Source organism: Macrobrachium nipponense, chromosome 11 (assembly GCF_015104395.2).
Source record: "Macrobrachium nipponense isolate FS-2020 chromosome 11, ASM1510439v2, whole genome shotgun sequence".
Taxonomy (NCBI): domain Eukaryota; kingdom Metazoa; phylum Arthropoda; class Malacostraca; order Decapoda; family Palaemonidae; genus Macrobrachium; species Macrobrachium nipponense.
The window spans coordinates 46,053,226-46,125,314 of record NC_061087.1 but is presented as its reverse complement, the minus strand read 5'-3'; the positions used below and the strand labels follow the sequence as shown (position 1 = coordinate 46,125,314).

Sequence of the window (72,089 nt, the reverse complement as noted above, 5' to 3'; positions counted from 1 at the left end):
ACATCATCTCTTAAAACGTCTGTTAAAGGAGCTGACAAAATAGAAAAACCCTTCCCAAACCTGCGGAAAAAACCCGCCATGCCTCTGTTCCTGAGATGTACAGGACTGCCAAAAATGATCTGAGCTTTCACATGCCCCACAGTATCTTACTTGGCAGTGCTTCTTGGTATGCCCCTGCCTATGACAACTAAAGCAACATAGCTGTTGCTTGGACCCATAGATCCCCTATTATTATCCATTTTGGCACAAATTGAGGGGAAAGAAAACCAAAAATGTTGCAAAGTTTCTTCAACGACTAATTAGGGGCGGTTCTGGCCCAATGTTAGTGGGCAATAGATTTACCAGAATGGAAAGTCCCCAGCCCGTGCATAAGTACGAAAGAACTATGGTGACAATTTTACAAATTTTATTCGAAAAATAAACCTACTCTCATTGCTACACAATTATTTACATATTTACAAAGATTAGGCTTCTCAGTCCACACTCAATAATATCAAAAAGATAAAACGTGACCATGTGGTCACTCGCGAAACTCTAAATTAATCACTCAAAATCTGGGTCATCATAAGCAATAGCACAAAAAATCTCCTTGGCAAAAAGATCACTGATATATGAATTTTGCTTTAAACAAAGGCCCTAGCTAAGAAAAAGATACACTAAATGATTACTCACAGTTATGGTCACATGGTGGAGACTGATATTCGGTTTGGCGGTCCTCAGACCTAACTTGCTAACACAATTTGCTAGAACTTTTATAGCCCAGCCAATTAGTGATTTTTACAGTTCGATTTCAACTTTTCCACTATGCAACTAACTCAATAAACTAATAAACAAAAATCCATAACAACTTCAATGAAACGGTTTTTGATGCAGAAAAAAGAGTGAAATAATAAATTGACCCAATACATTTTTGGTGAAAGTATGAACCATCGCCTTTCCGCCGCCACTGAGTGAGTAATGGAGGGAAAGCTAAGGCCTTGAGGTGGAGTTCTTTTATTGTGGAAAAAACTGTGCACTAATTTTTTTCGCAACATTCTCCACCCTTCCAAAAGAAGGAAAGGCCAAGGAATGCGAGGGGTGAGCCCAACTTGGAGGCTAGAATGCATGGTTCGTTACGGGACAGTTAAGGCCCAGACACTTTGCATAGCAACAACTAGACACATCTACAACTACTGAGTGATCACTCAACAACTCATATAAAAGGGCAATACAATAAAGGTCAACATGAAAGCCAATGCAACTGGTAAATGACATTTCAAGAATTCAATTCAAACAATCAAGCAAATGACACATAAAATAATCAAGTTTCGACTACAAAGCAATCAACAGCAATGTAAGTAAACAAAAGGAAACATAGTACGAGCATGCAAATAACATTTCAGACAATGCTTAATAAATCAACATCTCAGGTAATAGTATAAACACATACACAATCACCTCAAAGTAATCAAGCGGGTAAATAACTTGGGCAATATTACATACTAAACGTGACGCAAACATATGGGCAATCAATTCAATCACAATGATCAACTAGACAAGCATCTCCAGTAAGATAATGTCACAGACATAATCATTTCAAATAAAGCATCTCATGCAACATAGTGCAATAAATGCAACATTATGACTAGGTTAGGACCCGGATATAGACAGTCATTTAACGAGAGTTCACCATTAACCTTGGATGAAATACTATATGTAATGGTGTTGTCAGGCTCTGCTTCTTTACTCTGAAGTTGGGCAAATAGTAGCCTTCAATTTTCGGATTTTCAACTTCCTTAATGAACCCAGCTGCAAGATACGGCTGAAGGATGTTTTTGTAATCGTTATGATATGCAGGATCTTTACTGAACTGTCTCTCGAGAGCGTATAGTTAGGCAAGAGCATTTCGATAGTTGTTATGGGGTCGTTTGGATCCACGGAATGGTAAACTGACTTCGTATTCATTGTCGGTTTTAGTGATGCTTTGCTGAACCTCAATGGCAGTTTACTTGGAAGTAGTGAATAGCTCATTCAGCGCAATTCCGAGTGTCAAGTTTCCACCACATGCCAACATCTGTGTCACTTTCAATGAGATGGCATACTCGCAACATTCGATCGTTTAAGACGCATAATCCGTCCAGAGCCCACTGAGGCACACGTCCATATGGCACAACACCATTGTGAGTTACGAACACACTCACCCTGTCTACTTTATCCATACCCAGAATGAACATTAAAATAATCTGCACTCACAAGCAAATTGATGTTTCTAAGAATGTCATTTCTTACATTGTTGTCTGTCATCACGCAACTTTTCACGTTGCACAAACCCAAGTTGTAATTGGAGGTATTAACATCATGAACAATTAACTTTACTCTAATGACTCTCGTTCCCATATGAATTCAGCAAGAAACAATGTCAAATTCTCCCTTTACTATTTGGGAACCAAAAGGTGCAATGTTTAAAGCAATACGTTTCACCACAGGTAACTTTAATTTCTTAGCCAACCAACTCGAGATGAAGCTTCTCTGATTACCAGTGTCAAGGAACATGCTCGTTTTGTATGGTTGGTCACGACTGTATACTACTGCGGTAGCAGTGGGCAACAAGGTAGCTGGTAGTTCATCAGAAGGTTGATTTTTAACTACTTTAGCGTTAATACAAGGCTTTTCTTTCTTTACATTAGGTGGGAATCGATTGTTTACATTTTTGTTAGATGAGTGATTTTTACCTGGTTGTGACACATGAGATGGTCTAGCAGAGGACAAGAAATTGGAATGGTCGACAGTGTGCACAATGAATCTGGACTGATTACCGTCACACAATTTGCAGTTGCATTTGCTACTGCAGTGTTTACTAGTGTGCCTAGAAGTGAAACAATTGAAACCTTTCTTGTTCAAAATAAACTGGCGTTTCTTGGATGCAACATTCGGATGCTTTAAACAATTGTAGGCTGAATGGTTACTATAACAAAACAGACACGTCGTTGTCCGAGGGGCATTGGTTTCCAAGCCCTTTGTACGCACTGTCTGAGAGACATCTTCGCCTTGCTATAACGAGACATCCTCCATAGAGCGTATGAAGAAATCTAATGCTTCAAAAAGTTCATCCAATGAAAAATCACATTTGTGCAGATATTCTACAACTTTCTGATATACCTAACCTTGTGACAATTTCTGCTTAATGAGACTGATTAGCAAACCTTGATCCATCGCGTAACCAGTAAGATGTTTAATTTATTCAATTAGTACTGTAAGCTCTATACGGAAGTTTTTAAGTTCAAGGTAATTGCATTTTCGGGACAAAGATATTTGACAACTGCCGATGTAGAATGATCAGCGTCTGATGCTGGTTACCTTAGTATTTATCTAACAAATCGCATACCACCCCATAGTTGGCTGCAGTTACTCTCAAGGCCTGAACTACCTTGAGCGGCTCTCCTACTAAAGACCCTAGCAAATAAGTGAATGTGGCCACGTCGTCCAAATCTGTGTGCTGATGCACTTGAACATCGAATAGCTCCTTAAAGGTGGTGAACTCACTAACTCACTTTTCTCGCCATTGAATGTGGGCAAAGGAAGCTCTTTAAGTTTAGGTAGACGTGTTTTTGGCTGCACTACGCTAGCTAATGTACTGATTCTATTGATGAGAAGGAGGATCATTTGATTGGCTTCGTCCAGGTTTTTAGAATCTTACTTTCCAGTACTGGCTCGAACTTGACTGTATTCTTCAAGTACAGCTCCTTGAGTTGCTGCTCGTCAGCCTGGATATGATCTAGCAAATTTTGATATATGTGGAACATTATGCGAACCCATAAGATTCCCTTGTGCCCGCGTCAGCGAGGCAGTCGGGAGGACCATGAGAGAGTCAGTTTGCGTTTCTAGAGCGGCCTTTATTTTGTGGTTACAGGATGATTCAATCAACAACTACATTACTCAGAAAGACTAGTTCCAATTCTCAAACTGACAAGGGGACAAAGGAAATGGCATTGCTTTCTTAGTTTACATTACATTAGTTTGTTACAACTTAGGCTATGCTTAGTTCTTCTGATCACTCTGACGGGCTTTCTCACCATGAATCAGTCTCATGAGATGGTTACTAAATACACTTCGCACATGCATGGCGAAATGAACTTGATCAGTCGTTCTTCCCTTTCTATAGCATACAGGGTTAATGGGTAAATGATGCACTCCGTGATGTCTATGTCTAGCGCATTACCCCTAACCTGAGTGTTAAGGGCTCTTACTCTAGTGTTATATTCACTGGGGACGATACCGAAGTGATTCACTTCCATGTATTCCCCTTCTTCCACGTTACACTTGGCCACTGTCACAGTGATATCTCTGATTTTCTCTAGGAAGGACTTCAGCCTACCCCAGACTTCTACCACAGATTCATGGGCCAAAAGGTGGCCGCCCAGGAGGCCTCAGTCAGTCTCTGAGGCTTCGCAACCAATTCCTCATCGGATAGGGCATGGATCCCCTTACCTCCGGTTCCAACTGATGGAGGAATATCTCCTGCTTAAGGCTGATCTCCTTGCATTGCCCATCGTCCTTCCACTCCAGCAGAAGGATGAGGGCTATCAGTCTATTCCAGGAGACCTGTGGGTCGCTATCTCATATGGGGTTTGTTACCAGGTCAAGGATTCGGACAGTTCCGTCGATGGTGGGGAGGGAAAAAGTGTCGATCATCTTTGCCTTTACATAGATCGGTGTAGTGTAGATTTCATCTGGTATGACTGATGCGATGAAATCAGCCTTCAGGACTTTGTCAGAGACGCCCACAATCCAGAACTGGCTTTCCACATGCAAGAACCATGCGGCTGGATTCTTGGTAGCAAACGGTGGCAGCTTCACAGAAGGAGATGTGTCTGCCCTCTGAGGTGAGGCGGGGGTAGGGGGGTTGTTGGCTGCCTAACGTTAAAGTGCTGGCTGTTGTGGAGCGCGGCATGTCTCCCTCAAAACCGGGTAAACCGAGCGAACGCCTAAACACTCCTTGGTAGGTGTGCCGTAATTAGTCCGCTAAAGGCGTTGGTGTCGTCCTCAGAAGGGAATTCTCAGAGACCTAAACTGGGGCGCAGTAATAAGTCTGCTATAGGTCTCTGAAGGTGAGCGGCGGTAGTTAGTCCCTTAATGGCTGAGCCAAAACCGCTTGAGTCACGTATCCAATCCAGGGTCAGCAGTGTGAGGTTTAGAGAGAGAGACAGGTGGCTGGGTACTGATAATTTATTTACTTGTTTGTTGTTGTTTAAGATTAAGCTGGCCTTGTGCCAGCACGGGCTCTTGCTCACAGAGCAGCCCGTAATAGTTTATTTACAGGTGAGCTCATGTTATAAACAGGTGTGCGGACGGATATGTAGTGCGCGACCGACACTGACACAAAAGTGACAAAAGAAACACAATCCGGGTCGGATTGTGTTTCTTGACATGCTAATTTGCATGAATATTATTTGATATACTGTGTTATCAGATATGAATGATATGTCGGTGACAAGGGCGCCAAATGCTTAATATTATGATATGAGGTACAACACGAACAAGAAAACTGCATTTGTACATTTAGGCAAAAAGCGTTGTCTTTATAATGCAATTGTCTTTGTGGAGCAGTCTTATCATTGTTCTCTTCCGTCATTTTGCCTAATTAAAGAAGCCCCAGGTGTTCAGGACTAGACCGATTCTCAATTTCATCGAAATACCAAATTATTATTCTCTAAGTTTACCAACGAGAACCATGAGAAATAAGGTATATATTTCCCCTTTTTCCTAAGACAAAACAAACTCACAACCAAAAAAGATATTCCAAAAAATAAATATTCCCCAGACAAACCAAACCAGGCACAAAAAATAAATCAATAAATAAATAAACCTTGCAGGAAAAAATCACCGTTTTCCACACTCACTGTCATGGTTATCCAATCAGCTGATCATTTGTAGGTCGGGAAGAGAAACCCCGAGTCATCTGAACGCTAACAGTGAAGAAAGATGAGAGAAGAAAAGAAGGATGCAGAAGAAAGTGGAGGGTGCTGAGGAAACACCACCTCTCACCTTGCTTGTGCGAGCAAATTTGCTGACCCTCAGGCTTGGGCAGTCTGCTTGCTATCTTTCGACTCAAAATGTTACCACCAGCAGAAATAATGTCATACCAACACTTCCCCAACTCACAAACACCAGTTACATGTACTGAGAAAAAAATTAAATGTGTCGGACATGTATACATATATTTACCCAATATGATTAACTCCTGGCAAGGAAGGAAAAGAAAAGAGGGAAGTAATAGAATAATAATAAAATCACGTATAGTCCATTGGCTGTGGGGGTCCCCGTGTGCATGATATGTCCCATAAAATTCTCTGCACATCTTTGAAGTATACCATAGGACAAATGAAAAAAGTCTGGGAAGAATTTTTCTACCCCGGCAGTAATCGAGAAAATAATGCAATAAGCCATGCCCATTTCTCGCTCCTCTGGATGAATATTAAGGGGTAGTGGAAACTTAAATATCTATATCTCTGTACGTATAAATCACAGAACAACAAACTATACCTCAAAATGTTTGTATTTAAGTTTTCTATAATTCTGTATATAAATTATGCAAATTAATATGCAGCTGAGGTCACTAGAGGTCAAAAGGTCACGAAATCTGGTGCAAAGTGAAAATCTCACCACGTCCAAGGAAATCTGGCCTACAGTTGGCTATTATCGTATTTTGAGAGGAATACCACATCAATAATTTAGGTTAGATGTATCCAATCCTATAAACATGCATCTTTAACCCTTTCATGTTTCATTATGTTGTATGACATCAGATCATAAAGCGTCAAAATTGATAAGCCATATTTGTTGCTAAGTACACAGTATGTAGGTGGAGAGTGTTGGTCAGTATGTACACCTTTTTTAGCTCAAAGCTATATGGTGATTATGTGAGCTGTTGACAATGTCTTTTCTTTCTCTTTAACATTTAATGTAGGCCTGATCACAATAGAGGGCAGCATGCAACTTCCTGTCATTAAGAAAACAGAAGAATGTAGCCCTCCAAAGAAAATGACAGTCACAATCTCTCCCCATCTTTTATCACTTTCAACAGTAGAGAAAATTAGCATTTAGTGATCAGTGCATGGTGCATGTAAGTATTTTTTGGTGTTGTGGTGATGAAGGAAAACCCAGGAAGGAGCAGAAGCACATTCTGCTCCTTCCTGGGTTTTCCTTCACCACCACAACACCAACTTGTCTCACACTCTGTCAACATAAGTATTTTTTTATTTAAAGATTATAACGTCATTAAACAGATTAAAACAAAGAATGAGGCTATTGGTTTCATGCATGCTAGATGTAGGGGAAGCTGCCTTAATGCTGTGTCGAATGTGGTACTGGGGTTATGACTATTAGCATAGAACCTACATACATGCTCCATGAATCTAAGATCTAGGACTCATCATTCATACTCTTTACAATTTCTTGCTGTCTGTTTCAGGGAACTTCATGATTGCAATAACGATGGAGGCGGGAACCAGTGGAGTGAAATTGTTACCAGGCCGAGCCAACAAATTCGCAGTGGACAAGTGCATTTTTTGCCAAAGAGCAACAGAGGATGCCACATTCAGCACATTGAATGGGAGTAAACGCATCAGAGATGCTGCAGACATTCGAGAAAACCACGTTGCAAAGTATTTGAAGTCATTCAATGGCACTGATGAACACTTTGTCTACCACATGACAAATAGCTGTTACAAGACTTACACAATGAAAAGTACTCTGAAAAAAATCGCAGAAACGAAAGCATCTTCACCAGAGGAAACGCTGGATGAGCTTGCAAGGGGCCGCAGTGGCAGGTCTCAAGTGATATCTCGTCCACCCCCTAGTCAACAATATGATATTTACAATTACAAATGTGTTGTATGTACCTATGCCAAACGTCAGGGTGCGTATGAAAAGTATCGAATCTCGGAATTTGAGTGGGTAAAGAAGTTCTTGGCGGCAACTGTATTTTACAGGATGACGTCTACTCACGAACCTGTGATTTACAAGATGAACACTCCATTTTTGTTGCAGACCTTTTCTGCCAAAAGTTGTGCTTAAAAAACTATCTGCAGAAATATGAAAGAGCACAGAGCAGGTCAAATGATGAGCCTATGAATAGGAAGAAGAAAGCATGGATAGCTGTGGTACCTGATATAGAAGCGGGACTGAATCAAGGTGATGGCTTTGAATTAAGTCAGATCAGAGACCGCATGAATGTTGAACTTTCAGACACTCAGTTTACCAATAGGGAAGCAAAGGTCCTGCTTGTAAATCATTTTGGTTCCAATATTTCCTTCTCTAAACCGAAACAAGTAAATAAACCACTGATGTTTTTCAGCAGTAGTGTGACTGCTGAAAATACGGCAGACACAATTCGTTCAACAGATCCTGTCCGCCAGTGTGCTGAAATCATCAGACAGAGTCTGTTAGAGTTAGATTTTGATTTGCAGGATAGATTCTGTGATGCTCATGATTTAGAAAAGGCCACTGAGAATATGAGGCAAAGTGTCTGAGGCAAAATGTAGACAAGTGCTGGGTTTAACTCAGCAGAAATACCAGAACTTTGTCAAGATATTGAAGAGGCTGATGCTTGCAATGCATGCAGTAAAAAATGGAGCAAGGCGAATCATTGTCCTGTCGAGTGACACCGATGTCTTCATACTTGTCATGCACTAGTGGAAAGTCCTTCACTCTAATGGCCTAAGTGAAATGTGGCTCAGAGCCAGTGTTGGGGATTCTACAAGATACATTCCAGTTCACACCTCAGCATCAAGAGTCGGGGATAAGTTGTGCCATGAGCTGCCACTTCTCCATACGTTAACTGGTTGCGACTACACGAGCAAGGTGGGAACGAAACGTGCAGCTCTCAATAATGTCGATCCTACCGAGTTCTTTAGTGATGTTGATTATGGTACAGGCTGCAGTGAGGCCATCATGGCATCCTGTGAGGGGTATCTCGTACACATCATAAAAAAGAAAACTAATTATAGGACAATGGATAGACTTCGAGACTATATGTACCATCACAGTAAAGGTATAGCAGTGGAACAACTTCCCCCAACTAGCCATGCAGTACAGCAGCACATCTGGAGGGCATATTGCTCAACCTACAACATGATGACCTTGTTGGCACCTTATAAACCGGCAAAACTAGACCCTACTCTGTTTGGCTTTAAGGAAGCAGATGCAAAAAATGTGGCAGCATCAGATGTGCATGCCACAAAAATGGACTGCCCTGCATTAGTTTCTGTGCATGTCAAAGCGTCCAGTCTTTTGAAGCTGCCGGTGATTGAGTGATTGAACCTTAGGCGCTTAAATGTTTTGATGTTATTTTTTCTTTGAATTATCTAACACAAATGGATCTAAAAGGGTTATTGGTCCAATATAAAATAATCAGAAGCATGTTTTCCAAATGTCCATGATGGGTAAATCAAAACATGACACTTTGCATGATTTTTTAGGAGCATGTGAGCGTCAAAATGACATCCTTACTTTTCCAGTTTCTTTTGACCTTATGACCTCTTGCGGCCTCATTTACATGTTAATTTGCATAAACTATGTTTAGTATTATAGAAGACTTAAATACAAACATTTTGATGTATAGTTTGTTGTTCTGTGATTTATACATACAGAGATATAGCTATTTAAGTTTCCACTACCCCTTAATATTCGTCCAGAGGAGCGAGAAATGGGCTACCCAGACTTTTTTCATTGTCCTATGTTATACTTCAAAGATATGAAGAGAAATTTAGGGGACATCTCATGCACATGGGGATCCCCTCAGCCAATGGGTTAATAACCCCTCACTCAGTTTGTGCCATTTCAACCCCCAACTGTAATACACCTAATCATAAATTCACAACCCCCCCAAAAAAATAATAATAATAACTGAATCACCATATCTCAAAAAAGAGAGAGAGGAAAAAAAATGAACACATATTTTCCCCTTTCCCCTGTTTTTTGTAATCTAAACCTTCGTAATCCACTACTAAATAGCAACATGTCTTAATCACTGACAGTTCCATTTGACACTGAGGCAGAAAAAAAAACAGCGTCTCCTATGATGCCCTGCTGTCATCTGTCAAGAGTTGCTGGTTTGCTGATAAACCCCTTGAAACTTATTTCAATCACCTATGCCAGTGTCTCTCAAGGCGTTTTTACTGAATTCATTCATTAATTACATTTAACTATGCCTAATTACACTTAATTATGCTGCCACCACTCTTACCCTCCCCCCTTCTCCTTCCATTATCAAAATCCTCTAGATTAAAGAAAACAGGACATCTACCTTTTTGAAAATCACCACATGGCCTTTTACGTTAGTTTCTTCTATTAATAGCTTCAGTATCAATTAACTATCGCTAACAATACTCATGAACTATAAAAGAATGCAAGTTTTATCCCCAAACTTCGCATGAAAAAAAGAAATAAATTAAAGAAGTTAAGGGCATGACTATCCTTATCTCTAACAGTATGTAAATTCAAAAGTGAATCTCTCCTCATATTAATTATCCCCTTAAAATGTCACAGTCAGTCATGACTGAAGTTGTAGCTCTCTGTAAAATAAAATCCCTCACCACATGACCCAATACATAAACATCTGATGAAAAAACAAAAGTCACTTCTTTTAGAAAATCATAAAAAAACTGCATACATGTGAAGAAAAACACAAGAGTAGTATATAAACTGAAAATCAAAAGCAAGATCATAAGGCTGAGAACTTATCTCCCAGTCACTTCACAGAAGTATGGGCTTCAGACAGTGCATATGGAAAATGTTCAATAAAATATGTTCGCTGGAAATGATAAAAAATGGCCCATCACTCAATCACTAAAATGTTTCGCCTTTACTGGCAAACGATCTGCATTCCCACAGGCAGCTGTTCCACAAAATCTCAACACTGTCAGAATAATGTACCTCTGACTTGATATCTCATTATATTGCCATCTTATGACCCCTTTAGATAGCCACATATATGCACAAACCCAATTGTTCTAGAAGCTTCTTTACTGCCATTCTTTTGTGACGTGTAACTCACATGAAACCTCCTAGGTCAGCTTGTGTGTCTCCATACTCGTCACCCAGATTGTCCATCTTAGATTTTCTCGTTGTTCGAGAACTCTCCTGTTTGTCAACATTTCAGAATGTGCTAACAGGTGCTTACCGCACTCGGAGATTTCTTAAACACACACCAACTCTGTCGGTGCACTCCATCACCTCTGCTTGACGTAGATTTAATGCTCCTTATAATATATACTAATTGTCCTGAAGGAGCTGTTTATGCATATGTTCACTCCCAAGTATTATTTACTAGCTTGGGGCTAACAGAGAATAGGGGTGGAGCTAGGGTAACACAGTTCAAGGGGAAATGTCAGACAACAATGCTGTTATGGGACTTCTCCTGTGAGAGGTTCATTTCACTCATTACTCATCAATCAAGAGTGAGACAGGGAACATAATTCTCTTCCTCCTGAACAGGATGTAGCACTTTCTTCAGGAGATCTGATTGGCTCTGAAATCCCTCTCCTTTGGACCCCATGCAGATTGAGCTGGAGCAAAATTTACATTTTCATTAGGTTATATTACTCAACTGTGACTGTAATAATCTTGGAAAGTCCTTCTTGGCTTCACACCTGGCTATGGTTTTGTAGATCGAGCTCTCCTTAAGGTTCATTCCTGAAATGAGACTTTAACCAGGTTATCACAGTATCAGCTTACTCATAATATTTTGGATGAGGTGAACACCCTGATCTGTGGGTCAGGGAGTTCTCTTGTGTCTAGCAAGCTCCACTCTCTTCCCTATTTTATTTGCCACAGGAAGGAGGTACGTCACCTCAGAGGATACAGAAGTTATGCCTTAGAAGAACTGTTGATAAGTCGCTTGGTAGTGGTGATAAGTGACAACACAACTGTAGAGGCCTATGGCAACAAAAGGGGCAAAGGGTGTCTTGGACCCTGTGACAGTTGTCATTACAGATCCATGAGTGTGTGGTTCATCGAACCAGTGAGTTGTCAGCTAGGTGCTTTCCTGGCAGGAGGAATATCCTAGCAAATCAACCCACTCATCAAGGTCAGCTACTGGTGGGTAGTAGTGAGGCTGTTTGAGCTATGGGGTTTGCCAATGCTTAACCTGTTCATGACCAGGCTGAACAGAAAACTTGCTGTCTCCTGTTCTCCACTTCCAGATGAGATGCTTTAGTGCCCGGTTCACAACGTTAAATACTATTGAAAAGGACCCATTTTCTGAGACCAGAGTGTAGGTGCCTTTTCATAAGTACAATTAAGTATAAGAAAGAGGTATCCAAGAGTACACATTCTTTCTGGCTTTGTGAAGTGATCAAATAAGTGTATGGCACCTTGGAGAGGATGTAGGTAGGTTTTCCAACTAGTGCAATAGCACACTTTCTGCTATGTCAGGTAAAGAGTACAAGTATTTGGCATGGACAGAATATCTTAGCCTCATTTTACCTGAAGGACATCACCCTCGAGCCATTGGATATTTTCTCCTTGGGACCTGTGGTGCCTGCTCAACAGTTGTGTAGGTAAAAGCTTCAACTGGACAGAAAAGTATCTCATTGAGTACTTTAGCCTATTGTAAGTCTGAAAGTTTAAATGCGGCATGACTGAGCCCATCTTCCTTCTTGGTTTCAAATTAATTAAGAGCAGTGTCAAGGCGGAGTACCTGATAGAGTTGGACTGGATACAGATAACTACACTTAGAGCATAAGTTGAGCCTCTTAGTTTAGTCTCTATGATGCATCTCCCACTGTCCTCCCTCTTTTAACAAGAGGTAGGGAAGGCCTTATTTTGAACCCATTACTTAGTATTAGCTGCTTTCTAACTTCATGTCCTCTAAGATGAATGTTATGGTTCTCCAAAGATTTTCCATCAACGAGTACCCTCCCTATAGTAGTGGTTGCTCTGGCCCATGACCCTCCAGCTCTTGGAGGTTAAAGGAGTCATGACATCGCTGCTTGCACGTGTGACCCGGAGCTTGGCACTTCTGAGTGGATTCAACTCCAGTCAGTAGACAGAGATGGCCTCCCATCTGAGGAGAAAGTCACCTAAAGGCGAAGATTTGTTTACCCGTAGGAAAAAACAACAAATTTATTAGAAGTATTTTTATCCCATGTATAAAAATCAGAACATTAGAACTTAACGTTCCTTATAGCCTTAGTGAAAAGGTGAATGATGATGTTAGGAGAATAAAGAGTATTCCTCCATAACCACCCTACAATACTTTGTTACCAAGTTAAGCGACTGCTGCACTCCATCTCATGCTGAGGATTACCCCTATATATAGGGGAACTGGTTTGTATACTAGAGATAAATGCAAATTACTTTTAAGAATTTGCTATTTTTCTGTTATTCAAACTGGCTATATGTTAGTAACTATATATCTGTTCCTTCAGAGTCTTGTATTTACCATTTCCTCAAACAGCTTGCATAGACAATTTATCAGGGAAATGAGTCTGTAAATTTTCTGTTTACATTACTTCGCCCTTTTCTTGATTTGGGGATGGGGATAATTGTGGGTTTACGCCATTCTTCAAGAACAGGTTTCCCGGCCCCAATTGATTACAGAATTGTGAAAATGTAAAATGTATGATTTAGCGAGTTTTCTAATACCGGGAGAAGATTTTTTTCCATTTGAAAGGACATAACTCCTGCATTCTAAATTTTCCATCATAATATATAGTATATCTTCAGTTGTTTTAAAATTTATTGGGTTTGATTCAGCTATAGTTTTTATTTGATAGAAATGTTCACCAAGCTTCTTGTTGCTGATTTCTTTTGGGTCAAGAATCTTATTTCCTACTTTCAACACAGTGTCACGGTAATTTGACAAAAATTTCCATTTATTTTCCTGAATTTTTGTATTACTTTTTGTGTAAGAGTATTGCTTGAATTCCTGATGCATATTGTCTGTCTGATAGTACTCTTCCTCTTATAACTGTAATGTTAGGGAAAATTAAGATAGAGATAGAAAAAGAGAGAAATCCACTGATAGACAAATGGATAGCAAGAGAGAATAAAAGAATGGAAAAAGAAAGAGAGAAATCCACTGATAGACAGATGAATAGAGAGATAGAGAAAGAGAGAGAGAGAGATAGCGTGAGCAACGGAAGTGTTCTTGTAATAACCCACACAAGTGAAGTGTTTATCGAACTGGCGGCCATTAAATAAATGCATCGCGGCTTTATTGAAATAACCTTTCAACTCCCACCGGAACCAGGACATTTCCGGTGACGTCATTAGTTACACCCATCGAAGGAGGTGTTAGAATTAATTTCCGCCCAAACAGGTGATACAAATGACGTGATCAACCAGTGAAAGAAACCAGAAGGCAGCGACAGGAAAAAAGACCTTCCCACTTTTAGGAGGGACATCTCTTTGGAGGATGTCTACTGGAAAGCAGAGGAAGCAGAGAAGCAACAGAACATCCAGAGGGTGAGGTTGTGAGCCTCCCAGCCGTGGGGAACAAAGGCTTCAAACATAAAGACTTCGCCTCTACTCTCGAGACAAACTAAAACTTGGAAATTAATACTGTATATCTTTATTAGTGTGAATTAAATAAGTAAAACATCATGGTGTCTTCCTAAGCATCCTGAGACTACAATAATCCCGAGAATCTACAATCTGCAATAATATAAAAAGACTACTTTACATTGGGTGACCTACAATACAAATAAAATAAAAAGGAATAAATATAAAACATCCCTTACAAAGGTGCCAGAAGAAAAGGTCAAGCAATAATAAGCAAGTGTACAACATAACTTCTTTTCAAAACATTGCATATTTAAGTTTTTAGTTCTTCCTTGAAATGTCGTAATTTATCAATTGTTAAAATTTTTTTAGGATTCTCGAATCTTCCAACTCATTTTTTTTTTATTATTTCTGATAGAAATCAAACCATCAAAGTAGTAGGGGCGAGTGGGGCACCTTGAACATAGGGACACAGTGAACCATTGGACTTACATTACAGCGACCCCAAATAGGGACCAGCTTGTAGAGTAAGAGGAAGACAAGGCCAGAGTTATGAGAAGTGATATTCTGATGCACCTCCCAAATCCAGTCAGCAGTTATGGTGCAAAAGGGGTGCAGTCCATGATACACTTTGATGTGGACTTGGAGCAATACAAATGTCAATAAGTTATTATTATGGTTTTGTTTTTCTCTTATTTTATTCTTTTTTAAATCTGTACTTCAATTTTCTTTACTTTTTCAAATTCCTTCTTTAATTTCAGATAAAACAGTGTCTTTTTGAAGGACAGATAATTATTTCTGTACCATAATTGTTTACTGATTTCTCTCAAGTGAGATTCATAAACCCAGTTATTAGTTTCATGTCAAACATGTGAGATTTATAAGTCCTATTATAACAGAGCCATGCCAAAATGGCAGATCTTGTTAGCTTAATTGTAGAATAGCCTGTCCATAAGATATTAGCTTAATGAAGCCAAAGAAAGTGGTTTATGTTAGGATTTTGTGATACCAAAGAGGATATTTTATTTATATTTTTATAAGTGGAACTAATTAATAGGCTTTCATATATGCAAATAAACAAATTGTACTTCTATTTCCCTCTATAAGTAACATGGATCAAGCTACGGGGCAGATTGAACCAATTTGGATTTTTTTTTTAACCTTAAAGTACACCCCCAAGAAATTATAAGAACCCCATGTGCTTCACAGAATAATTAGTGTAATGGTTGAACTTTTTGATGGTAAGTACTAGACCGAAATCTTCCAGAGAGAGAATTACAAAAATATGTTCAAAGTGCCCCACTCTCCCCTACATTATGTTTGTTTGGACGCGGTATAGATGTGGTATGGCTTTATATGCAGTTTTTATTTTAATCATATGCTTCATTGTGGCTTCTTAGATATTCAAGTTGGTGGGGGGGGGGATTTGCCTCGTGTGTAACTTGTGTATTTCCCAGTCAGCCTTGTGGATATTGTAAGGAGAAATATATTTAGTGGATTTGTTTTGTAAACATCACATCAAAATGGGAAAGTTATCACTAGCATATAGATCGTGACTTCTTCATTTCAAATATATCCGTAGGCTATGCTGGAAGAGCAAAGTTTGTTATGTATTATGTATAAAGACTACAGTTCGTAAGTGGCCTTCTTGTTCTTGTGATGTTGCTAGTAAATATTTGTCTACTGATGGAATTGGCTGATGGAATGGAATATAGAATTTAGGCCAAAGGCCAAATCGTGGAACCTATGAAGTCATTCAGCGCTGGCCAGGTAATTGAGAGTTGGTATGTTTGAAAAGTGTAACTGGAGGAAAACCTCACAATTACATTATGAAATTATATGAATGGAGGTACAGTGAAATGAATGAAAGGGGTTGCAGCTAAGGGTCAAAGGGATGCTGCAAAGAACCTTCAGTAATGCTTACATTGCACCCAGTGATGTGCAATGACGGTACTAACCCCTAGAATTGGTTAGTTACACGGACGCTTAATAGCAGTGGTTCATAACTTTTGAGGACATTGCGCTCTTCCAAGGTGTCATTTGGCTGAGGACCATATAATGTTGAATACCTTATGTAGGAATGGTGAGATTTTTATGGTTTATAATAGCTGACGTTTACTTTTTGTCGTATAAATGGAGTTTTATTTTTTGTTATTGTTTAGACATTTTATTTTTCATAGTAGTTCGTTCAATATTGCAGGGTTAACAGTTTCATTGAAAGTTTTTATTTTGATCTTTCGTTTTGTTTTTTTCTCCGTTGTTCCTTTTTTTATGTCCCAAGAAATTGCTTTTTCCATTCATCATGCTGTATTCTTTAAAATTTTTGTTTTTACAGCATGATTCAATAAAAAATGTAATTCGCCCTCATGTCTCATTCATTATGTTTCGATCTCCTTTTTTTTCAAATGAATTGTTGTCGTTAGTAAGTGATGGTGATGGGTTGATGCATCCCCTCCTACACACTCACTTAATCTACGTTCCTTTTCTTTTGGCGTCTCTTGAATTTGAGGTGGTAACCCTATTACTGCATGGGAGATGTTAACTGTCATGTCGAAGGGTTATGTTTGTTTCTTGATATCAGTTGTTGTCTCGTTTTATTTTAAACTTTGATCAGACCAATGGACTAATTTCTTTACAGTTTAAGAACTGTATTTTGTATCTTGTTTTTCAGGGAAATCATTCTAATGGAGTGGAATATAATATTTAGGTAGGCCAAAGTCCCACATGGGACCCGGAGTTCTTTCCAATGATATTTTCTTATTCTTCTTAGATGGAAGTTCAGAACCAGCTCTGGTCAATTTCTTCTACTGTTGTTTGTGATAGTATTAGGTACATCATATGAATTTAATAGTCTTTAATGCTAAAATGTTTGGACTGCATTTTCATTAAATCATTCATTTTCTTTACCTATATTGTTTGTTTTATTTTATCTTTCAGTATTTTAACTTCCCTGCACGTTCTTTAGATTTGGTATGGTAATTTTGGCTACAATTGATGAAAGCTGGTTCATCGCAGTTCGACTTTGATGGGGATCATTTGATCCATAAATTGCACACCTGGAGATGATACGGCATCTATTGCTGTCAATATGTACTGCAACTTTTGCGGTGTCAAGAGTTTAGGTGAATGTGTGCCATCTCTATTTTGATAAAAAAAAATCATTTTCACGGAAGACCATTTCCTTCAAATTTAATTTTTGCTATTTTCAAAGAAGTTTATGCATTTTCTTCCTTGGACTGAACTGAATATAGAATTTAGGCCAAATGCCAAGGACTGAATTATTCAACACTGAAATGCAAATTAACAGTAAAAGGTTTGAAAGGTGTAACAAGAGGAAAAATTACCTGGGTGAAAAGTAAGATGGAAGAAAGATAATATCAAAGGGGGTACAGTAAAAGGAAAGAAAGGGGTTACAACTAGGGGTCGAAACTTGCCCCAACTAATTAAAGCCCTGAGGCTCTATAAGGGGAAAGTAGTTTAATGGAAGAAGAACGGTGCCAATATGGTTAATAAGTTTATAAATCATCTAAGTAATTCAGTAATATTTTAGTTTGCAACTCACATACTTCTTTACTGCATTTTGATATTTTATGATATTACAGCAAAACTAAAGCTCACTTGGCAGAGATTATAAGGTTTTGTTACTTAATCTAAGTCCTTACCTATGAACTGGAGCTGTCTTCAATCAAGTTCACTGTTTACCCATATGTTACATTTCCACTATATCAACATGGCAATGGCACTTGGAACACCAGGTTGGTGATATTTTTGTAATTATGTCATTCTACAGATTTCGAACTTGTTGGATTTATATTTACTAGCAATTTACCAATCCTCACTAATGCATATTCATCTGCTGCTTCATATAAGTGACTCACTAGTGTTTTTTTTTAACTATTATGTCATTGATGTTTACCCTATAGTGTTTTTTTTTCAAATTATTATCATTATTAAAGTAGTTTAATCAGAGCACTGAGCTGACTTTTAGCTCTCATAGGGCTGGCCCAAAGGATTAGATTAAAATAAAAGATCATGTGTAGGCCAGAGGGAAAGCTCTGGAACCGAATTGTTTATTCGGTGTGATGACAAATGAGTGAAAATTAAACTAAAACTGCACAAAGGCACACACTCACACTGGAACACATGCACACAATAAATACATTTACTCACGTATCCATACATTCATACAAAATGAAATAAAAAAGTTAAGTAACATTTAAAAGTTTTGTTTTTAAAATTCGTTAGTCTAATAATTTTCGTATTTTCACATATACTTAAATTACTCTTCTTCAAGAACATAAAAATAGGCATGACTGAAATGCAGAGGATTCTGACAAGATTTCTTTCATAGATCTGTTTCCAAATGTCGACAGTAGCTGTTGGTTGTACTTTGGGCATTCACACGTCTGACAGTTATAACCACCTTACACTCTGCGCACTCAGGAGCTGAGCCACGTGGGCTGCTCATTAAGTGTCCATGTGTCAGACGGGTATGGACTATGCGGAGACGTGTCAGAAATACTTGTGCAAGTTTCTCCCTGTGATATGATGAACTCCACTTTCCAACATCAGGCTTTATTTGGTTTAATTTATTATTTTCTGATTCTTCATTCCAAATATTTTGCCATATCCTTATAATAACTATCTTTATGTATGTAACATAATCACTCATAGGGAGATTTACACTTGATCTTGTCATTTGATTTGCTTCTTTGGCTGCTTTGTCAGCCTCTCCATTTCCTTTGATCCCTACATGGGCAGGGATCCAACATATTTCTACATTTTTCCCAATAATATCTAATTTATGAAGTAATAATTCAATTTGTTGCACGATATTTATTTTTTGGTTTGTAACTCTGGATGGCTTATATGGCACTTCTCGAGTCACTAAGAATCACAAAATTTTTGGGTGATGTTTCTTTAATTATTTTTTTGGCGGAGGGAATTGCGCACAGCTCCACTGTGAATATTGAAGCTGTATTAGGTAGAGAATTTATATGATTTGTATTGGGACACTGCAGCATATCCCACTCCATGTTCTGATTTAGATCCATCTGTGTATATTGCATGATGTGGACCTTTTTGGCCCATGTGCTCTATTGTATGTTGTCTATGGTGTGCTGGCGTATGTAAGTATTTTTTTTATAGATATTTTAATTGTGTACAAGTTTTCATTTTATTCATTGTCCAAGGCGGAGGTAATTTTACTGTTGGAGGAATTTGTATATTCATATTTAGTGACTCAAAAAATCTTCTAGCTCTAGTTGGGAAAGGGGGTGGATGATTGTTTATAAATATAACTCTAGTTCAAATAATTTTTTTGTTGACGACTTGCTTGTCCTAACTCTCTTAATTCCAGTAGGTAGATTTTTATTAATATCATTAATTGCTAGAGTAAACAGTGTGCCACTAAGGACACTTCCCTTTTCAAGTGGGAATGTTCGGGATAATACATATATAATCAATTCTCACTTAAAAACTACAATTTGTTAAAAAGTTTTGGATGAACCTAGGATATTTATTTTGTAAAACTTTTAATATAGTACCTCCATATAGCATCATAAGCCTTTTCAGTGAATAAAATGTGCCAAATTAATTGAGCATTTACCATTTTTTCTAGTAATGTGCATAAGCAACTTGTTAGAGAAATTAGTCTGTAGTTATTTGCATTACTTGGATCTTTTCCAGGTTTGCGGATAGGAATTATTATTGCTTTATGCCATTCATCAGGAAATAAATTTCCAAGCCATAAATGATTATAAAATTGTAATAAGTATGACTTTGCCAGAGGTACTAAGTGGCAGATCATCTCAAAACAAATATTGTCACCTCCAGGAGCAGATTTATTGCTGTTTGTGAGAGCATATTCCAACTCTTCCATATTAAATTTTCTATTATATTATATATATGTCTTCTATTGTTTCAAAATTTATTGTTATTACTTCTATATTACTTTTCTTTGTGCGGAAGTGTTCATCTAGATTTCTATTACTACTTACATTTGCTAAGTTTTCTCCTATTGTATTACTTATTTCTTTTGAATCAAGTATTCTCTTTCCGTCTTTTAATATGGCATGTCTGGGTGGTTTCACATGGGTACCATTTATTTTCCTGAATTTTCCCCATATTTTTTGTATGGGAGTACTATTAGAGAGCTCTGATACATATTTCCTCCATGAAATTATTCTTCCTTGAATTATTTCCTTTTTAAATTTTGCAGATATTTTGTTGTATAGAGGCTTTAATGCATCAATTTCTAGCAACAATATAGTCATTTTTTGTAAAGACACTTCTAATATTGGTGTGAGGACCAGAGATTAAGACAGGTAGCTGGGTACTGATAATTTATTTACAGACAAACTGGGTTGACATAGACAGGTGCGGACGGATATGTAGTGCAGTCTCGCACCGCAAACAGAAATGACTCTGAGACAGTAAATTTGTGTTTTCTTACAGACATACATTTAGATATAATTAGGCGTACAAATAATGGAATTGCATGTGTTATACATCGGCGAAAAGGCCGCGGAACGCTCTATCAGACGGAAGTAAGAACAACGCGACTTGATGATTGAGTTCGATGAAAATAGGGAAAAAGCGTTGTCCTTACAAATACTCCGCCCCAAGACAATGATTATGGAGTAATTATTGGATGACAATCTTGAGGCAGGGGGCGACCCTGTGTCATTGTGACAGTTGTTGTGGGGCGTCCTCGAGTATAGTCCTTCGGTTTTGCTGATTGACAGGATGCCTCCCCTGGCGGTAACCTGGGGGGTTCTACTGTATGCCGGGCGACCAAGACTGCGAGAGAGAGAGCTGCATTGTGCGTGGTGGTGTGGGACAGGCCGTGGGGATCCCCAGGTGCGGCAGCGGCGTAGGTTGGGCTGAGGAAGTCCCCAGCGCGGCAGCGGCATCCTGCGGGCAGAGTGGAACCACAGGTGAGCAGCGGCGTCAGCAGGTCGAGGAAACCCACAGGTAGCGGCGTCGGCAGGCAGGGGAGGCCCACAGGCATGGCAGCGGTGTCGGTGGGCTGAGGAGGACTACAGGCGGCGGCGTTTGAAAAGGTGAGCAGGTCCACAGGCGTGGCATCGACGTCAGGAAGGCCGAGCGAGCCCCAGGAATAACGGCGGCGTCGAGGGTTTGAAGAGGCCCACAGGCAGCGTCGTCAGGGGGCCGAGCAGGCCCACGTGTGCGGCAGCGACGTCGGGTGGGTAAAGCAGGTCCCTCGGTGTAGCAACGGCATCGGCAGGCAGGGGAGGCCCACAGGCAGCGACATCGGGTGGGTTTAAACACGTCCCTGGGTATAGCAGCAGCGTCGGCAGGCAGGGGAGGCCCACAGGCAGTGACGTCGGGTGGGTAGCGCACATCCCTGGGTGTAGCAGCGGCACCGGCAGGCAGGGGATTTCGTCTGGGGACTCGCAAGTGCGGCAATGGCACCGGGGAAAGCACCGAGGAGGCCCGCTGGTTCAGCGGGTTGAGAAGATATCTGGCGTCCCCCGGGTAATGCAAAGGAGGCCGCAATGTCGGGTGGATGTTTCTGAACCACCGCCTGAATTTTGTGTTGGCTGACCAGCACCCAGCTACCCGTCCTCGAAATAAACGCTAAAACACGCTGGGAAGCAGTGCCGTAATTAGTCCGTTAATGGCGTTGGTGTAGTCCTCGCAGTGGAGTTTTCAGAGACCTAAACTGTGGCGCCGTATTGAGTCCATTAAAGGTTCTCTGAAGGTGAGCGGCCGTAATTAGTCCGTTAAAGGCTGGGCCTAAACCGCTGTCACCAACTCCGGGAGGTCATCTCCTCGAGGGCTCCCCTTTCACGATCAGGACAGACCCCCTCCCTTTGGTACACGCCTTCACCAAGGCGGGCGACGCTTGGTCAGCGAAACAGCAGAGGCACCTGGCAGCCATCGCGGAGTTCGGTTGCACCATCCAGTATGTGCCTGGTGAGAAGAACCCCGTGGCAGACGCCCTATCGAGGATAGAAATCAACGCCGTGCATCTCGGGGTTGACTACAAAGACCTCGCCTGGGAACAGGCCGCCGACCCGGAGACCGCCGCATACCGCATAGCTATCACCGCCCTCAAGTGGGAAGACGTGCCCTTCGGACCCGCAGGCACGACGCTCCTCTGCGACATCAGCACGGGCCGCCCGCGCCCGCTGATCCCAGTCTCCCGAAGGAAAGCCGTGTTCGACGTCATACACGGAGTCTCGCACCCCTCGGGCCGGATGACAATGCTCCTCCTGACAGAGAAGTTCGTCTGGCATGGAATTCGGAAGGACTCCCTCGAGTGGGCCAGGACCTGCGTGCCTTGCCAAACTAGCAAAATCAGTCGGCACACGGAATCAGGCGTGGGGGAATTCCCGCAGCCGAAACGAAGATTCGGCCACATCCACATAGAAGTCGTGGGCCCCCTGCCCCCGTCGGAAGGCGCCAGATACCTCCTGACGATAATCGATCGCTCCACCAGATGGCCCGAGGCAACACCGATGTCGGAGGCAACCACGAAAGCATGCGCCGAAGCCCTCCTCGCCAGCTGGGTCAGTCGATTCAGAGTGCCAGACGAAATCACGACAGACCGCGGACCAGTTTTCCTGTCGGAGTTGTGGACTGCCCTGGCCCGCCTAATGGGGACATCGCTACACACCACCACCGCCTACAACCCAGCAGCTAACAGCATGGTGGAGAGAGTCCACCGATCGCTCAAGGCTTCCCTGATGGCGCGCTGCACCGGCGAAAATTGGAAGAGCCAGCTACCGTGGGTCCTCCTCAGTCTCAGGACTGCCCCGCGGGCGAACGGCGAGGCATCACCCACGGAGAAGGTATACGGGGAGCCATTAACAGTCCCTGGCGAGTTCTTCCCGACCAATGCCGACGACGCCGACGTCTCCATCGCCAGGCTTCGGGAATCCGCCGGGAAGTTCATGCCCTGCGTCAAAACCTTCTCCGACAGGACCAAACGTTTCCTCCCGAAGGCCCTATCATCGTGCAAATACGTCTTCGTCAGGGACAACACCCGCCGCCCGCCTCTAACGAGACCCTACCGAGGTCCCTTCCGCGTCCTACGACGCACTGACAAGGCGTATCTCATATCCATCAATGGTCGCAAGGACTGGGTCACAATCGATCGCCTGAAACCAGCCTTCATCTGGAAGAGGACCCCGCAGACGCGGATTCCATAGGGCGCCTTAATCTTCCTCGAAAAGAAGCGACTCCTTCGATCGCCAAACCTCCCGGTCGTAGCCGCGGCCGCCCTCGGAAGACGGTCGAACCCCCCGAGGATCACCTCAGGGGAGGCATCCCGTCCCCAGAAACCCCCGAGGATCTACCACAGCAACTGATATCACGCACCCGAGGGCGCCTCCGCCACCCAGCTCGCTTCCGCGAGTAACAATCCGAAGTACAAAGAAATCAGCCAACAATTATGCCTAATTATTGTCTTAGGGGGGGAGTATTTGTAAGGACAACGCTTATCCACAATTTTCTCTGTATGTAATTCATCATTCGTGTTGTTCTTACTTCCCTCCGCGAGAGCGTTGTCCTTACATTGGTAATGTTTTGTTTATTTTACTGAACTTTCGATTCAAATTATCCAATCATCATCCTATTGAGTGTTTTATGTTTATTAATTCTGTTAGTTCATCGGACCACCATGGAAGATTGCGCTTTGTTGGATTGGGTTTTGAGTTTGGTATTGCTTTATCAACAGCGTTTTTAATGAAATCAACAAGAAACTTATTAGTTTCATTTTGGTCTTTTAGATATTCAAATGGTGGTATACTTCTAGCGTGCATTTCACACTGCTTTCAATCTGCTTCATAAATGTTATAGTGAAGAACATGTTTTGCTGGATTATTTTGTAATAAGGAAATTAATATTGGGAAATGATCACTGGTGTGCAAGTCATCAACTGTGTTCCAATCCAATCTGTCAACTATACTTGTTGAACATAGAGTTAAGTCTACAGAGGAAAATGTTCCATGTGTTTTTGAATATACGCTAACTTCAACATTATTTATACAGCACATATCATTTGAATCCATAAATTCTTCTACTTTACTTCCTGCTCTACCTGAGTTTGAACAGTTACAGTCCCACATTGGGTTGTGAGCATTAAAATCCCCTAATATTAATATAGGTTCTTTGGCATTTCTAAGAAATTCTCCAAGTTTATCAATATCGTAGATTTTATTTGGTTGGTTGTATAAATTATAAATGATATAATTATCGTTTTTTATTCAAATTATAATATCCGATATCTGGAGGTCAGTAACGTTTACAGGTACTTTGTCATAACATACTTTATGTTGTACATATATGGCTGTAGTACCTAAATTTCCTTCTTCCTGTGATGTTGATATTAAGGTATATTTACCTATGTTGTTATTGTATTATTGACAAGTTGTAAACATAATATCATTGGTTCATATTCCTTTAATAACCTTTGTTTGTTTGTTTGTATGGTGTTTTTCAGTTGCATGGAACCAGTGTTATTCAGCAATGGGACCAACGGCTTTACGTGACTTCCAAACCACATCGAGAGTGAACTTCTATCACCAGAAATACACTTCTCTCACTCCTCAATGAAATGCCTGAGAATCGAACTCGTGGCCACCGAGGTGTCACGCCAACACCATACCGACCACTCCACTGAGGCGCTTTAATAGCCTTTGTACTTCTCCCAGGTGTAATCTGGTCTGCAGACCATTTATGTTCCATTGTATAATATACCTATTGAAAATATTATATCAGTCGTGTTGTATTATCAACTTGAATTTTTTCTAAAATTTTATTTATGACATTCAGTTGTTCATCTTTGTAATATTTTAAGTGCTCAATACACATACAACCTATTTCATGGGTGTTAAATCAGTGGCCTCTTTCTTTCTGTATTTCATAAAATTTCTTATAATGTTTGCTAAACAGTTTGTTATTGTTGCACAATGCAATGAAGCAATCATTACTTCCACCTGTGTTATCATGTATATCTATTGCTTTATTTCTTCTTGTTGTACTGATTATTGGTAATGGAGTAATCTCATCCCCCGTGACATAGTCACCATCATCCATGATATGGTTCTCCTCCACTTCTTTGGTGTTTTGGATCACTGCATCTACAGGTTTTATTATTATTTTAGGAGATAAATGTATGTTCTTATTTAGTTTTTGTTCTTTCTTCATATATTTTGATTTTGGTTTGACCAACGTTTCTCTAACTTTTTCTTCATTTTCCAGTACATCACAACTTCCTCCTTCTACCTTTGTGGTAGTATCTTCTTGTGCTTCTATTGGCATTAATACTTCAAATGAATTTGATAGAATATAATCCATATAATCTGCACCAGTTTCCTGATTCTTTACTATCTTAGTTTTTTCCTGTATATTACTGATTTCTTTTTGAGACCATTGTTGCATCTTGTTACTTCCATCTGTATGTTTTTTTGTTTCATTACTGGTTCCTGTTATACAAGAATGTGTACATTTCTTAGCAGGATCTTGAATTCCTTTCACTTTCAATTCTAATTTAGCCTGTTATAGACATGCCTGTTCTTTCTTTTAACATTTATAATTCCGTGTTGTATATGTAATACATGCATTCTTTGGATCTTGCATGATGATTCTGCTCTCTCTTTTGGTGTGTTCTGTAGATCCACAGTAAGCGCATACTGGTGCATTCCTACAATTTGTGTGTGTGTGTCCATAGTTACTGCAATTTTGACACTGCAGTGGCTTTGGAATATAGGGTCTTAACTCTCTATTTTGGCCTAAATTTTTTTTATTTTTTTAATAAAGAGGTAGATCTGAAACCTCAAATTTCATTTTTGCTATTTTTAGTACTTGTTTATTGCCTTTTTTACTTGTTACATCATACACCTCGCAATCCTCAATCTTCGGGCATCTCTTTTTGAGTGTCTCTAAAAGCATTTTCTTATTGATTGGTTCCTCGTTATTGTCAGGAAATACAATGGTACCCAGAATGCTCCTCATATTATCATGCTTTTCCACTTTAACATTAATGGTATCTATAATTCTTAAAGGCAAATAGTCTTCAGGCTGGCTTTTTTTGTTGTGGCTTCTATAAGCCAAGTCTTCTCTTTTATTTTTCTGAACGACATTTCTGCTGTTGGATGTCTATTTAGTAAACAATTTTCTAATTTCAAAACTGAAATATTTTGTTCAGCTTCCATGGTTTGAAACCTTGACCAACTTCCACTCCCAAAGAGGGAGTCAAAGTGAGTCAAGGTTGGGTCATGACGGTACGTACTTAGGTTTCCCGGACTTAGTATATGGTATTAACATTTTATTACCAACCTGGTCTTTGTGACTTGAGCTTTCTTTAGAATGGTCTAAATCCGTGCTAGAAGTCATGAAGATATTTGTTATATTTTACATATAAAAGTGTGTAAATTTCGTCCAGGATGAGGTCCCACTCACCACGGAGCCCCAACTGGGGGAGGAGCAATACTGTTACACAGTGGTAACTGCCCTGGGATCTTCACCTGAATATACACCACACCCAACATGTGGGCATGGCTTGATATAAAAATTTCTCCTTGCACGACCATGTCAGGTACTCTAATTTTACGGGTCGAGTGGCATGCCATCCAACTCCACCCTCCATCAAGTTAAAAGAGCAGTCAAATCAATACTTCAAAACCATGCCAAGGTTGTCAACGAAAGAGGAAGGGAAGGGGAAAATTTATAGGAGGAGGAGTAAAGGAGTTTAAGGTCCCAATGTTCAGTTGAATCCACAGCAGAGATCATATGCATAAAGGGGCATACTCTCTCTGCAGTGGATCCCTAAGCCCCCCACCTCGTCAAGGAGTTGGGATCAGGGGGTCTTTTCCAAATAATAAGTCATGTATACAGAAATTACTATGTATGATAAATTCGTAAAGTAACTAAGTCTATGGGCATAACCAGCCCAATTTCATGGGCAGAACCAGCTCCATTCCAGGGAGGAAGGATGATACCCTATTATAAATTATCTTAGGGGTCCCCACTATGACCCTGCCAAGTTTCATGCCCATCGGAACAGCTGTTTGGCTGTGACTGAATGACAGACAGACATAACACCAATTATAGTATAGTAAGATATGTAAGCTGCGTTTCAAGCCGTGATGTGCATCATACGAGCCTTTACTTTGGCAAGGAATGAAATGCTGTCTAAATCTTAATCTGAATTCATAATTTTTACTTTACTTATACAGGTGCTTTCATTTTTGGCTCAAAAGTATACATATTTGGAAAAAGGATCAGCAAAACATCAAGTCTCAAAATTACATGTAATAAAACTTTTTCTTTACAATATTTACAATCCAAAAATAAATTCAAACTTGAAAATTAAGTATCAATATTCTGAAAAATTGTATGTGCTATTATAAAGATGAATTTTACTAAAGGTAATATTACATAATAAATAACTAATGTATTTTAAAACAATTCACTACTAGGCCAAATAAACATGTGACCTTTTTATTAATGCAAGTTACCTCTGAACTTCTAAGAAAGTTCACGCATCAATTGAGGTAATGTACTGTAACATCAAAACCAGAGAGCAACTGTAATGTTTTTAAATGCTACCCAAGGTCAAGTTCCTCAAAACATAATGCAAGCAGTCCCTGGTTATTGCTGTGGGTTCTGTTCTCGGTAGGGTGGTGGTAAGCGAAAGCTGCCATTAACCGAAACTCAGCAATTTGTGGCACTTATGGCGCTGAGTTTCGGTTAATGGTGCCAATAACTGGTTAATGGCGTTCTGTTAGGTATGTTATGGTGCCATGACTATTATCAACGCGTTACGGCGCCAATAACCGAAAATCGCCCAGTTATGGTGCCATAAATCGCCGATTTTATGGGGTCATAAATCGCCAATTTTATGGTGCTAGACAAGTGCCATTAACTGAATCCGCCTATAACCGGGGCCAACCTGTAGCTATGTTCCAATCAATGAGTTTTCAAAGTTGTATAAATGGTTCATACAACTTTATCACATCTGTACCACAGAAACAACAGAAACTTTTCATCATACAGCAGTGCAAAATTTACAGATCTAAATTACATAATATATTGTAACACTTTTTTTTTTCTTGACTCCAGGCTAACAACAATGATACATTAATGTAGTAGGAAAACTTACTATTCATATATACAAGCATATTTTTCTTATTTCATTCTCCATGCAAAATAATAAATTACTGTACCAACAATTCCACTGATGATGCTTGGAAATTTGCCATCAATATGTACTCCTGTAAGAAACCAAAGTACACAGTAATACCTTGAGATACGAGTTTAATTCGTTCTGTAACCGAGATCATAAGTCAATCTACTCGTATGTCAAACAAATTTCTCCCATTTAAAATAACTGAAATAGATTTCATCCGTTCCAGCCTTGTGAAACATCCCCAAACCATCGTAAATTATGTAAAAAGTCATGTTTTTAATTAAGAAACACATGCACAGATATTCTCCTACTTAGGATGTGGTTAGGTTCCAAAAAACCCATCGTTTGTTGGAAAATCGTATCCTGAATATGCCCAGCCTACACTAGGGTAATCAGTAATCTTTACATATAGGGTAGCCTAGCCTACTAGTATACCTTGTACATATATGGTATAATAATTATTAATTTCAGATAATTCTCTAGGTTCATTGCATATTGGCTAGAGAGAAATTGAATAACATCAACAAGAGTTAGCCTAGTGTATGGTATATCATATACATACGAATACAGTAGCCTAGCCTACAGTATGCTCTATACATTTACGGTATAGTAATTTATTAATATAAGCCAATTCTGGAGGTTCAATGCATTCTGACTACGATAGCAGAAAAAAATTGGACACGAAAAGAGAATCAGACTGTCCGACATCAGTATAATTGAGCGATATCAAGCTGCTGTTGGCTACATACATTATAAAATAAAAGCATAACGAACATGTATCTTTTCCATAAATCTTTTAAAATGTTATACATTACTTCACTATATCCAATAATATTGTATGTACATATTCTCATATTATTGTATTATTAAATACTAACATATAGCAGTCAACGTTATCGTTTGGGAATCAGCTAATGTCGAATACGCATTTATTTCGGCATATTTAACTCAATTCCGAGCAAATTTTCTTGCTCCTAGTTAGCATAAACGAATATCTAAATATTTTACTTATATGAGACAAGGTAATTTTTCATTACACAACGTGTTTTTGAGGCAGGTAATTTTTTGTTATATGATGTGTTTTCAAGTCGAGATATGACTTAAGTAATTTATTTTGTTAACAGATTGGGGGGCATATTTATTGTGTAAAAAAAATTGATGCGATTCCGTTCGCTATTTTCACTTGATTTCATTGCAATACAAGCTTTACATCATTTGTTATCAGTGTGAAAACAGCAGTAAAATGAGTTCTTTCAAGCCCAGTAGTTTTGATTAAAGTTATTTTCTCTCAATTTTATCTACGGTTGTGTTTGATGGCATAAGTTTACAGGAGCATTATCCTTGTTGCTGATGCACGATAATAGTCATTAGCAGCTTGACCAGTTTTCTCAGCTTCAGCTATAACTTGGCTTAAATTTAACAGTATATTTCCTTGCTGATCTTTGATCTATAGCGAATAAAGTTATTACATAAAATATATAAGTCCTATTCTACATAACGACATTTATAACAACTACGGCAATTCTTTACTGTCGTATGATGGTTGAAATACAAGCCAAATGGATATTGTTGTTATCCAATTCCGTTGTACTTAGCAAAAAAGTTGTTTCACGTTTGGTTGTTCATGGCTTTACACATTTAAGCAAAGAGTTTGTAGAATAGTGTTAAAACAATACTTTCATCAAGATCTTTTGCCGTTTTTGAACTTATTTAACTAGAAGATGGGTTTGCTTTTGCCTGCCTTTTAAAATGCTAAGTAAATGTGAGAACCAAGTGTCATTCACAGGTGCTGTTGTGCTGATGCTGGACCCGTGCACCAACTAGAGGCAGCCTCCCAAAGCACAGCTCGGTAACTCGTATCTTGGAATTCCACTTGTATCTTTGACAAAAATATGGACCAAGTTGCAGCTCGTATCTCAAAAACTTTGTATGTTGGGCTACTTGTATCTCAAGGTATTGCTGTATGTATAAAACAATATCTGAGATATGAAAAATAATGAACCTGGCCAGTATTAAAACTCAACAACTTAAATACATAGCAGATAACTACTATAGAACATGGTGAAGTGTGGATGCTGAATGTTGACATGTTCAAATTGCCATTTTTATCCATTTCTTGCTTACTTGTAATTTTGTAACAAGGCAACTGATGACAGCCTAGAAAGGATGAATTTCCACAAGCATTTGGTCACAGAAGCTCGTCTTCCTGAGGAGAGTGTGATATATGATTATTAAGTCTTTTAAAATAAAGCTGATATACTGAAACCTTTGCTCATATTAAATTATCAGATGAGTATTGAATAAATGTACTTAGTTTAAAATTAAAGATACATATAACCTTAAAAAAAGAAACTATTTTTTTTTTTTTTTTTTACAACAAAACACCTCAATAATATTGTACTGAAGATTGCAACATAAGAAAGCTTTTATCTGGAGAAGAGAAAAACTAGTTACTTGGTCATAATCCATGGTGGTAAAACATAAATAACAGAAGTTGCAAAGGGGACCATGAATTATTATGGAAAAGCCATTCACAGTAACTAGCAGTATAACGCTATTTATGCAAGTGCTGGATATGTTAATTTAAATCTTTCAGAAAGGTTCCTCTGTTCAATGTAAGAATACTATCAACCACAAGATGTCATTATGATTATTATTTGGTAGTTTAAACCGACCATTCAGCCCATAAAGCCAAACACAGCACAGTACAGCAATAGACACCATAACATATTCAATTTAGTGCTGTTAACAGTAATGTGATCAGTGTTTTCTGCTATTCAAGATGTTATATCACTTCAACTGTACAATATTATTTTTCAATTTTCCACATTAGAATAAATTTTATTTGCTCAGTACTTGTTACCTAAATTCTCAAATTATGAAAAATACTGTGGATTACTCCTAACCATATTAAAAAATGGCATAAAAATTCACTTTAATAAAGTTACCAAAGGGAACATAAGTCCTTTTTTATGTTACAATGGATTCTTAACCCCCAAAATTGTAGTTTCCATGAAATGTTAACCAAGCATTGTATAACTATGGCTTTAACAAACCTCTTATACAGATAATACCCACGCTTTTTCTTTCCAAGCTCATACGAGGAAGACATTTAGGATTAACTTTTACAAATCATACAACTCCCTTCCAACTACTTTTTCAGCTAAGTACAAAGATCTCTTCAAGCTGGTCAGGTAACTGCCAAGGGCTAATAAGTCAAAAAGTATTCAGTCCTAATTTACAAAAAGAGTTTAATTTTGTTCAGTTATTTGTCATTCTATAGCTTTTTTCTACCTTACAGAAGATTTGCAACTGTTTCTCTATTTTCTTCATATTCTTCTTTAATTTATGAAATCTTTACCACTGCACACTCAATGGAGGTGTGTTGGGGTGCTGCTATTAGAATATGAATACTATACTGGTATACATTACACACTAGTACTTAATTGTATAAATTACATTCTGCAAAAGTATGTTAAACAATATTTATTAATCTTATATCTAAACTTCATACAATGTGACTGGATTAGCTGGTAAAAAAATTTACTAATCTTATATCTAAACTTCATACAATGTGACTGGATTAGCATCAGACAAAACTCATTACATTTTCCTAACTAACTAACGATTTCATGCGCTAGTAAAGCTTGAACAATACTCACATATCAAAATCTCCTAGCTTCAATACCTAAACCTAAAAACCTAATGATAACCACTTTACCTTATAATGACTAGTAAAATCAGCACACTTCCAAAAGGTTTAGCAAAAGACTGATTATGAAAAATTCCAAAGGAAAATTTTTTACACATTGTGTTTATATTGTATACTGTAATTTCTAGTATTCTCATACATGCCAGTTTGGAGAGATTCCTTAACTAATATATATTATTCAAGCATTTGCAGACCTGTTTTAACCGTTATAATAGATCTGACCATTTAATCCAAATATGTACTATGCACAACAAACAAATTTTTCATACATAACTTAAAAGTAAAAAAAAAAAAAAAAAAAAAAAAAAAAAAAACTTACTCAAATGTGACTGTATGAATTGTGTAGCAAATTATTAATCTATAACAGTAACACTGTACTACTGCATACCATTAGAAAAATTTTTCTTTCATAAGTAAAACAATAAATAAACATACCACAACCAAACTACATCACAAACTCAATACTAATAAGTACAAATAAAAGGTGATGATAGAAATGTTTGTGACATTAAAAATTTTTTTCAAACACAATCATCTGCAGTTAACAGATTTCATACAGCACTGGAGTTTTGTACATTGTGAGCAAAGTTTTACAATCATCATCATTACAGGATATGCGTTTTATTACCAAAATGTTTATGCTAATATAATTTTGCAGTAATAACAAACCCTGTGACAATAATGAATTGTATCTTTCACTAATAACTTTGTGCATGTAAGTCCTCATTCTTGGACCTAATATTAACAGAACAAGAGCTAATCCCACAGGTCTGAGCAGCACTGTTGTATATTTTACTTAATGAAGATATACAAAACTGTACTTAAAGGATGGCATTAAACGGAAACTTATTAAAGGATGGCATTAAACTGAAACTTAAATTAAATGTACAGTAATAATAACTCAAAAGTCGCTATGTATTTATACTGAAAGACAACGCAAAGACATAAATTTACAAAACTAATTATTTTGCTTAACTAAATCTACATGATGTTCCATTCTGTTATCATACTCGATAAAAACAGCACTTGACTGCGACAACTAACAGTGCAATCATTTAGTATTTCACTGGTGTTTAAAATTAGCAAGTTTAAATAAGTAAACTAAATATATGCCTTACAGTTGCTGTACATCCTACTAATGTCCATCAATTACTGTATTGAAATTTACAGGCAATTAGTATACACTACCAGTTGACCCATAGTCAACTGAAGATGCTGCAGACTCTGTAAGGGGGCTTACATGGCTTGGAGTAGGACTTTCACAAACATGTTGGTAACCTGCATTGCCACGATAAAGAATATAATGTTGCACCATAAAGAACACATCAAATATAATTGAAAATAGGCCAAGGCCAAACTTTGTTGGATCTCCAAATATAGAGCCCCAATCATTATAATTGTAGGAAATTATGATCATCTGAGCAATGGATAGGGCTCCACCGGTGAAATCTAGAAGGATATTTCCTATGCTCCAACCAGAAGTGCTCTTTCTCCGGTAGTTGTAGTATGCCTGCAAAATAACAAAAATCTAAATATGAAAAAAATCTTGTTGAGAGGCAACTGTAGATGAATGAAAACATAAGAGCTTTATATGAAACTCCTTTTTACCAAAAAATTTTATGGACAGAAAAGGAAAAATGTTTAGGATCTTGTGTAACTACAAGCTGGTTGCTAGGAATATTTTCATTAAAACTAAAAATAAATAGAATAATTTTGTTTTATAAATACAAACTTTTCCTTTCCTTGTGCTTTATTGTCTGGTTTATGAGTTTAACTGTGTAGATTATATACAGTACCTAGGACCACAATGGCACTGGTGATTTAAGATTGGTGCAATCTAACCCGCCATGGGTAGATTGGCATGAATGGTTGTCTGTTAGGCACTGGGAACTGGATCACAGCTGACCTTGCAACAGGCATTTTGGCACAGGATTATTTTTGCTCTACAAATTACCATGCCCGACATTTATGTAAAATTGTAATTAGTGGTAAAACTCTATATAGTACTTTGAAATTGAATATAAAAACAATACGTACATATACAATTTTTCTATTAATCTTCATTTTGTGGCTAATGCAATTACTAAGCACAAGAATTTACCTCGTAATGAATCATCACATGTAGGCCTATATATATTCACCCGACACTGTCTGCCCTTCATGTGACTATTGCTTTATAAATCTAGCCACATAAATTTTGGCGCCCGTCATGGGCACTATAGTTGAAACAGAGTAACCTAAGTGTGTGATGGGTAAGATGGCAGGAGGAGGAAATATGGAAGGTGAGAGAGAGATGATCATGGGGGAAGAAGTTGTTCAGCCCTAAAAATGGAACAGCTGCCTGCGGCTGTATTTGCCTCAACGGAGCGATTAAGAAGACTGAAGATGGAGAGAGGGGATATGGTGGAAAGAGAGATAGCCAAAGCCTTGGAAGGCTTTAGTAATCAAATGGAACTGTTGTTGAGATGGTAGAAGCCTCCAATGAACATTCAACAAGAGTAAGGACAGAGATAGGAGAATTAGTGGCTAGACAAATAACTAAAGCTATAAAAGGAATGGGAGATAAAGGAGGAGATAAATGAATGAAGGAGGATAAGAGTAAAGGAGCTATTAAAAAGGTACCTTAAAAGACTTGTTCACTGTTGGAGGTGGTTTGACAAGGGAAAAGAAGGATAATTATGTAGATGATGATAGTTATGGATTAAACAGTGAGGAAGAGGAAGATAAGACTGAAAAAAAAAAAATAAAAAAATCAAGGTAGGAAGTCCAAGACAAAACAGAAAGGGTATGAACTGACGAAAGATAGTTGGGGCATTGAAAGTGATTTGTTCAAAGATAATAGTGATACAAGGAATATGAAACTGATGAGACTACAATAGGGACTATTGTAGTCTCATCAATAGGGAATATTTCATGGAATATGAGAGGCACTGTAAGCAAAAGTATGGTAATAATAATCAGATATGGGCAAATCAGTTGGGAGAATTCTTAGAGGGGAGATTGAAGGAATATTGCACGAGCATGTGTCAGTGCAAACTTCCATATGACAACCTTAAGGTAAGAATAATTAAACAAGTACATAGGATGAAAAGTAGTGTAATATTCAAGGAAGATACTGCGTAATCACTTTGCAGAAGCAAAAATGAAACCAGGAGAAGAGGTGGTACTGTATGTGCAAAGATTAGAAACGCTAGTGAGGAAGAAGTTTGGAAATGAAGATATAGAGCAGAATAAGGGGCTAATGAAAAAGTATTTGATAACAATACCAGAAAAAGTGTGTAGAAACTTGAATATAAAATGAAAGGAAAGTAAAAGATGGGCTGACAAAAGTATAAACTGGGATGATGACTTGGAAATCATGAAGGATTTGCAATATGATCAGAAAAAAAAGGGTAGGATTAAATGTAGGATGTGATAAGTTATGTACAGATGCTTTGATACATGAAGATACATATTAAGGCAGTAAGGAAATTAATGGAGGAATACCAGATGTGTGAACAATCCCAGAGACATTAGCCGTCAAAATAATAAGGGCAGAAATAATTGGAACAAGGTTGGAAGTAGAAGTAAGGAATGGTATTGAAATGTAAATGTGGGAAGACAGTACAGGCGGTCCCCGGGTTACGACGGTTCCGGCTTACGACGTTCCGAGGTTACGACGCTTTTTCTTAAATATTCAATGGAAAAATCCGTCCTGGGTTACGACGCTTGTTCCGAGGTTACGACGCTGACGCTTCCGACGCTCCGAGTTAACGACGCTTTTAAAAAACGCATACTATGATAAAAATTCTTTATAGTTTAGCACAGTATTAATAAAAATAGGTTCTGGTTAGATTACAACAAAAATTTTGAGATTTATGATGATTTTCGACACTTTTTATGTTGTATTTTTCTATGTTTTTTAGTGACGCCTCATATGCGGAACTAGTTTCCGAGCGAATGAATACATACTAGTTTACATATAACAGTCCAAAAGCGCAAATAATGAAAAAATCATTGCTTGTTTCCAGTAATAATAACAAAACGAAGTTCTGGTTAAGTTACAACGCAAATTCCAAGTATCCAAAGAGAGACATTATCCAGTAATTTGATCAGAGAGAGAGAGAGAGAGAGAGAGAGAGAGAGAGAGAGAGAGAGAGAGAGAGAGAGGCGTCTTCCGACGCTCCGGAGTTAAGGACAGAGAAGTGTTCGTTTCGTTAAACGGTTTGAGATTATGATGATTTTCGACACTTTTTATGTTGTATTTTTTCTATGTTTTTTTAGTGACGCCTCATATGCGGAACTAGTTTCCGAGCGAATGAATACAATACTAGTTTACATATAACAGTCCAAAAGCGCAAATAATGAAAAAATCAATTGCTTGTTTCCAGTAATAATAACAAAACGAAGTTTTTTTTCTGGTTAGATTACAACGCAAATTGTCCAAGTATCCAAAGAGAGACATTATCCAGTAACTTTGATCAGGAGAGAGGAGAGAGAGAGAGGGAGAGAGAGAGTGAGAGATGGAGAGAGAGAGAGAGAGGCGTCTTCCGACGCTGCCGGAGGTTAAGGACAGAGAAAAGGGTGTTCGTTTCGTTAAACGGTTTTTTTGAGATTATGATGATTTTTCGACACTTTTTTTATGTTGTTTATTTTTTTCATGGTTTTTTTAGTGGGACGCTCATATTGCGGAACTAGTTTCCCGAGCGATGAATACATACAAGTTTACATATAAACAGTCCCAAAAGCGCAAATAATGAAAAAAATCATTGCTGTTTTCCAGTAATAAAAAAATACAAAAAACGAATTTTTTGTTAGAAATAACAACGCAAAGAAATTTCCCCAAAAGTATTCCAAAGAGAGACAGTATCCAGTAATTTGATCATAGAGAGAGAGAGAGAGAAGAGAGAGAGAGAGAGAAGGAGAGAGAGAGAGGAGGTAGAAGAGAGAGAGAGAGGAGAGGCGTCTTCCGACGCTCCGAGTTAAGGACAGAGAGGTTGTTTCGTTTCGTTAAACGGCCTCTGACTCATGCCAGTAAATGTTTTGTTGATACTAATAATATAAGCCTATTTAAAGATACGTTTACTTTAATTAGTCTATATTGATACGTAAATAGTAATCAACTGTTCTTGTAGCCCTCAATATTAGGCAAAATCGAAGTATCCAAAGAGAGACATTATCCAGTACGTAATTTGATCAGAGAGAGAGAGAGAGCAGAGAGAGAGAGAGAGAGAGAGAGAGAGAGAGAGAGAGAGAGAGGAGAGAGAGAGAGAGACGCTTTGGCAACAATGGTCTCGGGGGTTTTTATAGCTTCCTTCTGCTTGATGATCGTGGATATTGTAGAAAGGATTTCGACCATACTCGTTTGCCAAATCGACGATACGAACGCCACATTCATGCTTTGCTATAATTTCATGTTTTGCTTCCATCGAAATCATTTTCTTCTTGGGTTTTTTCTTATCACCTGCTTTGTCTTTAGCTTTGAGACCCATGGTTAATAATGAAATAGACAAAATAACACAAAAAGAAAAAATAGGCGCAAATACAACGAACTAAACAACGACGTGTTAACATGCAGCACCAACAAACAAACAGACTGAACGCCATTTATCGGACGCCTATACAACTAACACTCATCGCAAAATCGTATCTCAAATATTTCGTTGTATATCGAAAGCTTGTAAGTTTTCGCAAATTTTCTGTTATATCTCAAAACATTCGTATATTAGGGCAATCGTATTGTCAAGTTTCCAATGTAATTGATCAGAGAGAGAGAGAGAGAGAGACGCTTTGGCAACAATGGTCTCGGGGATTGACGTAACGTTTATTTTCTGAACAGATAGGACAGAGAAGTGTTCGTTTCATTAAACGGCCTCTGACTCATGGCAGGAAATGTTTTGTTGATACTAATATATAAGCCTATTTAAAGATACATTTACTTTAATTAGTCTATATGATACGTAAATAGTAATCAGCTGTTCTTGTAGCCCTCAAGATTTTGCAAAATCACTCCAGGTTGTACATAAAACTTCAAGAATGTAGTGTCACCAGAGGATTACAATAGTTTTTACCTTCAAGAACCAGCATTCTTTTATGAAAATAACTCCCAGGTTGTACATAAAACTACAGGAAACAAAAAAAAAACATGTAGTGTAACCAAAGGATTACAAGTAAGGTTTTTATAACTTTTTATTAGTTTAAGACATATTTCCAAGTGTCGTTCCGGCTTACGACGATTTTCGGCTTACGACGCGTCTCAAGAACGGAACCCCCGTCGTAACCCGGGGACTGCCTGTACTCGAATGGAAATAGGCCTAGTAGACCCCAAACAAAGATGAATGTTAGTGAGAAAACCTGTTTTAAATGTGGGAGAGTAGGACATGAAAAATCAACCTGTAGGTAGACAATGGGTACTTGCTTTGGTTGTGGAGAAAATATTTTAGTTGTGGTCAGACAAGGCATAGGATAAGACATTCCAAGAGTAATAGGAATGGCAATTTGAATATAGCCAATGTAGCTATATGTGGCAATTGTGGAGAAAGGAGAATTTTGCTACAATGTGTAAGAGCCCAGACGTCATTGTAACAATTGTGGAACTGATGGGCATCCAACAGAATTATGTAAAAGTAAAATTGTAAATCAGGGAAACTAGAAATGGTGGGGGTTTACTATGGTGAATCCTCAGATGTTAAAGAGATGGAAGTGTTAAATGTTAGTGGGAGCACTGGAGAGAAATGGAATCATTGTAAAGCGTAGGAATAGATTTGAAAGCCCTGGTGGATACGTGCTGTGAAGGGAATGTAGTCTATTGGAAGCATTCGATAGAATGATGGAGGGATTACTAAGAACAGATGTTTGTGGTGGTCATCTTAAAGGTATTGGAGTGTCAGTGGTAAAAGCAAATGTTAAGTTCAGAGAATCAGTAAGAATTGCTAGCATACAGATGAACATGACTTTTATGTTATTGATAGAACAAGCAAAAGTTAAAAGTTATGTTAATGTGGTATGGTTTTTTGAAAGAATAGAATATGTTCACATAAGAAAATGATAGAAATCTGAATGGGAAAAGACAATAGTGTACAATTATATCTCCAGAAAGATGGTAAAATTAAGGGGAAAGTGATATAGGGAGTAGAGATATATACCACAGAGAATGTTAAGCTGCCAAAAGAAGAGGGTCAAATAGTTAATGTGAAAATAGGATGGAACAAGAAAGTTGGTGTGGAAGCGAGCGAAGCTGGAATAATGTAGTCATACCCCAACATACGAAAGTCACTATGTAAAAAAAATCCAGGTTACGAAGACAAAGACGAAGATTTTTTGCTTGTGTACGAAAATAATTCAGTTTGCGAAAGGGTGTACTGTAAAGTCCGAGATTCGCCCGGGCCGCCAAGAACAATTTCAAAATTTGCGCGCCGCCAACTCAGTAGACTCGCGACCATCCTCCCACTCTCCCATTGGTTCCTGATGTTAGTTACCGTCGTAAGATCCTGCTCTCCTGCTGGTCAGCATCTATGTAAGGAAGTTCCTTGACCATTTCGTTTTGGCAGCGTTATCGTACACACGTGAAATTTGTTCGTTAACGTAAATTCGTGTTAGTGATTTCGCTTTCGTTGTACTGTAAGTTACCTTATTGTGTTGTGTGTGAACTTAATTACTTATGTTATTAGCCATGGGTCCCATGAATGTTGCTGAAGTTCACAGAAAGAAGAGGATGCTTTCTATGGAGGCGATGATGGAGATAGTCAAGAAATGTTAATGTTTTCTGCCATTTGTTAATGAGTTTTGCTAAGTTTAGTGTTCATGTTTTCTGCCGTTTGTCCTCCTCCTCTGTCGCCACTTTCGGACATCGCCTCACTCGAAAGGTAACATTTCACATTTCACTACATACGTACGTACATGTGCGTACAGTATTTATTGTACCCTGTACACTAATACACTTTATTTATAGGTACAGTAACGGTTAGGTTAGGTATTGAATGGTCCAAATTGTTGTATTTCATTGTTTATTGGTAAATTTAGCTTGTTTTTGTAGGGCTTCGAATGAATTAGGCAATTTACATGTAAAACATAGTTCTGGATACGAAAAAATCAGGTTATGAAGGCCGCTTTTGAACAGATTAATTTCGTAACCTGAGGCACTGTATATGGTACTAGAAGAAAGCGATGTTCGTTATAAAATAAGAAGTTCAAGTATTTGAAGGGATATTGTGTACAGGTTGGTGGTATTACCATTAAAAAAAGATGGAGAAGAATACGTTGCAAAGATAGGTTGGGAACTTTACACAGTGTTGTAGACCTGATGGTACGCTGGGGAGACTGAGGTGATGGTCGGTAGTGGAAAGTTAGAGGGATGGACTAGGGAGAAGTTAGAGGAAAAAGTGAAGCTGAGTGAGAAGCTGAGTGGAAAGACAAACAAGTACAGGCTGTCAAAGGTTATTGGCGGAGTCAGTTAAAGGCGATGCGGTTTTATGGCCCTTGTCTAGCACCATAAAATCTGCGATTTATGGCGCCATAGCTGGCTGAGTTTTGGATTTCGGCACCATAAGGTGCCGATGATAAAAGTTATTGCGCCATAACACCTCAAAGAGGTGCCATTAACTGGTTATCAGCGTCATAAGTGCTATAAATCGCCGAGTTTTGGTTAATGGCATTTTTTGCTAATCAGACCCCGCTGATAACCGGGGACTGCCTGTATACAATATGTTGTGGGAAACGAGAGGAGTGTTAAGTCTGGGTGGCGAAGATTTTGGGACAGCGAGATTACCAGTTTAGGATCCAAGTGACAGATTTACCAAAGAACTGACATTTCCCAGCCCCAGTAACGAAATAGATTGAGCAGCAGTGTGAGGAGCTTGAGAAAGTGGGAGTGATAGAGTGAATGAGAGTACTTGGAATAGCCCTATAGTACCCATAAGAAAACTGGACGGAAAATGAAGGATGTATATAGACTATCAGAGAGTGAATGAGGTGACAGAAAAAGATAGGTTCCATATGTGTGTAGAGTCAGTATGAGTATGTGCATAGTATGAATGAGATGAAAGTGTTTACTAAGATGGATCTGGTAGAGGGTATAACCAGATGCCAATTGCTGAAGATTCCCAGCCAATAAACTGCTTTTTCCACGTCCAAAAAACACTACCAGTTTAGGAATCTATGTTTTGGAATGGCAAATGCACCTGCAGCATTCCAGAGAGCTATGAATGTGGTATTGAATTTCCTCGTGACAATGTGATGGTCTTTCTGGGTGATATTTTGGTAGCGAGTAAGACGGTGAAAGAGCATAAAAGGTTGATGAATGCGGGGTTGCGAAAGTTGGAAGACATGGGTGTGAAAGTGGTGAAGTGAGTAGTTGGAAGAGGAGGTAGAGGTTTAGGGCATATGGTGAGTGCATCTGGTTGAGAAAGTAGAAAGTTTGTGGGAAAAAGGTAAAAGCATTTTGAAAGACTGAAAGAGGTGGCGGTAAAGATGTGGAGTTGGTATATCCAGACTAAAATCCTAATGCAAATCCTAATCAAGTAAGTTGGAAGTGTATACTGACGCTAGTGGTACGTCAATGGGTGGGTGTCCGATGCATGAACAAGTGGTGAATGGAGTTGAGAGAAAGAAAGAGTGTAAGTTTATGTGTCTAAGCCCTTTAGTGTGGCCGAGAGAAAGTATTTGGTGATTGAAAGAGAGTTGGCAGCATTGAAGTTTTGTGTAAAAGCTTTGAGACTGTTCTTGTACGGGATGAAATTTGTGGTAAGAATGGTTCATCAGCCTCTGGTGTATTTGCAAAGAATGAAAGATGTGGTTGGAAGGATTGCAAGAATACTGGAAGATTTGAGCTACGTATTTTGATTTTGTAGAGAGATGATGTCCAGGTTGCCTGAGGAGCTAACTACCGAAATGATAAGGGATATAAATCCTGAGAATCTGCCAAAAGGGTTGGTAGTTGCCCGTGAAAGTAAGGGAGGTGGAGATTCTATGTTCGAAAGCGTGTGGCACGGATTGAAAGCTAGTATGAATGATCTCGGAAGAGAAGTGATAGATGAAGTCCGTAAGAGGCTTGGATGCTTGGGTTTGAAGAATGTGAGCAAGTACAAGGAGGAGTTGAAAGCCATGATGTGTCCAGGAGTAGCTCCGTTTCAAGAGGTGCCGACTGCAATAAGTAAGAGGTATGAAGTGGTGATGTATGTGCACTTTGGTGGTGACAAACCCATAGTATTCCATAAAGAAGGAATGAAAAGGGATGGTAGTGTGTTGCACATGCAGTATTTAAGTAGGGAGCTCTATAACTGGGTTGTTGAGAGGAAGGATTATGAAAGGAGTGTAAGGGGGAAGTAAGCATTAGGGAAGCAGAACCTTCTATGCTGTTAGTAGTAGATGACCAGTGGGAAGATGAAAAAGAAGTTTGTTTGATAAGAGAGACCAAGGTGTATCAGTGTGATAATGACAGTAAGAGTTAGCATGACAGTAAGAGTTAGCGTAAACAATGGTCAGTATTGTGGATTAGTAGATTCAGGAGCACAGATTTCCTTAGTAAATGCAGAAGTTGTTAGAGATATAGCAAGGATGAACTGGAGTACTGAAAGAATTGTAAATATCCCAATAAAAGGGATAACAAGAAAGATTTAGGGGTGGGAAGAGGTAAAGTTTAAAATTAAAGTGGGAACATTGGAGGTAGAGGGTAGGTTTGTGGTATTAAGAAACAAACAAATACCTTGCTGTTTCCTGTTTGGAATAAATTTTTTGAGAATGAATAAGTTGACCATGGATGTGGCAAAAGGATTGTTGTTGAAAGAGGAGTTAGTAGTAGCTAAGATACAGAATAAGTCGGTCTACATGGCTTGTTGAAAGAGGAGTCAGTAGTAGCTAAGATACAGAATAAGTCAGTCTACATGGCTAAGTTTCTGGGGTTAGTAAATAAGAGATGCAGCAAGGATGTTTTTCTGTTAGTAAGTTGAGAGCATGTGTGAGAGAAGGAGTACTGTTAAGGTTATGGCTTTCAGTCTTGAGACTACAAGAAGTTTGCTAATAGGTTTGCCTTGTGCAAGTGTAGTCTACTTTTCAAGAGCGGTCGGATGAGTTGGTGTATGTACCTATTTTTTTGGAATGCAGTGCCACAGGAATGTGGAACTTATTACATGATAAGTGCAGTGGTACCTCGACATATGAAAGTCCCAGCTTACGAAAAATTCCAAGTTAACAAAAAGCAAATACGAAGATGACAATTTGTCTAAAATTGCATTTTTCCTAACTATACAAACCTGAGTTCCTTTTACAATAGGAAGGTACTAGCGGCAGCTGGATAGGTCGTAAGCTTTCGAACAAGGGGTTCGGTAGTTAACTGCTTGTCCGACAGGCGCGCGCGCGCGACTGGGAGGTAAACAAATCACTTTTGCTTTTGGCCCAAGCAAAAACGTGCAGAGTGGGGGGAGGTGGCATTATGTGGTGGGGCTATGTGTAAAAACAAGGACCTCAGGTTTGTATAGTTAGGAAAAATGCAATTTTAGACAAATTGTCATTTGTTCCGACACGGCATACAAACCTTCGGTCTTTTACAATAGGAAAGACTCACCCCCCTTAAATTGGCTTTTGGTGGGAGGAATCTGAGTCTTTTGTGAACAGACTGGTGTTCGCCCAACCTTGGAAGCCTCCCTGGTCGTAAGAGCGAGGGAGGGATGCAAGCCTCTGTCCGATTGATCGGGGTGTGCACCGCAGGATCAATGGTCAGACCTCTGGACCGAGTACTAAGAGAGAGGCAAGCGTATCTCTTCGTACCAGCAATGTAAGAACTTGTTCCTGTACAGGAGCAAATATAAAGTCATGGGTTTGACTCTTGTAGGCATCCACTTCCCCCCCTTGTAGAAGGAAGTGGTGGATATTCTGCTCCTATCCCTAGTGAAAGGGATAGGATGGGGCTCTGTCATATAGCTCACCTGCATCTCGTCCTCATCCAGCGTAGTGACGACCGTGGCCCTCTGCCCACAGGTAGAGGAGGAGGAAAAGATGGGAGAGGGAGCCAGTCACTCACTCACTCACACATCCATCCACACAGTCACACCAGGACTCGATGCTGTTTCAGCCTGCGAGGGTCTGGGTTAGCTACACAACTTGTTGAGCAGCCACCACGGGTCCTAAGGAAAAGGTATCCAAAGGACCTGTGGGCAATATCCCGAAGGTAGAAGGACGTAAAGGTAGTCTGGTTAGACCAGACCCCTGCCTTCAGGACCTGCGCCACGGAGAAGTTCTTACGAAACGCCAACGAGGGGCCAATACTTCTGACTTCGTGAGCTCTCGGACGGGACGTACGGATGTCGTCACTACCATCATCCTCATACGCCCTCCTGATGACCTCACGCAGCCAGAATGAAAGAGTGTTCTTGGATACTTCTTTTTCTTGGTGGACCCCCGGTGCTAACGAAGAGGCGTCGACACTCAGGCCTGAGGTGTCGAGTTCTCTTCAGATAGCGCCGTAGCGCCCTCACAGGACAAAGCAGCATCTCATCCGCATCATTATCGGTGAAGTCCAATAGGGAGGGAATCGTGAATGACTCAAACCTGTCGTCAGGGATCGACGGTTTCTGAGTCTTCGCAACGAAGTTCGGGACGAAATCGAGCGTCACGGATCCCCATCCCCTGGAGTGTCGTACATCATAGGAAAGACCATGAAGTTCCCCTACTCTCTTCGCCGATGCCAGGGCCAGCAAGAAGAGGGTCTTGAGGGTCAGATCCCTGTCTGACGACTCTCGGAGTGGCTCGAACGGCGTTCGAGTCAGACTCCTAAGGACGAGAGTCACATCCCACGCAGGGGGCCTGAGTTCCCTGGGTGGGCAAGACCTTTCGAAGCTCTCATAAGCAAGGAGATCTCGAACGAGTTCGAGATGTCCAATCCCCTCAGTTTCAGGACGAGCGCCAGGGCGGAGGCTCTGTATCCTTTGACTGTGGGGACTGAGAGGAGCTTCTCTCGGCGAAGAAAAACGAGGAAATCCGCTACCTGCTGAAGAGTGGCTCTGAGAGGAGATAGACCCCGTCTACGACACCAACCACAGAAGACGGCCCACTTCCCCTGGTACACGCTGCAGAGGACTGACGGACGTTTCCAGCCATCTCTGTTGCTGCGCTACGAGAAAAGCCTCTCGTTCGCAGAGATGGTGGATAACAGCCAGCCGTGAGAACGTAGGGACTGGACTGCTCGGTGGTACCGCTCGACGTGTGGCTGGGCGAGAAGGTTGTGCCAAGGGGGAATCTCTCTCGGTTCTCCTGCGAGAAGAGCCAGCATGTCCGGATACCAAATGGCCTGTGGCCATTTGGGAGCCACCAGGATCATCCTGAGATTCGGGGTGTGATCCAGTGCTCGACTGATCACCTTGCGAATCAGGCTGAACGGGGGAAAGGTCATAGACGAGAGGTTGTCCCACGGGTGTTTGAAGAGCGTCCTCTGCAGCTGCCCATGGGTCCGGCACGGCCGAGAAGAACACCTGGAGCTTCCTGTTGTGCCGGGTGGCGAAACAGATCCACGACTGGTCGCCCCCACAGGTCGAAGAGCCTTTCCGCCACGTCCTGGTGTAGAGACCATTCGGTCCCTATCACCTGATCCCGACGGCTGAGCGTGTCTGCTACTACATTCCTCTTCCCTGGAATGTAGCGTGCCGACAGCTCTATTGAGTGTGCCTCGGCCCCCCACTCGTGCACCTGCCGAGTCAACTGGTACAACGGGAGAGACACTAGGCCCCCCTGTTTGTTGACGTAGGCCACCACCGTGGTGTTGTCGCACATCAACACCCACTGAGTGTCCCATCAAGCGGTCCTGGAACTCTTGGAGAGCGAGGAACGCTGCCTTGAGTTCCAGTACATTGATGTGAAGGTGCTTGTCGTTCTCGTCCCACCACTCCTGAAGTCAGCAACTCCTCCAGGTGTGCGCCCCATCCCTCGGTCGATGCGTCTGAGAACAGCTGCATGTCCGGGGGGGGAGTGCGCAGAGGCACTCCTCTTAAGAGGTTCCTGTCGTCCAGCCACCAGGCTAGGTCCTGCCTCACCTCCTGTGTCAGTGACACTGGAAACAAGCTTGGGGGATCCGTCGCCTGTGACCAACTCTCCTTTAGTCTCCACTGAAGAGACCGCAGGTAAGACGCCCGTGAGGGACTAACTTCTCGAGTGACGACAGGTGTCCGATCACGACTTGCCATCGCTGAGCTACCTGTTCCTGCCAGACAGGAACTGATTGGCTGCCTCCCTGAATCTGCTGATCCGCGAGTCTGCGGGGAAGACTCGCCCTGCTACCGTGTCGATCAGCATACCCAGGTACTTCATCCTCTGCTTGGGCTCGAGATCGGACTTTTCGAAGTTCACAACGATCCCCAGATCGCGACAGAACTCGAGCAGTCGATCCTGTCCTGTAGCAACTGCGAGCGGGAGCTCGCCAGGACTAACCAATCGTCGAGATACCTCATCAGACGTATCCCGTGCGAATGGGCCCAAGCAAGCGGACACCAGAGTGAACACTCGCGTGAACACCTGTGGGGCGGTTGAGAGACCGAAGTAAAAGTTGCCCCTGAAACTGGTACAACCTGTCCCGTCGAGGATGAATCGGAGGTACTTTCTGGAGGACTGATGAATGGGTATTTGGAAATACGCATCCTTCAAGTCCACTGAAAGCATGAAATCGTTCTACCTGATGGAGTCGAGCACTGAGCGTGCCGTCTCCATCGTGAACCGGGTCTGGCGAACAAACCGGTTCAGGGGAGAGAGATCTATCACCGGGCGCCAGCCTCCCGTAGACTTTTCCACCAGGAAGAGTCGACTGTAAAAGCCCGGTGACTGATCCGTGACGATTTCTACAGCTCTCTTGCTCAGCATGGTCTTGATCTCCTGTCTCATTGCTACGTCCTTCGGTGACCCTGGAACGTACGACTGCTGTTGGACCGGGTGGTTGGAGGTGAGGGGTGGCCGAGATTCGAAGGGTAATAGATATCCCTCCCGAAGGACATCTACAATCCAGGTCTCGGCGCCGTAGCGCTGCCAAGTTGCCCAATGGCTGGCCAGGCACCCCCCCACTTCCGGCAGCAGGTGAGGGGGAACGCCGTCCCTAGCGTTTCCCCCTTTCTTCGACTTCTTCCCAGAGCCTCCACGGGAGGAGGAGGGCTGGGAGGAGGGCTGGTTACGGCTCCCCTTGGTAGAAGTTGAAGAAGACAGAGTCTTTCCCCGGGGCTTCGACGCAGCTACCGTCTTAGCCACCGAGGAAGCGCTAGCCGAGCTCTTAGACTTGGCCGCAGTCCGAGGCTGCCCAGAAGCCTTCGAGACTGCCTGGTAACCAGACGGTCACTGTCGTCAGTGCGCCGTCTGTCCACCGCAGCGTCCACCATCTCTCCTGGGAAGAGAGACGTGGAACTCCGTAAAGGTCCGTTTGCGAAGTCCCAACGCCGCTTCACGCCCGGCCGCCCTGGAAACCCGAGTAAGGACAGCGTCCCTTCGTTGGAGTACCAGGTTGGCCCACAGGTTCACCGTCTGGTGGGCAAGGAAGGAGATGGCTCTTCCCCCAGACTGGCAAAGTCTCCTGAAGGCCGAGTCATCTTCGGGAGAAATTCCGGAGTTGGCTGCGACCTTAGATACTGTAGGGACCACAGATCTAGCCAGGAGACGGCCTGGAAAGCTGCCATGGCAGTAGATTCCAGGCCGGTGCCTCTTGCTGCGAGAACCAGGTTCTCCGGACAGGAGCTGCTGAGACACACCCGGAGTCAGCCTGGCTAACTCCGGGTTCACCTGTTTGGGCGGCATCGGGTCTTCAGATGGCACGTAAAAACGCCGCTGTCGCAGCAGAGGAGGTGGAAGCAGCTTGCTCGACCTGCCAGACTTGAGCGAACCGTCTTGTCCGGAGACAAGCGATTCAACCTGGTCCAGCACTGAGTCCGCAAGCTCAGAACGCGGCAAACCCACCGTCGGTCTGGGTTCCCTCTTCGGGCCCCAGAACGACTCGAGCCGGGACGTGGGCTTCTCGGGATGGTGGGGGGAGCGGCGATCCTTCCGCGAGGTCGTTGTGCTGACGAATCAGCGCAATAACCTCGGCAAAGTTCCTCTGGATCTCAGGAGTGACTGCGTCCTGCGGAGTCGGACCGTCCAGTCCCTCAAACAGAGCATCTCCCGAGACCCTCCTCCCTCAAGGGGAGGAACAGCGACAGACCCCTCTCGGTCTCCTCCAACCCCACCTGTGCGTATGACCTGGCCGGATGGGCCCGAGAAACCGTGCCTGGTACGTACGACGACGTGGTGGGATCCTGAGGGGCGCACCCCTCACGATCACTCCTCAATACCTCGCCCCTCCCGGTTGTAACCCGAGGAGGTTGAAGGTATGGGAGAGGCAGACCTGACGCTCCCTCCTCGCTCGCTGGCAGGACCAGCGGGCGGCTTGGAAGACTGCAGGCGATCGCCAACCCGCGGTGGCGATCGAGCTGCAGACCTAGTCGAGCCGTCTCGCTGTGGAGACCGGCTGGACCGAGAACAGCGGCCCCGGTCTCGTGTGTCAGAGGAGCTGGTGCTGGTCGCCGTACCCGATCGCTCTTCTGTGAGAGTGACGGTCAGGCGACCGGCGAGCTCCACTGTCACGGTGAGATCGGTGCGTATCCTCACGTTGCGTCAGTTCGCTGGTACCAGCCCCCGTGGCTGGTGCCGGCGAACGGGGGACCTCTTCCCAGCCTCAGCCGTGGCCGGTCATGGACGGTCACGTCCCAGGCCCGGGTAGCCAGCTGCTCGCCGCGAGAGCGAGAGCTGGTCTGGTGAGAGTCGCGTGAGCGGCTGTCACCAGTCTTCCGCTCCGTGCCGTGAACCTGACGCTGAGCAGACTCAGAGGTCTGGTTCTTGGCTGTACGGCCGCTGTTAGGCGACCGTACACTCGGTACCTCTCGCGAACGAGAGGCCGAGACGGACCCTGCTGCCGTGGCTGAACCACTGACAGCAGGTGAGGAAGTGCCGGTGTTAGCCGGCACTCCTCTGGTCCCCGTAGTCTTCTTCCTTGCGGAAGAAGAGACGGGTCCTGCCCCCGAAGGAGCAGGGTGACCAGCGGGAAGAAACCTCCCCCCGTCTCACCAGAGCGAGACGGGCCCTTAGAGGTTCCCGAAGGAGACTTCTTAGGGGGGGGGGAGGCGACCTTCTTCTTCTTCGGCGGGGGAGCCTTAGAAGAAGAAGGGGAAGAGGCGGCAGACGACGACGACGACGAAGAAGACGATGAAGACGACGACGACACCTTCCTCCTCTTCTTCTTCTTCTTCGTCAACCTCCTCAGGACCGATGTCAGATCTGTCATCCAGAGCGGAGCCGGGGCTGCTGTGCCGAAGCAACAGGGCCCGGACGCACCTGTCCCGAACAGATCAGCATCGGGAGCAGCGGCGCCAGGAACAGGAAACAACATCAGCAGGGGTCAGGCATCACAGGAACGCAGAAGAGACAGCAGGAGCAGGTACAGGAACGGCAGCAGTGGTCAACGTCACGTCCGTGGACAGCAGCTGGGCAGGTACGGGCAGGTACGGCAGACTGTGTAGGCGGTCCAGATGGGCGGACCAGCGGCACAGACATCCTAGGTACCGGTGGGAGGGCCAGGGGCGAGCTCTTCGGGCACACGAAGTCCGGTCGCGGCAGCACGGCAAACCCAGGTGGCGGCATCACACTCCCCCGAGGTACGGCGACTGGCCCCTGCACCGATGTAGTGGGTGTCACAGAGACCGCGTGCGGGGTGTACACCAGGTGAGGAGGTGAAGCGTAGCCGGGTGTTGTAAGGGTCGTGGTGGTGGTCGTGACCGTAGCATGGGTGACCGCCACGGAGCCAGCGAGATGGTAGAGCAGCCCCTGGACACTCGGCACGCCCTGCAGCCCCAACGATGCCCACACCTGCCGAGGTCATCCTTCGCGGCAACCGCAACCTGAGGAGGCAAAAGTCGGGTGATTAGGGGGATCCTCTACCCGTTCGCGCGAAGACGAACGGATAGAGGACCCAGAGTACAACTCGACGTCAGGGTATCTAGCGCCCTCCTCCACACTCGACAAGTCAGGAGAAGAGAAGGACCTAGAAACCCCCCCCGAAGGGGAAGGCGCGATACGTGGAAGTTGAGCGGGCGGCAGGAAAGAAGACGAAGTGTCCGTCACCAAAGGAGTCGCGGGAGAGCTTTCCGACGACTCCTTTGCAGGCCTTCGCTTCTTCCTGCCCTCATACAAAGTCCACTGCGCCTCCGACCAATTATTGCAAACATCACATGGCTCGGCTCGGGTGCATTCGCGCCCCCGACACCGAGCACACAAAATATGAGGGTCTATCTCCGGGAAAGAGCGGACTTCCCGCATTTACGCCCTTCGGTACCCGGGCATAGTCTCCGTGGGGTAGCGAGGCGAGGAGATTCCATCATTAATCAATAACACTTCAAAAAATATGAAAAGAGAGAAATGATTGTACTTACAATGAATTCTTTCATACACAAACACAACCATATACTCAAGAAGCAAACGACGAGAAGCGGGCAGAGAGCGTCGAACACACACGTCCACTCGCTGTGAGGCCGAAAGCAAAAGTGATTTGTTTACCTCCCAGTCGCGCAGCCGCGCGCCTGTCGGACAAGCAGTTAACTACCGAACCCCTTGTTCGAAAGCTTACGACCTATCCAGCTGCCGCTAGTACCTTCCTATTGTAAAAGGACCGAAGGTTTGTATGCCGTGTCGGAACAAATTCAAGTTACGAAAGCAAATACGAAGATTTTTTTGGCTCTACACACGAAAATAGTTCAGGTTACGAAAGGTTGTTGCTGTAAAGTCCTGAGATTCGCCCGGACCACCGATAACAATTTTAAAACTCGCGCGCCACCAACTGAGTAGACTCGCCACCATCCTCCCGCTCTCCCATTGGTTCCCATAAGATCCTGCTGCCATAAGATCCTGCTCTCCTATTGGTCAGCATCTTTCCCATCGTGCTCTATGTAAAGGCGTTCTTCTTCGGCCACTCGGTAGCAACATCGTTTGTATACGCACCTGGAATTCGTTCGTTCACATATACGATTTCATTTGTTAACGTAAATTCGTGTTAAGTGATTTCGTTGTACTACTTTATCGTGTTGTGTGAGAACTTTAGTATACTACATAACTTAATTACGTACAGTATTCGTAGTCATGGGTCCCAAGAAAGTTGCTGAAGTTCATGCAAAGAAGAGGATGCTTTCTATGGAGACAAAAATGGAGATTATCAAGAAATATAAAGCTGGCATGCAGTTGAGTGTGATCGCTAAGGAATACGGCCAAAATCCGTCGACGATAGGCCCCATTCTTAAACAAAAGGAAGCCATCAAAGCAGCTACACCTTCCAAGGGCGTGACTATTTTGTCCAACAAGAGGAGCCATATGCACGACGAGATGGAGAGGCTGCTTCTTGTCTGGATAAAAGACAAAGAAATCGCTGGCAATACGATAACCGAGACGGCAATCTCCCACAAGACCAGCGCTATTTTCGGCGATTTGATTGCCCAGGCCGAAGACGACGGAGGAGAAGGGACATCGACGCCAACCCCAGACTTCAAGGCTTCTCATGGGTGGTTTGAAAAATTCCGGAAACGGACTGGCATCCATTCAGTGGTGCGGCATGGGGAAGCGGCCAGCTCGGGCATGAAAGCGGCTGAAGTCTTTATTAACCCTCTTACGCCGCAGGGGTATAATAAAAATTGTCTCCCATATGCCGAGGGGGTCTCGGAGTGAGCGCCGAAGCAGAAAAAATATTTCTTTCAAAAAATCACAGCGCGCTTAGTTTTCAAGATTAAGAGTTCATTTTTGGCTCCTTTTTTTGTCATTGCCTGAAGTTTAGTATGCAACCATCAGAAATGAAAAAAATATCATTATCATATATAAATAATGCAATATATGATAGCACGAAAAATGATATTGTTATAATACAATAAAGTTTCATACATACTTACCTGGCAGATATATACTTAGCTAAGACTCCGTCGTCCCCGACAGAAATTCAAATTTCGTGCCACTCGCTACCGGTAGGTCAGGTGATCTACCTGCCTGCCCTGGGCGGCAGGACTAGGAACCATTCCCGTTTTCTATCATATTTTCTCTCTTCCACCTGTCTCCTGCGGGGAGGCTGGGTGGGCCATTAATCGTATATATCTGCCAGGTAAGTATGTATGAAACTTTATTGTATTATAACAATATCATTTTCATACAATGAACTTACCTGTCAGATATATACTTAGCTGATTGGCACCCTTTGGTGGAGGGTCAGAGACAGCTAATATGGAATAGACAGGTAAACAACATATGTTGTAGGTATAAAAGAAAAACCTTGGTTCCTACCTGATAGGTGGTAGACTTCGTGGCTGTAGCCCGGTAGTCTGCATCACCTCAAGACTTTAGCGAGATATTAGATCTATGGCTAGAGTTCTTGTGGGTCTGTCGATGGGTATATGAACCGCTTACTCGGCAGAGCCTGAAAGGACTTTGTCAATGGGTACTGGACCACTTCTATGACAACACACCTTATGAAGGAGCATAACCAATCCCGACCACCTGATCCTAACCACCATGTTAGTATATAGAATTGTTCTGAGTTATCCCCGAACTCATTACAAACAACCCATAACTCGAAACGAAAAAGCATTCATACAAAAATTCTCAAAAAAAAAAAAATTTTAATACTCCTCTAAAAGATATCACAAGAGTTTTCCTTACTGAACAACAGTGACTGGCCGCCAGTGCAGCACCGAGCCCTCTTTGTCAGCAGAAATCTAGAACATATCTAGTAGAAGGTATGTACAAAGTTAAGGATTGGTGTTTGCTCCGTACCCAGTATCGTATCCGCCGATACAAAAGGCCCCAGAGAAAAACATTTCTCGTAGGTCACGCGAACGTCTTTAAGATAGTGAGATGCAAATACCGAATTGCACCTGCCAATATGTCGTATCAATGATTTTCTTTTAGCGACATATTCTTCTGAAAAGAGAGAGACGTCGCCACTGCTCTAACTTCATGGGCTTTTACTCTTAAAAGCGGAAAAGAGTCGTCAGGACAGAACTTGTGAGCATCTGTAATGACGCTCCTAATGAAGAAAGCTAATGCGTTCTTAGACATGATTCTTGTGGGGTTCTTAATCGAACACCAAAGACTTTGTCTAGAGCCTCCCATTTGTTTCTTTCTTTGTAAGTAGAACTTCAAGGCTCTTACCGGGCAAAGAGACCTTTCTGTTTCTCTCCCTACTAGACTCGATAAGCCTTTGATCTCGAATCTCTTGGGCCAGGGATTCGATGGTTTTCATTTTTCGCTAGAAAAAGAGTTCTAAACGAGCAGAAGGCCGAGTCTCTGTTAAAGCCGACTTCATCTTCAGGGCATGAAGTTCCCCAACTCTTTTGGCTGTCGCCAAAGATAGGAGAAACAAGCATTTCCTTGTTATATCCCTGAACGAAGCTACATGGGGAGGCTCAAATCTGTCAGACGAAAGGAACTTGAGAACTACATCCAGGTTCCAGCTGGGAGGAGTTAGTTCCTTAGATTTTGTCGTTTCAAACGATCTAATCAAGTCGTGCAGATCTTTATTATCAGCAATCTCTAGCCTCTGTTTCTGAAGACTGCCGAAAGCATGCTCCTGTATCCTTTGATCGTCGATACAGATAAGTGAGAGACCTCTCTCAAGAACAAAAGGAAATCAGCGATTTTGGTTATAGAGGTACTGGAGGAGGACAACTTCTTAGACTTATACCACCTTCTGAATACCTCCCACTTCGACTGATAGACTCGTCTAGTGGAAGCTCTGCGGGCTCTAGCGATAGCGCTTGCAGCTTCGAGAGAAAAACCCCTCGCTCTGACAAGTCTTTCGATAGTCGAAAGGCAGTCAGCGCGAGAGCGGGGAGGTTTTGATGAAACCTCTCGAAGTGTGGCTGTCTGAGAAGATCCATCCATTTTGGAAGGGATCTTGGGAAGTCTACTGTCCACTCCAGCACCTCTGCAAACCATCTTGTGCTGGCCAAAACGGGGCTATCAGGGTCATCCTTGTCCCGTTGGACGCTACAAACTTTCTCAACACTTGTCCCAGGATTTTGAAAGGGGGGAAAGCGTACACGTCCACATGAGACCAGTCTAGCAGGAAGGCGTCGACCACGAGAGCTCTTGGGTCTTCCACCACTGAACAAAATACTTACCGAGCCTTTTGGAAAGGAATGTGGCGAACAGATCTACGTGAGGAGTGCCCCAAAGATCCCAAAGACTCTGACACACCTCTGAATGAAGAGTCCATTCTGTGTGAAGGACCTGGCTTCTCCTGCTCATTCTGTCCGCCCTGACGTTTCTCGTACCCTGAACAAATCTTGTCAGGAGGGAGATGTTCCTCTGTGAGGTCCAAATTAGCAGATCTCTTGCTATCTCGTATAGAGACACGGAGTGCGTTCCTCCTTGCTTCCGAATGTAGGACAGGGCGGTAGTGTTGTCCACATTCACTTGGACCACACTGTTTGTCACAAAGGGTTCGAAGAACTTTAGCGCCAAGTGAACTGCTAGAAGTTCTTTGCAATTTATGTGCCAGGACACCTGTGCTGCCTTCCAGGTGCCTGACACTTCTCTCGGTCCTAGTGTTGCTCCCCAACCCTTCTCCGATGCGTCTGAATACAACACTCGGCTTGGGTTCGGAACTTCCAGAGAAATTCCCTTGTTCTCTTTTAGAGGGGACAACCACCATTGCAGGTGTGGTTTCATCTCCATTGGAAGGAGAAAACTGTCGGAGAGAAGTCCCGTCTTCCAGTTCCATGATCTCCTTAGGAAAAACTGAAGAGGACGAAGATGCAGTCTTCCTAGAGGAAAGAACTATTCGAGCGAGGAAAGGGTGCCTAGAAGGCTTAACCATTCCCTCGCCGAAGTCCGTTCTTTCCCTAAGAAGAGAGAGACTTTTTCCAAGCCTCTCACGATTCTCTCTTGCGAAGGAAATACTCGAAAACCCCGAGAATCCATCTGAATCCCCAGATAGACCAAGTTCTGTCTGGGAATCAGCTGTGACTTCTCGAGGTTCACGAGTAGTCCCAACGCCTTTTTTTTTTTTTATCAGGTCTAGGGTCAAAGAAAGGTCCTCCAAACACTGTCTCTCTGTTCTGGCCCTGATGAGCCAATCGTCCAGATATAGAGAGATGTTGACGCCTTTGAGGTGAAGAAACCTCGCCACATTCTTCATCAGGTTTGTGAAGACCTGAGGAGCTGTGGACAGGCCGAAACACAAGGCCCTGAACTGAAAGATCCTTCCCCCGTCATGAAACGGAGGTACTTCTTCGACGAAGGGTGAATCGGGACATGAAAATAGGCGTCCTGGAGATCCAGCGACACCATCCAATCTCCTTGACGCAAAGCCGCCAGGACTGAGCCGAAGTCTCCATAGAGAACTTCTCCTTTAGAACGAACTTGTTCAGAGCGCTGACATCTAGTACGGTCTCCAGCCCCCCGAGGCTTTCGCAACCAGGAAAAGCCGACTGTAAAACCCCGGAGAGTTTTGCTCTAGAACTAATTCTATAGCTCTTTTGTCCCACATTTGATTCACCATCAGACGAAGAGTATCCCTCAGTACAGGGTCCCTGTATCTGGCTGACAGTTCCCGCGGAATGGTCGTTAGGGGAGGACTGTCCTGGAAGGGGATAAGATATCCCTTCCTGATTATGGACATCGAAGAGGCGTCCGAGTTTTATGAGTGACCAGGCGTCTGCAAATTCGAGAAGCCTGGCACCCACTGTGTTTGGAGGTTGTCTGTCTCACTTCCCTTTCTTAAAGGGACGGGAAGAAGCTTTACCTCTCCTCTCAGGACCTCTTCTCTTAGAGGGAGCTCTGGAGAGAGGGCCTCCTCGAAAGGGCTGAACCGTAGAAGTCGGTCCTTTCTTGTCAACCGAAACAAGGGGTCTCTTCTTCCTTGCAGTTTGCAGGAGAAGATCCTGTGTCGCCTTCTCAGTCAGTGATCGAGAAATGTCCTTCACTAACTGAGAAGGAAACAAGAAGTCAGACATGGGAGCGAAAACCAGGCTGCCTCCTCTGTGAGGGAAAAAAGAAACCGCCTTGGGTTAAGAAAGCACTAAAAATACTCCTCTTCTTAAGGAGTACCGCTCCAAAAAGAGAGGAGATTTCTCCCGATCCGTCTTGTACTGCCTTGTCAATACAAGAAAGAATACTCAGAATGACTTCGGGGTCTAGACCTTCCGAGTCATGAGCCTTCTTAGACATCACCCCAAGGGACCAGTCTAGGAAATTAAACACTTCCAAAATATGGAAGAGGCCCTTGAGGAGATGATCCGTCTCCGAAATCGCCCAAGACACACGAGCTCCATTCAAAGCGTGTCTCCGCGATGAATCAACCAAGGTTGAAAGTCCGCTTGCGGCTGCCGCTCGGAGAGAAAGGCCCATGTTCTCCCCAGTTCGGTACCAGAAACCTCTCTTGCCAGAAAGTATGGCTGGAGGCATACAGAAGGTGGTTCTGCCCAGATCCTTCTTTGACAACATCCATTTGTCTATAGACTGTAGCGCTCTCTTCATAGAGATCGTAGGTCTCATCTTCAAGACCGACGAAGACTTTGGTACAACCGCACTCGAAAACAGTGATCGAGGCTAAGGAGGAGCCGCAGAAGTCAAAGAATCTCCGTATTCCTGCAAAAGAAGGTCTGTCAGAACTCTATAGTTAGAGACTCCTTCTCTACCGTTACCCTCTTCTTCCGAATCTCCTTCTACACCTTGCGGAGAATCGGCCTGAAAAACGAGAGGATCTTCATCCCGTTCTCTCTCTACTGGTGACAAACTCCTACTAGGAGAGGGACTCATAGAGTGAACAGACTCTCTCTCAAGTCTAAAAGAAGTCTCGCGTCTGCTTGACTTCTCACGCCTGGAAAGCTCCTCGCGCTTGGCTGGCGCTTCTCGCTTGGCTGGAGCTTGTTGCCTGGCTGGCATCTCGCGCCTGGCTGACGCCTCGCGCTTGTCTGGCGCCTCACGCAAAGCTTTGACCTCCTCGCGCCTGCCTGGCGTCTCGCGCTTGGCTGAATCCTCACGCCCTGGCTGGCGCCTCGCGCCTGAGCGTATCCTTATCTAGAGCAACTCGCTCGGATAGCTCCTGACGCTTGCACGACTCTTCGCGCCTGGAAGACGTCCCATGTCTGGAGGATGCTTCACGTCTGGCCGGCGAAAGAAGACGAGACTTCTTAATAGGAAGTCTAGCGTCCTTCTTGCGAGGGGGATCCCTCGAAAGAACTCCAACCAAAGAGGCTATCTGCTCTTGTACTGCAAGCAATATCCTCTTGGAAGCCACACCATCCAGCTCCTCTTCAATGAAGAAGCAGGAGAACTCGAAGGAGTGCGATCCTCAAATACTGTTCGAGGAGGCGTCGAAACCAGCTTAGCCTTCTTGATAGAAGAAGGAGCTTCCTCCGAGAAGCGTTCCGGGCTCGAGTCGAACGCGCGCTCTTTCCAATGCCTTTTCAGTGGCCTAGAAAGATCAGAGTTTTCCTTCCACCTCGTTTAGGTGAAGGAGAACCGGACGACGAGAAACAATCTCGTAGGACGCTTCTATTAGAGCGGTCCTGAGCAGACTGTAGCGAAACAGAACCTGCTGAAGGGACGCCTGACCGTTGGGGATTCCCCACAACCTCCGTACGACTTTCCTACTCCTCTGGTATGAGAGTTTTGGAAGAGGTCTAGACCTGGGAGCATCGCAGGGACGGTCAGACGCCCCCTCCACAACACTGGGAACACTCATTCTTCACTAAGTAATTCACAATCACTTCCCTTACCTTGCATGGCCGCCATCTTTGTCTTCATTTTACGAAGAGTAGCCTTCAGATTGGCGATTTCCGAAGCCGAATCCGAATGCAAAGCCTGTGAGGATTCAGATACATAGGGAGAATCATATTCATTAATAAAAGGAGAGTTAGACTCAGAAAAAGGCTCAATAGGCCTTGTACTCACACTCTTTTGTGCAGCCCGTCTAATTCTATCCCTCTCTAACTTCTTCGAGTAAGAAGTTAGAGTCTTCCATTCATTAGCATTCAACTTTTCACACTCAATACAGGTGTTAGCCAAAGAACAGTCAAACCCCCAATACATTTACGACATACAGTGTGAGGATCAACCGAAGCCTTCGGTATCCTCACCTTGCAGCCTACATTCACACACACTCTCACACTAACACTTGAATCAGACATTCTATCAGAAAAATCAAAAGCAAGTCCAAATCCAGTCCACAGTAGCGAATGCCAAAACAACGATCCAGTACGTCACCAAGAAATCCAATATAGATGATCAAAAAAGTCTTGAAAAGCGAATTCCAGTCAGGAGGTAGTAACAACAATGTTGATACCACCGGCGACAGAGAAAATATGATAGAAAACGGGAATGGTTCCTAGTCCTGCTGCCCAGGGCAGGCAGGTAGATCACCTGACCTACCGGTAGCGAGTGGCGCGAAATTTGAATTTCTGTCGGGGACGACGGAGTCTTAGCTAAGTATATATCTGACAGGTAAGTTCATTGTATGAAACAAAATGATATTGTTATGTTACAATAAAGTTTCATACATACTTACCTGGCAGATATATACATAGCTAAGACTCCGTCGTCCCCGACAGAAATTCAAATTTCGCGCCACTCGCTACAGGTAGGTCAGGTGATCTACCGGCCTGCCTGGGCGGCAGGACTAGGAACCATCCCCGTTTTCTATCATATTTTCTCTCTTCCACCTGTCTCCTGCGGGAGGCTGGGTGGGCCTTTAATTGTATATATCTGCCAGGTAAGTATGTATGAAACTTATTGTAACATAACAATATCATTTTCATACAATCAACTTACCTGTCAGATATATACATAGCTGATTGGCACCCTTCGGTGGAGGGTAAGAGACAGCTTCTATATGGAATAGACAGGTAAACAACATATGTTGTAGGTATAAATAAAACCTTGGTTCCTACCTGATAGGTGGTAGACTTCGTGGGTGTTTGCCCAGTAGTCCTGCATCACCTCAAGAAACTTTAGCGAGATATATGATCTATGGCCAAGAGTTCTTGTGGGTCTGCCGATGGGGTCTTATCCGCTTACTCGGCAGAGCCTAAAAGGACTTTGTCAATGGGTGCTGATCCACTTATATGACAATACACCTTATGAAGGAGCACACAACCAATCCCGACCACCTGATCCTAACCATATGTTAGAACTAAGGATTGTTTCCGAGTTATCCCCGAACTCGTCACAACAACCGTAACTCAAAACCACTACGACACATACATAATTTTCAAAAAAAAATTATACTCATCTAATGGATATGACAAGATTCTCTTACTGAACAACATAGACGGCCGCCCGTGCTAAACCAAGTCCTCCATTGTTCGAAGAGACTCCAGACCCATATCCAAAAAGAAGAAAAGTATATACATTTAAGGATTGGTGTCGGCTCCCGTACCCAGAACGTATCCGCCGATACGAAAGGACCTAGAGAAAAACACTTCTCATATGTCACACGACGTCTTTCAAGTAATGAGATGCAAATACTGAGTTGCATCTCCAAAATGTCGTATCTATGATGTTTTTAAGCGACATATTCTTATGAAACGAGAGAGACGTCGCTACAGCTCTCACTTCATGAGCTTTTTACTCTCAACAGTTGTAATTGTTCGTCAGGACAGACCTTATGAGCGTCTGTAATGACGTTTCTTACAAAGAATGCCAGCGCATTCTTGGACATCAGGTCTTAGTGTGGGGTCTTTTACCGCGCACCAAAGACCTTGTCTAGAGCCTCCCATCTGATGCTTTCTCTGAAGGTAGAACTTCAGAGCTCTAACAGGGCATAGAGACCTCTCTGCTTCTCTGCCTACGAGACTCGACATGCCTTTGACTTCGAATGACTTAGGCCAGGGATTCGTGGGATTCTCATTTTTCGCTAAAAACAGGTCTTAAACGAGCAAATAGCTGAGTCTCCCTTGAATCCTACTTTATCCTGCAGAGCATGTAATTCACTAATTCTCTTTGCCGTAGCTAAAGATAATAGGAATAGGCATTTTCTGGTGATGTCTCTAAACGATGCCAGATGAGGAGGTTCGAATCTATCCGATGACAGAAACTTGAGGACTACGTCTAGGTTCCAGTTCGGAGGTACTGGTTCCTTAGACTTTGAAGTCTCAAAAGACCTTATGAGATCGTGGAGATCTTTTATTATCTGCCAGATCCAATCCTCTATTCCTGAATACAGCCGAGAGCATACTTCTGTATCCCTTTATTGTGGATACGGCTAGATGAGATTTTTCTCTCAGGAATAGCAGGAAATCAGCAATTTCCGCTATAGAGGTAGTGGAGGAGGACAACTTCTTGGAATCTACACCACCTTCTAAATACCTCCCACTTCGATTGGTATACTTTCGTAGTGGAGGTTCTGCGTGCTCTCGCGATCGCGCTTGCCACTTCGCGAGAAAAGCCTCTCGCTCTGACAAGTCTTTCGATAGTCGAAAGGCAGTCAGAGCGAGAGCGGGGAGGTTTTGATGGTACCTCTTGAAGTGTGGTTGTCTGAGAAGATCCGTCCTTCTTGGTAGGGATCTTGGAAAGTCTACGATCCACTCTACCACCTCCGTGAACCAATCCTGGCCGGCCAAAAGGGGGCTATTAACGTCATCCTCGTCTCCTTTGACGCCACAAACTTTTTCATTACTAATCCCAGGATTTTGAATGGGGGAAAAGCATATACGTCTACTCGAGACCAACTTAGCAGGAAGGCGTCTACCATAAGTGCTCTTGGATCTTCCACGACCGAGCAAAAGACTGGCAGTCTTTTGGAAATGAATGTTGCGAAGAGATCCACATGAGGAGTCCCCCACAGAGACCAGAGATCGAGACACACTTCCTCGTGTAGGGTCCACTCTGTATGAAGGACCTGGTTCCTCCTGCTGAGTCTGTCCGCCCTCACATTCTTTACTCCCTGTACGAACCTTGTCAGCAGGGAGATGTTCCTGTGGGACGTCCAAAGCAATAGGTCTCTCGTCAGTTCGTAAAGGAACGAGGAGTGAGTCCCCCCCTGTTTCCGAATGTAGGCAAGTGCGGTGGTGTTGTCCACGTTTACTTGCACTACTTTGTTCGACACCAGAGGTTCTAGACTCTTCAAAGCCAGATGCACGGCGAAGAGCTCTTTGCAGTTTATGTGCCAAGTCACCTGTGCTGGTTCCCAGGTGCCTGACACCTCTTCTGAGCCTAATGTCGCTCCCCAACCTTTCTCCGATGCGTCGGAGTACAACACTAGGTCTGGGTTCTGTGTTTTTAGAGATATCCCTTTGTTCTCTTGCAGAGGGGGCAACCACCACTCCAGGTGCGATTTTATCTCCACTGGAATGGGAAAAACGTCCGAAAGCCGTCCGGTTTTCCAGCTCCAAGACTTCTTGAGGAAGAATTGAAGCGGACGTAAATGCAGTCTTCCTAGTGGGAAGAACTGTTCTAGCGAGGAAAGGGTCCCTAGAAGGCTCAACCATTCCCTCGCCGACGTATGTTCCTTCCCTAAGAAGAGAGAGACTATCCGCAAACCTTTTGCGATTCTCTCTTGCGAAGGAAATACTCGAAAACCCCGAGAATCCATCCGAATCCCCAGATAGACTAGGTCCTGTCTGGGGATCAGCTGAGACTTCTCGAGGTTCACGAGCAATCCCAACGCTTTGATCAAATCTAGCGTTAACTTTAGGTCCTCCAAGCACTGTCTCTCTGATCTGGCCCTGATGAGACAGTCGTCCAGATACAGAGATATTTACTCCTTTGAGGTGAAGAAACCTCGCCACATTCTTCATCAGCTTGTGAAGACCTGAGGAGCTGTGGACAGGCCGAAGCACAAGGCTCTGAACTGAAAGATCCTTCCCCCCGTCATGAAACGGAGGTGGTTACTTCTTCGATGAAGGGTGGATCGGGACGTGAAAGTAGGCGTCCTGGAGATCTAGAGACACCATCCAATCTCCTTGTCGTAAGACGCTAGGACTGAAGCAGAAGTCTCCATGGAGAACTTCTCCTTCTGAACAAATTTGTTCAGAGAGCTGACGTCCAGTACTGGTCTCCAGCCTCCCGAGGCTTTCGCAACCAGAAAAAGGCGATTGTAAAACCCCGGGAGTTTTGATCCAGTACTAGTTCTACGCTCGCCTTCTTGTCCCACATTTGTTCCACCATCGATCGAAGAGTATCCCTCAGCACAGGATCCTTGTACTTGGCTGATAGTTCCCTTGGTATTGACGTTAGGGGAGGAGTGTTCAGGAAAGGGATACGATATCCCTTCCTTATGATAGCCAATGAAGACGCGTCTGCGTTTATCAGTGTCCAGGCTTCCACAAATCCCAGGAGCCTGGCACCTACTGGTGCTTGGAGGAGAGAATCTTCATATTCCCTTTTTAAAGGGACGAAAGGCAGACCTACCTCTCTTCTCCGGAGCCTTCCTTCTTGCGGGAGGTCTGGAGGTCGGACCACCTCGAAAGGGCTGAACAGATGTACTAGGTCCTTTCTTGTCCGATGCAGAAACAGGTTTCTTCTTTCTTGCTGACTGCGTCAGAAGATCCTGAGTCGCCTTCTCAGTTAAAGAATGCGCAATGTCCTTCACTAACTGAGAAGGGAACAAAAAGTCAGATAGAGGCGAATACAGTAGAGCTGCCCTCTGAGCGTGTGAGACTGCCTTGGTTAAGAAGGCGCCATATACAGTCCTTTTCTTTAGCAGACCTGCTCCAAATAATGAGGAGATTTCAAAAGATCCATCCTGTACCGCTTTGTCAATACAAGACAATATGCATAACAGGGCTTCAGGTTCGATTCCTTCCGAATCATGGGCTTTCTTGGACATCACCCCAAGGGACCAATCTAAGAAGTTGAAGACTTCCAATACATGAAAGAGTCCCTTGAGGAGATGGTCCAGTTCAGAAATTCCCCACGTAATTCGTGCTGAATTGAGACCTTGTCGACGTGAAGCGTCAACTAAGGTCGAAAAATCTGCTTCCGAAGTAGAAGGGAGAGCAAAACCCATATTCTCTCCCGTCTGATACCAAATGCCTCTTTTCCCAGCTAATCTTGCTGGAGGCATACAGAAGACTGTTCTCACTAAGTCTTTCTTAGACTTCATCCATGAGTCTAAGGATTGTAAGGCCCTCTTCATCGAAATGGTGGGCTTCATTTTGAGAAAAGACGAAGGCTTCTTCGTCTTAGCACTGGAAAAGAGAGCGCGCGGAGAAGGAGGAGCGGCAGGAGTCAACTCGTCTCCATACTCCTCAAGAAGCAAGGTAGTCAAAACCTTATAGTTCGACAGTCCTTCTCTTCCCTGATATTCATCATCATCCGAGTTTTCTTCCAACTCGGGATCTACATGAGTCTCCGCTCTCCTTTCCGTACGTTCCTCTTCTGGAGGAGACAAACTCCTAATAGGAGAGGGGCTAAGGGAATGAAAATCTTTCCTCTTTCCCGCTTTAATAGTTTTGGAAGGCGCCACAAGCTCAGGCTTCTCTTGAAAAATTAGAAGACGCTTCCCGCTTGTATGACGCTTCCCGTTCGCCAAGCGTCCTGGCTGACGTCTCTCGCTCACTTGTCTGCTGACGTCTTGATGACGCTTCGCGCCTGGAAGACGCTCCGCTCTCCAAAGGCGTCCTACTTGGCGTCACAATATTGGTCGGAGCGTCACGTCTATGATCCGATTTCAATGACGCTTCACGTCTAAAAGACGTCTTACGTCTCTCTGGCGTTACGAAACTTTCGTAAGCCACCGTTCTCGTTCTCGAACTCGAAGCTTCTGTAAGACGTTTAGCAGCTTCACGTCTGCATGACGCTTCTCGTTGAGCAGGTGAGAGAGGACGAGACTTCTTAATTGGAAGCGTCACGTCCTTCCGACGAGGCGCTAAAACTCCCACTAGAGAGGACAGTTGCTCTTGAACTGCCATAATTATCCTCCTTGACGCTTCTCCCACGTCCACTGCATGACGCCTTTCGTCATCACTCGGGGGAGAAGAAGGAAAGGGTACTTCTGCGTACACGTCAGGTGACGCTGACGCCACCTTCGCTTTCTTAATAGAAGAAGGAGCGTCATCTGAGAAGCGCTCTGGGCTAGAATCTATTTCAGGTTCTATCATATGACGCTTCAGCGGTCTCGACAAGTTCGACTCCTTCCACCCTCGTTTAGGTGAGGGAGAGGGAGAGGACGAGAAACACTCACAAAGGACGCTTTTTCTATAGCGCCCTTGAGCAGCCTGCCACGAAGCAGAGCTAGCTGAAGGGACGTCTGACCGTTGGGGATTCCCCACGACCTCCTTAAGGCTTTCGACTTTCCTTCTCCTCTGGGCATGGGAGCTTGGAAGAGGTCTAGGCCTGGGAGCGTCGCAGGGACGATCAAACGCCCCCTCCACAACACTGGGAGAACTCACTTCACTGTAATGCTCACTTTCACTAGCCTTACCTTGGAAGTCAGCCATCTTGGACTTCATGTCTCTAATTGTAGCTTTCAGATTGGCGATTTCCGAGGCCGAATCCGAAAGAGCACTCTGAGAATGAGATACATAGGGAGAATCTACATCAGTAGGATTAGAATTATCCGTGAAAGGCTCAATAGGCCTTGAACTCACACCTTTCAGACGTCTAACCCTATCCCTCTCTAACTTCTTCAAATAAGAAGTCAAAGTCTTCCACTCTTCTGCATTTAATCCCTCGCATTCCTTACAAGTATTATTAGCAGAACACTGAAACCCCCTACATTTACGGCATACAGTGTGAGGATCAACCGAAGCTTTCGGTATCCTCACCCTGCAGCCTACATTCACACACATTCTCACACTCACATTTGAATCAGACATACTGAGAAAAATCCAAAAGAGTTATTCCAAAAACAGTCCACAGTAGCGAATGCCAAAACACGATCCAGATACGTCACCAAAAAGCCGAGAAACGATGATCAAAAGGATGAAATATGAATCTAAGTCAGGAGGTAATAGCAACAATGTTGATACCACCGGCGACAGAGAAAATATGATAGAAAACGGGGATGGTTCCTAGTCCTGCCGCCCAGGGCAGGCCGGTAGATCACCTGACCTACCTGTAGCGAGTGGCGCGAAATTTGAATTTCTGTCGGGGACGACGGAGTCTTAGCTATGTATATATTTGACAGGTAAGTTGATTGTATGAAAATTTTATATATAATTGTATTCAAATCGCGCTGTGAGCAAAACGGTTAAAGCAGAGTTAATTTTTTTTGTTGTATTGTACACTAAATTGCGATCATTTTGGTATATAACACATTGTTAAACAATCAGAGCAACACAGAGAAAATATTATCACAAAATGATGCATGAGATGGTGGGAGCGGCGATCCTTCCCCAAGGTTGTTGTGCTGACGAATCAGCGCAATGACCTCGGCAAAGTTCCTCTGGATCTCAGGAGTAACAGCGTCTTGAGGAGTAGGACCGTCCAGTCCCTCCAGCAAGAGCAGCTCCCGAGACCCTCCTCCTTCAGAAGGAGGAACAGCATCAGACCCCTCTCGGTCTCCTCCTGTCACTTGCGCGTACGTCCTGGTTGATCCTAGGACCGTGCCTGGTGCGTACGGCGTCGTGACGGGATCGCGACATGATCACTCCTGGGTACCTCGCTCTTCCCGGCGTATCCCGAGGAAGTTGAAGGTACAGGAGAGGCAGACCTGACGTTCCCCCCTCGCTCACTGGCAGAACCAGTGTGCTTGGAGGGCTGCAAACGATCACCAACCCGCGGTGGGGATCGGTCTGCAGGCCTGGTCGCACCGCTCACCTGTGGCGAGCGGCTTGACTGAGCATGGCGACCCTGGTCCCGTGCGTCAGATGAGCTGCTGCTGGTCCCCCTATCCGCCCGGTCCATGTGGGAGCGGCGGTCAGGGGACCTGCAGAGATCATAGTCGCGGTGAGACCGGTGCGCGTCTTCGCGGCGCGTCGAACCGCTGGTACCAGCCGAGGCTGGCGCCAACGATCGGGGGGACCTCTTCCCAGCCTCAACCCGTGGCCGGTCAGAGACCGTCACGTCAACCCGAGTTACCAGCTGGTCGCTGCGAGAGCGGCCGCTGGCCTGGCGAGAGTCACCTGAGCGGCTCTCACCAGCCTTCTGCTCCGTGCCGTGGTCCTGGCGCCGAGCGAACTCTGGCTGCACGGTCTCCCACAGGAGACTGTACACTCGGAAACTCTCGCGAACGAGAGGCCGAGCAGGTACCTGGCTTAGCGGACGGGCTGCTAACACCAGGCAAGGAAGTACCGGTGGTAGCCGGTACCCCTCTGGTCCCCGTCTTCTTCTTCCTTGCGGAAGGAGAGACGGACCCTGTTCCCGAAGGAGCAGGAGGACCAGCAGAAGGACCCCCCGTCCCAACCGGAGTGGGACGGGTCCTTAGAAGGTCCCGAAGAAGCCTTCTTAGGGGGGAGGAGGCAGCCTTCTTCTTCTTCGGCTTGGTAGCCTTAGAAGTCGAAGGGGAAGAGGCGGCAACAGACGACGAAGATGATGACGAAGACGACGACGACACCTTCCTCTTCTTCTTCTTCGTCAGCTCACGCAGGACAGACGTCAGATCCTCCATCCAGGACGGAGCCGGGGCAATTGCCGAAGCAACACGGCCCGGATGCACCTGTCCAGAAGGACCAGAGTCTGGGGCAGCAACACCGTGGACAGGAACGACGTGGGCAGGAGCGGGAACAGCGGGAACAGCAGGAGCGGCTGGGCCAGCAGCAGGAACAGCGGTAGCAGCAGGTACGGCAGGCAAGTCAGGTAACCCAGGAGGCTTATTTTCAGCCACCGTCATCCTGGGTACCGGTGGCAGGTCCAGGGGAGAGCTTTTCGGGCAGCGGAAGTCTGGGGTCGGCAACACAAAGAAACCAGGTGGAGGCGGCACACCCCTCTTCGGTACGGCAGCGATCGGCCCTTGCACGGCGGCTGTTGGCGTCACTGTCATCACATGCGGTGTATACACAAGGGTAGGAGGGGCGGCGTACCCTGGAGTAGAGATTGTTGTTGTTGTGGTGGTCACAGTACCATGGGTGACCGCCCCCGACCCCGCCAGACGCTGAATCAACCCCTGGATACAGGGCACGCCCTGCAATCCCAGTGACGCCCACACCTGCCCAAGGTCGTCTCCCACGGAAGATGCACCTGCGGTAGCAACAGTCGGGTAAGTCTGAGGGGTACCCTCTCGCTTGGGGGGGGGGAACCCCACTCCGAGCGGACGGAAGACCCCGAATACAATTGAACATCTGGGTAACGAGCGCCCTCCTCCACACTCGACGGATCGAGCGAGGAGAAGGACTCCGAAACCAACCCCCCCGCAAGGGAAGGCTCCAAACGTGGGAGCTGAGCAGGGGGTAGGAAGGATGACGAGGTATCCGTCACCAAAGGAGTCGCTGGAGAGCTTTCCGACGACTCCTTGGCAGGCCTTCGCTTCTTCCTACCCTCGTACAAGCCCCACTGCGCCTCAGACCAATTCACACACACAATACATGGCTCGGCCCGAGAGCATTCACGCCCTCGGCACCGAGTACACAATTCATGAGGATCCACATCAATGAATGAGCGAAATCCGCCGCATTTACGCCCCTCCAGCCCGGGACACACTCTACGGGCAACCGGGGGGCGCGGCAAAAGCTCCAATTCTTGATCCATAATTTATTCACTTAATGAAAAATGAAAAAAGAATACTTACTGATTCACTTTCACTACCAAACAAACCAGTCAGAGAGAAAATAATATCCAAGCATACGACGATGTAGCGGGCAGAGAGCGATGGTGAACAACGTCCTCACACACCAGGCCGAAAGCAAAAGTGATTCTTCACCTCCCAGGCGCGCGGCGCGCGCACTGTCGGACAAGCAGTTAACTACCTAACTCCCTTGTTCGAAGCTTACGACCGTTCCAGCTGCCGCTAGTTACCTTCCTATTGTTAAAGGACCGAGGGTTTGGCTATAACGTATCGGAACAAGTACTTTTTTTGGGGTTGTTCACATTGATCGCACATGGTCCACTCCTGTACCATGCGGTTTTTTACCCTACTTACTTCGAAAGGATAGTAGATGTCTCAAGCTGTTGCTCTCACCACCGATGACTCGTGAATGGTGCCTATCTTCGGTGTCAGGACATGTTAAAGTACTTTTTCGGAGGGTGGATCCACACGCAGCCAAAACTGGATCAGCTAGTCCAGTCGGTTGTTTCCCGTACACTTGGCCCTCCAATTCCTAGTGGCTTTTGTATTCGTGGGAGTGTTCCTTGCAGTCCATGCAAGAGTTGTTATTTAGAAATAACATGGTCTAGGCTAGCTAAAAGATCAGTAGGCTATATGGAAAAAGCATACAGTAGGCCAACTCTCATGCACTCATGTAGTATCAAATAATGGAGATCTTAGCTTAAGCATTTTACTGATGCTTAGAGTTTTAGAGTTGCTATTTCATTCTTAGAAGCAGGTAGGGTAAAAAACCGCATGGTACAAGGGTGGACCATGTACGATCAGCGTGAACAACCCCAAAAAAAGTACACTATAACGCGTCCTGACATCGGAGATGGGCATCAGTCGCGACTTGTTGTTGGTGAGAAACGGAACTAAAGACCTCTACTCCGGTGTCAGGACACGTTATAATGTACTTTTCTTGGGGTTGTACACATTGATCGTACATGGTCCACCCCTGTACCATGCGGTTTTTTACCCTATTTCATTCTGTCTCAGGGTAGTCTAGGCTACATTTACGAGAAAATCAATAGCTTAACAACTGACCTGTGGTATGTACTTGATAAGGGTAATGAAGAGTTTCACGTACGACAAGTAGTACAAGAAATCCAACCATGGTACAACTGAAGCCGCTGCCAATATAACCATGACAATCGTCACTAGGCCAACAGTGCTGAAAATAGACTTTGCTGTATTTGATATTTGTTGGTCTCCTCGGTCATAAATGAAACACTGAAAGACTTGGATGCAGCAGGCAGCAAATGCATGAACAGAGAATATTACATCATTCAATTGCACTGGGTTGACTCCATAGGGGTGTCGCTTGAAGTATTCAGATTCTATGTATGGAATCCCAAATAAACAAATATTGAAAATGCTGTACACAAGGAATCCAACTGTGTTCAAAGACAGAAAGTCAAAATGCAATCCAATCACACTTTTTCTGCGCCAATTTGAGAAGGTTTGGGGATAGAATGACACTGACCACGCAACAAAGTATATCCAGCCCACAGCATCACTAACGTAATCTAAGACGTCAGAATGAGGAACCACCACACGCACAAACGCCTTCGAGACATCAGTCATATTAGGGGGTATTGCCTTAGTGATCAGCACCGTTTTTCCAACAGCAATGGGAGTCACTGTGAGTAGAGTCTGGTTTATCATTTCCTCCGCCACAAATGTCACATTGGGCAGTTCTCTTAAAATTTCTGTCGCGTTTGAATCTGTAGTGAACATTAGCGTTACATTTTCCTCAATATTGCCGTTAATATAAAGGGTCACATTATGCGAAAGTCCGAGTGCAATGCGTAGGTCATGGTTTTTAAATTCACAGACACTTTCATTTCCTTTAGTAACCTGGTCTTGAAGAACTACAGCTGTTTTCATGGGGGACACTGCTGTCACTCCACTTATGACACCTGCGCCTATGATTAGGAGTAACACGTGTGTGTACATTGCAGTTGAGGAAATAGAAGAGGTCGACGTGGTTATCATGGTGCCCCAGGGTTACGAGCAACGTCTAGCTTCACGCTCGACTGCTGTTCCGTATCTACTGTGCCTGCCTAGTCGAAAAGGAACACCAGCGATCATGCTGATCTGTAATTGGCCGATGTTATCATCACCAACCTTCCACTAACCACAAACAGCATCATCATAGTCAGCTGACTTCCAGCCTTGGTAACTTAATCGCACTGTTCAGCAACAGGAACATTTGAGAGGCAGATTCGCAGAAAGAAACTAGGTGTTAACTCCTTATTGTTTAATACACTTTTAACTCATTTATACCTACGTTCAGTATTAAATCAAAATAATTTCTATAATAAACTGTCTAATCATATTTCAAATATTTAAGGTCGCTATTAATCTAAATAATCTGAATTATAATCAAGAAAATACAATAATAAATCTCTATATCATAACCTGGATATAAGCATTGGGTGGTTACTTTTTTTTAACAATAAAAACGGAGAGAAACCTTGAAGGAAAAACGATCATTAAAAAAGATGTTGAAGATAACGTGAGAAAGGGAATGAACACCATAGATTAAACAAGAACAACGATTCTTAAAGGAATGGAGCTGACCGATTAAGACACACACACACGCACACACACTCATATCGAGATAACAAATTTGCCATACCAACATCGGGTTCTAAACATTCAAAGAAATCAACCATATAAAAAAATAAAGAACACCTATATTAAGAAGAAGAGGCTTAAGCCTTAAGACCTTACTTGGCCATCCATCAACAAGGGAAAAACGTTTACCACTAATTGACACAAACAATCAACAAAGATGATAACACCCACAAACTATATGCTAACAAGAAGACCAAATTATTTGTTTATACAAATATGATGGGAGGGGCTAGAACAAAAATTAACGTAGTGATGTGCTAAATGCAACATAAAGACAGAAGAGTTCAGAAATTATGACTCAAAATCATCGATTATACAGGTGGATGAAAAAAATTATTGAGGTGCTTGGTGGTAAAGGTCTTTGAAGATAAAAGGAGAGCAGCTAGGACGTTGAGATAAGCAGGACTGAAAGAACTTTGTACAAAGAATGTAATAGTCATGCGAGCCAAACACAATATGTAGACCTCTAAATCCCATGCATGTGTGAGTGGTGTGGGCTGTTCACAGTTGCAAAGAATAGTAGAGAGCATGATCTCCGCAATCAGGAACCATGTCATAACATGCACTGATATCATAACTGAGGTTGTCAGAGCGCCACCGTCTCTTCTCATGCAATAACTTTCAGTGAAAACGTGAAAATCGCGTATGAAACCATAACATTTTCGTTATAAAACAAAATTAATATGCTGCCTGCATTCAGGAAACGTCAGCAGAAAACAGGAATGAATTTGCTCCTCACTTAAGCATTCGAAGAGCAAAAGATTTCACAACTGCACTAGGCAGACTATATAGCTATTATGCATATTAGTAGTAGCTAAAACAAAACTCCTATAGAACTGAGTAGTATCACACCTAATACTTGGATAGACACATTTTTAACAGGAACAACTGCGCAATGTTGTGAGCAAAACAACTAGGTCAGGTAAAGCAGAATGCAGAGGATGCTTATCACTGTAGTACATTTCATGCAACAAATATAATGGACTCACTTTATGGCTACATTAAGAGTTGGCAAAATAAACTTGATTGATGACATAACCGCATCTAAGAGATTGAGATGAGAATGAGCACCGGAGACCACACCGGAGGATGGTACTCCAAACCAGGAAGAAGAAAAGAGTTAAAACGCATAGATATAATAGCTTCTCCATGAAACATTTGAAAAAATTCTGCAAGATACCAACCTTTTGAGAAACAGAGGAAGAAATATTACATTTATGCTTCTCAAAAGTTAATTTCTTATGAAAAGTTACTTCTAGGATCTTCACAGTCACTGACATCAAAACTGTACAATTTAATTGTAAACCAGGGCACAACAGTAAAAGTGTTCTGGATTGACTATCATACTTTGAGTTTTAGAAGGGTTAATTAAGCTTCATGCCCCAAAGCCTACTCCACTCCTGAAATTGTGCTATATATATATATATATATATATATATATATATATATATATATAT

General features: G+C 43.2%; 1 protein-coding gene across 2 annotated transcripts; it reads right to left on the bottom strand.

The window, feature by feature from the left end:
- Positions 1–25,238: 25,238 nt before the first annotated feature.
- LOC135205699 (cystinosin homolog) lies at positions 25,239–70,235 on the bottom strand. 2 transcript variants are annotated; one of them, XM_064236663.1, is made up of 3 exons: positions 69,037–70,235; positions 33,598–33,867; positions 25,239–30,851 (listed from the first exon to the last, which is right to left on the bottom strand). In XM_064236663.1, exons 1-3 carry the CDS (start codon positions 69,985–69,987, stop codon positions 30,834–30,836), a joined length of 1,239 nt encoding a protein of 412 aa, XP_064092733.1. In that variant the 5' UTR covers positions 69,988–70,235; the 3' UTR covers positions 25,239–30,833. The 2 variants fall into 2 exon arrangements, with proteins under 2 accessions (XP_064092733.1, XP_064092722.1); XM_064236652.1 differs by having other exon boundaries at positions 25,239–33,867; positions 69,037–70,234.
- Between the last annotated feature and the right edge of the window lie 1,854 nt (positions 70,236–72,089).

Coding starts and splice junctions, on each gene's coding strand:
- LOC135205699 (XM_064236652.1), bottom strand. CDS start 69,987: ATGATAACCACGTCGACCTCTTCTATTTCCTCAACTGCAATGTACACA. Junction 33,868..69,036: donor TTATCAAGTACATACCACAG/GTCAGTTGTTAA, acceptor GTTATTTTGCAG/GCATACTACAACTACCGGAG.